This window comes from Camelus ferus, chromosome 13 (genome assembly GCF_009834535.1).
Source record: "Camelus ferus isolate YT-003-E chromosome 13, BCGSAC_Cfer_1.0, whole genome shotgun sequence".
Taxonomy (NCBI): domain Eukaryota; kingdom Metazoa; phylum Chordata; class Mammalia; order Artiodactyla; family Camelidae; genus Camelus; species Camelus ferus.
This window is the reverse complement of record NC_045708.1, coordinates 16605287-16661354: the sequence shown is the minus strand read 5'-3', so window position 1 is coordinate 16661354 and position 56068 is coordinate 16605287. Positions and strand designations below refer to the sequence as shown.

General features: G+C 52.0%; 1 protein-coding gene across 1 annotated transcript; it reads left to right on the top strand.

The window, feature by feature from the left end:
- Nucleotides 1–1468: 1468 nt before the first annotated feature.
- MYOM3 (myomesin 3) lies at nt 1469–45842 on the top strand. The gene is made up of 37 exons (XM_006195434.3): nt 1469–1691; nt 4671–4849; nt 5075–5155; nt 5886–6045; nt 6765–6922; nt 10830–10925; nt 12111–12199; nt 13940–13984; nt 14472–14612; nt 16075–16236; nt 16805–16946; nt 18031–18230; nt 18887–18940; nt 19319–19446; nt 22161–22344; nt 23981–24155; nt 26245–26366; nt 26765–26952; nt 27190–27316; nt 28426–28604; nt 29013–29127; nt 30130–30286; nt 30949–31058; nt 32550–32594; nt 33395–33531; nt 35140–35284; nt 35413–35472; nt 35855–35922; nt 36989–37099; nt 38669–38756; nt 39296–39334; nt 39579–39687; nt 41022–41185; nt 41406–41442; nt 41621–41643; nt 43276–43331; nt 44318–45842. The coding sequence occupies exons 2-37, from the start codon at nt 4689–4691 to the stop codon at nt 44576–44578; spliced, it is 4317 nt and encodes a 1438-aa protein (XP_006195496.1). The 5' UTR covers nt 1469–1691; nt 4671–4688; the 3' UTR covers nt 44579–45842.
- Nucleotides 45843–56068: the final 10226 nt, after the last annotated feature.

Sequence of the window (56068 nt, the reverse complement as noted above, 5' to 3'; positions counted from 1 at the left end):
ACCCATTCTTTTTTGTTATATCACTAGTTTGTTTTATTTTTTAGAGTCCATATATAAGTGATATCATACAGTATTTGTCTTTCTCTGTCTGACATATTTCACTTAGTATAATACCCTCCAAGTCCGTCCATGTTGTTGAAAATGGTATTATTTCAATCTTTTTTATGGCTGAGTAGTATTCCATTGGCTATATCTATATCTATCTATCTATCTATCTATCTATCTATCTATATATATATATCTATATATATATATATATATATATATATATATATATATATATATCTCACATTTTCTTTATCCACTCATCTGTCGATGAACATTTAGGTTGCTCCCATATCTTGGCAATTGTAAATAATTCTGCTACGAACATTGGGGTGCATGCATTTTTTTGAATTAATGTTTTTATTTTTTGAGGGTATATACCCAGGAGTGGAATTGCAGGGTCATATGGTATTTCTATTCCTAGTTTTTTGAGAAACCTTTGTATGTTTTTCCATAGCAGCTGCACCAATTTACATTCTTGTCAGTAGTGTACGAGGGTTCCTTTTTAGGAGACTGAGATTTTAACTGAAGAGCTCACTTGTGTGTTCCCTCTCTCTCTCCCTCATGAGTAGTCCCTGAGGCACTAGGAAGAATGACAGGCACAGTGTTGCTTGTCCCCTGGAGGGGAGGGTGGGCTGTATCTCTGGACTGGAGCTGGCACAGGCTTCCCCAAACCTGCTCATCCTCTGAGACCTGGCTCCCCTGTACCTTCCTGATCATCCCCTGTTGCCAGTCTCCCTGTCTAAATCAGAACTTCTCCAAGGTCAAGGGTCTTACATTTTCCATTCTGCATCAAGTGCCCACCAGGCCTGGCAGAGGGTAGGTTTGAATGAATGTGGGGGAAAGAATTGAGATGGGAGGCGGGAGCAAAGGTCAAGAAGAAAGTTCCCAGGGTGGCCACTCCGGAAGCCTGAGAAACTAGGACAGTGAAGAAAGTCTGGCTTCCCCTCCTCTCCTGCCTGTGCCATGCCCCCACACACGTGACCGTGGCTGGGCGAGGGCTGGTGGGCAACTGCTGGTGGGGGGGGTTGTAGAAATGAGAAGAAACCTACTTCCATTTTAGCCAGTGACAACTTCTAAGCACTAAAGACTCTTATTTTTAAGTCGCACCCCTTCCATGTCTTCATGACGTCTGGGTGCCCAGCCTAACTGTTTTCATTTTCAGAAGAGTCAGATCAGAGATACTGAGTGTCTTCCCCAAGGCACCTGTCAGTTGGGGGAAGAATTCAGATCAGAATTCCCAGCAGCTGAGAAAACCACCCCTAATCTGTTTTCCATACAAGCAGGCCTGAGCTGTGACCTTCTTTCCACTTTAACGAGGGGCTCGAGCTGGGCAGAAGGGACAGGGCTGAGGGGAGGAGCTGTCTGGGGAGGTGGGGTCGGGGTGGGGACAGCTCCACCTGCTGCTGCCGCCTCAGCTATGCTGGACCCAGGGACCGGCCCCTCCTATCCTCCACCCCCCTCCCCATAGTTCTCATCCATTGTCATCACACTGTCTCAGCGCTGCTATATTTAAGGCCCGTGCAGGCTCCAAGATCACATTCTTCTCCCAGTCTCTGCTGAGCCCAGGGCAAGAAGAAAACTAGGACCCTCTTATCCTCCGGAATCTTCTCCCCAGAGACACCTCAGTGGGCACGGCTGCTTCTGTGAGTCACTTCCAGGGATCAGGGTTGGGGAGGGAGACCTCCGGACAGTGAGACCCTCGGCTTTCCATTGGGAAATAGTGTTTGTGTGTCTGTGTGTGTGTGTGTGGGTGTGCGCATGCCCACATATTGGGAAAGGATCCTAAAAAATTTGGGAAGAAGTAGACGTGCTTCGGCATCACCCCAAGTGGAAATGGGAGAGGGTTCTAGGAAAAAATCCCTGCCCCATCTCACTGTTCTCTGTGGCCCAGTGTCTTCTGAGCTGAGCCTTCTGAGATATGAAAGCTACAAAAAACCCAAACCATTTAGGGATGTCCTAGGAAGTAGAGGCTTTCCTGCAGTCGAGCAGGAATCAGCAGGGAACAGAGGGGCTGGCAGGTCCAGCAAACCTAGAGCAGTGCTGGCAGAGCCCCGCTTGGCTGGCCCAGCAGGCAGGGGACAAGAGCAAACCTACAGGGTCCGCATCACAGGACAGGGAGGGCATTTATCCAGGCTGAGCTCACCGGCACGAAACCGAGGCCCAGGAGGGAAGGAGCTGCCTCACCTCCTCAGTGGTGGGTTCAGAACTCCGGCCTCAGAATCTGGTGGGGCACTTAGAGCCTGTCCTGGCCTACTCGGACCCACACACACGGCGTTCTGGAAAGAGGACAGGGGAAGCTGCGATCTCCTCACTGCTTAATCCCAAGCTTCAGTCAGTGCTTTAAAAAGAATCGATGGCTCATCCACTAAAGACAGGGTTCTGGTTGCGGGAGGCCCAGGAGGTCAGGGATGAGCGCCAGGCCCATCGCTGTGCTAATCAGGAACAGAGCATCCACAGAAGGGAGCCAGCAGCTGACGCCAGAGAACGTTAACCCTCAGCTGCTGGGGCCAGGGCCATGGCGTCCCGGGACAGCTGGAGGGCCTCCCCACCTAGGGTGGTACCCAGCAGCTCTCTTCTCGGGCTGCGAGGAGGAAGGAGCAGAATGAGCCGGCCAGTCATTCCCTGGGTGCAGGCAGACCCTCTTCCTCAGGAGGGACCAGATGGGAAGCCCAAGTAGTGACAGTCCCGTTACATTCTGCCCAGGTCATCTCTCAGGAAGTCAAGGGAGCCTCAGGGGCAGCCCTGGGTCCTGGCTAGTACTCTGCGGTAACCCTTGGGTATCCTTTGTGGACACTCAAAGAGGGCAAACTTTTTGGAACCTGAAGGAACAAATTCCCACTAAGATTGACCCTTGAGATCCTGAGCCCCCAACACCCCAAAACAGGCCCTTCTGGGCCACGGATCTCCAACGAGGCCAGCGGGCCTACCTCCCACGTCATGGACTTAGAGAAATGGTCCCCCATGTGCATGTTCACACCCAGGTCAGAACACAGTCCACACACACACACACTTTGCCCAGCCAGCAGGCGCCTGGGCAGAGCTGGACCTCACAGAAGCAGACAGGACAGTGCTCAGGCGGTGGTCTCCTCTTCTGCCTCCTTCTTCATGCCCAGGGTCTACGTCAGGGCCAAGTCCGGCAAGGACCCTCCCAGGTCAGGGCCATTCCAGGGGTTCCACCCAGCATCCCAGAGCTTCAGCATCAGGGGGCCTCAGAGGCCTGGTGGTGACACCAAGCCCCAGATCTGGGAAAGGACTTAGTGAAGAACACAAAGCTGGCTGGCTTGAGGGCCCCTACTCTCCTCACCTCCCTCCCCACGTCCACCGTTTCGCTCCTGCTCCAGACCCATTTGATCCAACCTTACCGGGCACCACCTGGGGGGCCCAGACCTGAGCTTCAGGAATATGAGGGAGGGTCCCATCGCTGTGAAGAAAGTGTTGTGCACTGTGTCCCCGGCCTCAGCCATGGCCTGGCCAGGAGTGGATGCGAAACAGAGGTCAAGAGACCTGGGTGCCAGTCATAACCCCACCGCCAGCCAGCTTTGGTGACCTTGGGCCAGCACTCCTCCTCCTCATGAGTAAAATGGGATAATAATGGCACTGTGTCAGATGGGTCATTGTAGGAACCAGGGTCAATGCATTTGAAAACTCCTAACACGGGACCTGGCCCACAGCAAACACTCACTGTTGGGACTTTTAATTCACTCATGCTTTTATTCAAGAGTCAAGATACACAGATACGACATAATTAAATAATAAAAGGAGGCATTTTCTGAATCAGAGCTAAATTGTGGGGTGCAGGTAGAAAATATAGAAGGAATTAAAAAAAGGGAGAATTTTAGGTGACCTGTAGTTTCTCAGCAGAGCTTAGAAAAATAACGTTAATGTCTAATGCTTATATAATACTTACTAAATGCCAGGCACTCATCTACTCTTTATGACCACCCTAGGGGTCTGCAGGCCCATTTTATAGATGAGGAAACCAAGGCCTAGAGTCTTGCCCAAGATCATACACTTGTAAACTGGAATGAGAAGTTGGGCTCACCCCCACGGATGGGACCCAGAGTCTCCAGTCTCAACCGTGGCACTAACTTAGGCATCTCAGCTCGGGCTTTGAAGCATGAAGAGCATTAAGCAGGCCAGGAGGAGGAGACGGGGTCTCCAGATGAGGAAAGCAGCCCAGGCACAGGCTCAGAGGTAGGACTGAGTGTGGCATGTGCAGGCAGAGTGAGGACGCGGGCCCGTCTGGAGCCACAGAATATCCCTGGACATCACAATGTTCAATCACCCACAGTCTGGGAAGCTGAGGCACATAAAAGGGAAGGCCTCACCCGGGTCACGCGGAGGGACACGGGTAGGGTGAGCCCGCAGCCAGGGGCTGCTCCCCACTGCAGAAATCTGCACACTCAGGGGCAGCGCGTGGGGTGGTGGACAAGCCAGGCTGAGAGTGTGAAGCCCGCCCCGTCACCTGGGGCAGGTCCCTCTCTCCCTTGAGCCTGAGTGACCCTGTCTGCCCACTGGAGAGAGAACCCCCGACCGGCAAACCTCCCAGAGATGCTGGAGGACCACACAGGGAAGGGATAGGCAGACGCCTGGTGGAGTGACCGTGCACCTTGGCTTGGCAGGTTGTTGCTCTCGCAGCCATGACTCTGCCTCGCAGCTCGGGAAGCGTAGGGGAGCCCCAGCCGGCGCAGGCCATGGAGGTGCACAGGCTGGAGCGCCGCCAGGAGGAAGAGCAGAAGGAGGAGCGGCAGCACAGCCTGCACATGGGCTCCTCCACGCGGAAACGGACCTTCCGCAGCAGGTGGGGCGTCAGGGCCCCACCCCGGCCACTGCCCTACCCCCAGGGCCCCCAGACTGAAGGGGGAGGCCTGGCCCTGCTTTCTGAGACCCCAGTGTGAGGAGGGAGGCACGGCCATGCGGGCTAGTACCCCGAGGTGGGTTGATGCAGCCCTGATCTCTGGGAGCCCCCAGCCAGATCCCCCAGCCAAACCTGCAGGAGCCGTTCTCTCTCTTTCTCTGGGGCCAGTGAGGAAGAGTATCAGTTCAGCGACGCAGACTACGCGCTGGCTGCAGCCCTGGCTCTGACGGCCTCCTCAGAGACATCGTGGTAAGTCAGCTGACCTTTCCAGAGAACCCTGGGTCATTCTGTCCAGTCCCCTGCCTCCCTGTTGGGCTCCCACACTCAGCTGAAAGAACCTGCCCAAAGTTACACACCTGGAGTGAGGGGCTCCTTGGAGGTTCAAGCCTGGGGCTGTCTGACCACAAAGCCCACTCACTGCACCACCCTCTGGATGGGCCCACAGGCAGCAGTGAGGCCCTGGCCCCAAGGGAGAGGGTGGGGGTCTGCACATCACCACCCGGCTTCACATGGTCTGGGAGGAGGCAGGGGGTGGGGAAAGGAAGAACAAGTAAACCAGCCCAAGTTTTGGACGTGAGTCCCGAGGTGGGAAGGCCTCTGAGCTCGAGAGCATCCGGAAGCCGCGTAGGGGGCTAGGAGCCGGGGTTCTGGTCCTGGCTGGCCTGGAGCCAGTCACGCAACCTCAAGTCCCTACCCAGTAAAATGGGGGAGACTAAGGCCTGTCCACTTGGTTGTAGTGAAAATAAGAGGAACAAGGGTTTGAGAGCCTTATGAGCTATATCGATAATATTTACTACGCATCCTCTAAAAGCCAGACCCATTCAGGGTGTTTTGGACGCAAGAGAGGGTTAAGGTTGCTCTTGTCCTCAAGAAGCTTAAGGTGCAGCTGGCATTGCTGGGTGCAGGGAAGGCACGGCTGGGATGTCCCCCATGACACCACCCCCATGCTCTCCACCTGTGATGGCCTCTGTTACCGCAGGGAGGCCCAGCTGAGGCGCCAGACCCACACCGTGGAGCTGGAGGAGCGAGGGCAGAAGCGGGTGGGCTTCGGTAACGAGTGGGAGAGGACAGAGATCGCCTTCCTACGGACCCAGTGGCTGCTGCGCCAGAGACGAGATCGGAAGGCGCTAAGACGGCGGGTGAGGGGGGTGGAATGGGGCTCCCTGGGCCCTGGAGCCAGGGACCCTTCACATGCCGCCCACCTCACCCTACCCTTGGCTCAAAAAGAGCTGGGCATCCCAGGGCCCCCACCCTCTAGTTGTGTGACCTTGGGCAAGCAACTGATTCTGAGCCTCAGTCTTCTCATCCGTAAAATGGGTAGATGTGGCATCGATTCTCATGATTGAGGTGGGAAGTAAATGAGACTGGGCTTGTCAAGTCACTTTCCCAGTGCTTAGAACACAGATGCCCTTTAGGAAATGCTATTCCTGACAAATGTCAGGGATCTAAGCCACTTCCATAACCCCTCCCTGGGCAGGACAGCAATAGCTACAATATTTACCTGGGCTTTATCAGCACCCACGTTTTCACATGTAACTCATTTAGTCCTCACTGCAACCCCACAGGAGGGGGAAATGTTATTACCATCCCCATTTTACAGAGAAGGAAGTGGAGGACTCGCCTTTGGTCTCACAGCTAGTAAGTGACAGAATTTGGCTTTGACCCCAGGCCAGCCAGTTCCAAAGCCCACACCCTGCCCTCTGGGCCACGTCACACTGCCTCTCAGCCACCAGTGAGGGGGCCCCAACCCACATGGGTCCAACTCCAGAGCCTGGGTGTCAGGGGAAAGGCTACAGCAAAGATGGGGAAGATGTGGTGCCCTGGCCCAAGGGAGTCATAGACCCCCTCCCGCTTCCAGACAGAGGAGAAGGTCCGGGAGGCCAAGGAGCTGAGGGAGCTGTGCGCCGGCCGGGGGCCCTGGTTCTGGATCCCGCTGCGCTCCCACGCTGTCTGGGAACATACCACGGTCCTGCTGACCTGCACTGTCAAGGCCTCGCCTCCACCCCAGGTCACCTGGTAAGCCACTGCGGCAGGAGAGGAGGGCCTCCAGGATTCCGTGAGTGCCCAACAGCTCCCTTCCGGGGGCCCAGTCCCTCCCCTAGAAGTTTCTCTGACTTAGAAGAGCTGCAGACCCACAGACCCTGAGCTCCGCCCACCCCCAAACAGAGCAGCAGCTGCTGGGAAGCTCAGGAGGGGCTATTCTCAGCTGCCTCCCAGCCAGCCTGGGGCTGGAGGACTGGGCCCCGGGGAGCCAGCACTTGTGAAAATATGATTCTGATGTCATGAGAAGGCAGCTGCTCTGAGCTGGGCACCCCCGGGGTTGCGGGATGGTAGTGGGAGAAAGGTCAGGGCAGGTGTGCAGGAGAGGAGACAGAGAGGCAGGGGCCCTACAGCGCGAAGGAGCTCAGGCCTGCAGTGGGAGCCCCGCACCCCAGGCCTAGCTCGCACGCTCTCTACTAACTCAGTGTATGGTGTCAACTACATCTCTTAACCTCTCTGATCCTGCCTCAGTTTCCTGTTCTGTAAAATGAGTTGAAGATCTCCTGTCCAACTTGCATGCGTTGAGGATTTAATACCTCAAAAATACAGAAGCCCTCAGAGCTTGAAAGGCGCTGGGACAGTAGGAGGTGCTTTTCCTGGGAGTTTGCCCATAACAGAGCCACGGAGTTGAGGCCTTGCTGGCTGAGGGGCGGGGAGGCAGGTGTCTCCTGAGCTGGTGTGGAGGAAATAGGGGTGGGCACCGCCAAGTCTGGGTCTCAGTTCTACCACAGACGGACGGCTGTCATTCACACAGCTGAGTCCACTGTTCACTGAGTTCCCTGAGGTCTAAGGCCCATTGCCAGGCACGTGGGGAGATGAGGAAGAGATTTCAACAAATATTTACCAGGAGTGTAATCTGTCCCAGGCCTCGACTCAGGCACTGAGGCATAGAAATGACCCAGACACAACCTGGCCTCAAGGAACCCTCAGCCCAGAAGAGAAACGTTAACATACAGAGAAGTACCTTCACTGGGCGGTATTTGAGATTAAAGAGTGAAAGTGAAGAGGAAGCAGTACCTGCCTCTTCCTGGAGGATCCAGGAAGGCTTCTTGGAGGAGGTGACATGTACGCCTGCTCTTGAGAGTGAACAGACCATGGTCTGGTAGCAGAGAGAAGATAAGCACACAAATAACTGAGGCCACACAGAAAAGCAACATCTTATACTTGAACCCCCTTTACACTGACCCAGCACTTTCCTCTTATTTGAGCCTCAGGGCCATTCATGAGGTTGGGACTATATCCCATTTCACAGGTGAGGCTATCAAGGCTCAGAGAGGTGATGTGACTTGTCTAAGGTCACACAGCCAGCGTGAGCCAGGATTCAAACTCATGCTTCTTGCCTCCCAGCCCAGAGCTCCTTTTACTGGCCGAGAGAGTAGGAAGATAATCATTAGCTGTTCTTTTCCTTAAAGCATATTTAATGACTAAAAAGGCAGAGAAAGAGAAAGAGTTCAGGTGAGGAGCACTCAAGAAAAGTGTCCTGAGGGAGGTGGCTTTGGGGCTGGTCATTGCCAGATGGCATTCATTCAAATTCCATGGGGACCAGGGCAGTTCTTTCCTGCAAATTGCTGGTCTGGTAAGAGGGCCGCTCCCACCAGCCAGCCTGGGTGAAGTGGGGGTCACCACCTCAGCTGTCCCGGCCTGGTAGCCAAGCCCTGCCCTGCACTGGCGCTGAGGCCCACATCTCAGGCATTCCATGGAAGCCTCCGGGGAAGGCTTCCACAACAAGGAGCTGAGCATTCCTTGTAAGTGGCAGAAGCCAAGGCCAGGCCCGCCTCCAGCCGGAGGGACTCAGGTGGCCCCTGGGGATCGGGTTTTCCATCATTAATCACCACCCGGAGGGCCACATATCATCCTAGGATTGGCCTCCAGAGCTCTGCCCAGGCCCTGGTAGACACCCAGCCCCCAGGTCAGGAGGAAGATCCTGGCTCACTTGGCTGAGGAGTCGATTCATTCAGCAGTTATTGAGCACTTGCTGAATGCAGGGGCAACAACAGGGCAAGTTCAGCAAGGCCCAGTCTGGCTAAGTTCACACTGCAGAGTGGGCCCTGGCCATGATTCATCGATGTCAGAATCAATCTCCCAGGCCAAGCAGCCTTAAAAAGTAAAATCTAACACCACAATATGTAAGGGGAAAATTAATTTAGGTAAATAACAATAATCTCACTCTTTAATATGGGTGTCTCTGAGCCAGGCTCTGGGCTGGGCATTTCGCCTCAGCTGTCTCATTTAATGCTGCTTTCTGATTGGCTGCCTCTTAGCTGCATCCACACCGCCCATGCCTTCAAAGGTCCGGTACAGGCAGGAGACTGAAACCCAGAGGGGACAAGATGAGAGGCTGCCCAGGTTGTGCCCAGAGCTGCAGCTGCTGCTTTTTCTGGAAAAGGCAGAGGCCGGCCAGGCTGAGGTGTCTGGAATGTTCCTGACAGCTGGGAGGTGGGGGTGGGTTTTGACCTTGGCCCCCAGGCCTGGGAGAGGTGGAAAGATTGGGCGCCCAGATTAGGTACCACCCTCCCCACAGGAGACTTTCAGAAGAGGGCTCAGCACTGTTTGGTTGCCATGGAGACAAACCGGGCATGAGGGGTGGGTCCAAGGAAGGTGATGAACTGAAGCTGGGGTGCCCTTTCTTGGCCAAGTCCTCCTCTTCAATCTCAGCCACCGCTGAGGCTGACTGTCCATGCAAAGGCCTCAAGGACACGGAGGCTCAGAGAGGGGCACTTACTTGCTCAATGTCACACAGCAGGCTGTGTCAAGAACTCAGACCTAGCTTTCACAGACATTCAGTTGCCAGCCCTGACTCCTTAAGCCTCCAGAACATCCCTCAGTGGGCAAGGCCACCTCACTGCCCAGTGCCTGTGGCAGAGAGATCAAGAACCCAGGGTTCACAGAGAACAGAAGGAAATCTCCAGGGTGCAGTGGGGCGGGGAAAACTGATGGGCCATCCCTGGGAATCGCCTGGGAAGTTTTAACAACACTGATACCCAGGTCCCACACCCGGAAACTCTGATTTCATTGATCTGGGCTGCAGCCTGGGCATGGAGATTTTGTCTAATGGCTTAACTAAAATAGAAGGTTTTTTTCTTTCATGTAAATGTCTGATGTAGACAGCTGCTAAGGCAACTCCACCCCGCAGGTTCCTCAGGCCTCTTCCCACTTCCAGATGGCAGCCGTCGTGGTCATATTCTTGCCATAGGATGGAGGGAAAGAGGATGTAAACAAGGGCAAAAGGTGTTATCAGAAGCAGCCACATGATGCTTGTACTTACTTTCTGCTGACGAGACTTAGATCAGTCACATGGCCACACCTCGCAGAGAGAGCGGCTAGGAAGCATGCTCTATGTCAGGTGGCTTAGTGACAAATTCTATTACCTTAGCATCAGAGGGAGAATGGTTATTAGAGAACAATTAGCAGTTTCTGATGCAAATTCCCAAAGGCTTATGTTCAAAATCTGGACATAGAGATTTTTAATGCTTCCCCACTAGTGATTTTAACAGGAGCCAAGATAAAGAACTTCTGTCCCGGGGGTTGACAAAGGAGGTAGGGATGGGGAATCCTCCTCGGCAATCGCCCTCAGAGAGGAGGAAAAATTTGGGACCTGGTGGTTGGAGGAGGGGCAGCTACTGCAAATTCCGGGCTCCCTCTGCTCTGTTCCTCAGAAGGGAATGAACCCTTGAGCATCTACAGCATTCAGGCTTTACATGCCTTCTCCCATTTGATTATCACAGCAACCCTTAGAGAACAGTGCAATTATTACTCCCATTTCACAGATGAGGAAAACTGAGGTTCAGAGCAGTGAAAGTGCCGCCCTGGGTCACCTAAGTGAGGGTCCAGATCCTTCCTACTCGGAACCACACTGCCTGCCACAGACTACTTGTCTCCTCAGGTACAAAAATGACATGCGAATTGATCCCCGCCTCTTTCCCGCCGGGAAGTACAAAATCACCAACAACTACGGGCTGCTGACGCTGGAGATTAGGAGGTAAGACCATGAGCCTCAGAGGGACCCACGGCCTCCAGGCCCCAGCACGACTGAGGCCAGAGCAGGATTCCAAACCCTTCCTCAGAGCTGTTAACCCAGGCAGCTCATCTTCAGAAGTCTCTAGGGTGCTTGTGAAAATACTGATTCGTGGACTGGACCCTCCTCTCACCCCTAGAGAGGCTGATTAAATAGGTCTGAAGTGGGGCCCAGGAACGGGTATTTAACAGACACTCCCATGTGGTTCCAATGCCTTGGAACACACAGTGAGGAACTGGGACTCAGAGGCTAGAAGCCAAGACTGAATGCACGCTGAGCTAGGCATATTGGGAGAACTCCTTGCTGGGGGAGAGAAAACACACTTACACACACACATGTACACACACACACAAACACACAAACACACATGCCAGGAGAAGCCGTTGGAAGAGAGAGAGTGAGAAAGGCCTTTCAGGAGGTGGTGAGTCTTAAGCATGGGGGCTGTGCAGTCAGGGAAGGCAGCCTGGAGGGGCAGGTGCGGTAGGCCTTTGAAACAAGAGGGATTCCTGCCCCAGCATCCAGGGGAGGAGAGGGGGCACCAAGGGGCCTCTCTGCTTGCTGATGGGACCAAATGTGCCACGTGCTACCATCTACCCTCTTTGCTACCACACTGTCCCTGGATGGAGCTGGCCCAGGCCTCTACTGGGAACAAGACAGGGTTGGCCAGGCTGGTGGTGAGACCTGGGCCTGAGGTTGAGATGACCTGGGCATCTGGCCGAGCGCTGGCACAGACTGGCCGCGTGCCTTGGGCAACTCCTGCTCCAGGATTCTGCCCTGGAGGTGCTGACAGGGCGGGAGGCCATGCCTGGGAGAGGGCTTGTCACCTTGAAGCTGGGTAGAATTCCAGCTGCTCTGTGACTCTGGTCAAGTCACCTAAGCTCTCTGATCCTGCAGGGGCAGTAACAACAATACTTGCAAAGGCCTTTCCCTTGAGGTGGGTTAGGCTCGTTATATCCTGAGCTTTTCAGAGGAGGACATGGAGGCATGGAGAGGGACAGTGGCAGTCCAAAGGCACCCAGCTTTGTGGAGGCAGGCCCTGGCCTAGAACCTAAAGTCTTCCCCCAGGCTTTCCTCTGTGTCTACACAGAGACTTGCGTTTCCCTGGAGCCCAGCAGTCTCTGGGGGAACGTCTCCCTCTCTCCTTTTCAGATGCACCATTGAGGATGCAGCCACCTACACCGTGGTGGTCAAGAACGCCTTCGGCCAGGCCTCCGCCTTCGCCAAAGTCCTTGTCCGCAGTAAGTCCCCCTGCCCCCAGCAGGCCAGGCTGCCCACAGCAAACCCAGGATGAGCAGATGAGGACATGGGTCTGCCATCAGACTTGGGGAGGGGCTCCCAGACCGGGGGTATTTGGCCTGGGATCCAGTGACCAGGGCAGCCTTGGGGACTCCCGCCTCCCTGGGACCTTCCGCTCTCAGACTGTACAACCCACACTCCTGTTCAAGGGGACCCCACCTCCCTATCCCCAAAGAGAATGCTCATCCCATCGTGTTGGGCTTGGGTCCAAATCCAGCTCAGGGCCTCTGGGAGGGCAACCTGGCCACCACGGGTCCTCAGTGGCAAAGGCTGAGTCCCACCAACTCCCCTCCTGACCCCACAGCCCCATTTGGCTTCTGGTGAGTGTTTCCCAGCTGGTTCAGGCGCCTCCTGGAGGTTCCCCGGGGGCATCTGAAATCACAGCCTAGTGCACAGAAGATGTGCAGGAGTCAGCCAGACCAAGTCTGCACACTGGCTCTGCTACCCACTGGCTGTATGAGCTTGGGGGCCACCCACTTCCCAGAGCCTCCCACCTGCAAAGCGGGAATCCCACTCCTGCCCTCTGACACTCCTGCTGATTTAATGAGATGATTTAGCTAAAGCTTGGCTGGAGCAGGCTCTTGGGGAAGGATAACTTTCCCTCCCCCACCCCATGACCAGGGCAGATCCCAGCCCAGGAGGCCTCACTTCTGAGCCCTGGAGAATGAGGGTCTTGCCCTCAGGGCCCTGAGAGAGACGCTGTGTGTGTGAGGGTTCATGCACACACACACACACACACACACACGTGCGTGCACACACTGGGCTGCTAACAGGCTGGAGTCCAACCCTCTTCCCACCTCTCATCAGACCTTGTTAAAATGTCTTTCACAGCCTCTCCACCCCTCTGCCCTCTTCCCCAAATAGCTCTTGAGAGGCAGCTGTCCTGCTGCCAGGCCAGGCTCTCTGCAGAATTTGAGCTGTCCCTATAGGCGGTGCCCAGAGTCAGAAGCAAGGTCAGGCATGGGGGCCTGCCTCCCTCTGTCCATCATCCTTCCCATCCTTTCATCCACGTCCCCATGCCTCCTTCCATCAAGGTCTTTCCAGGGACCGGTGTCATGTCATGGCTTCAGGCTACTAGGGGGCATGCTAGGTGATCAGGCCTCAGTTTCCTCATCTGTTCATGAGAGGATAATAATGGCAGCAACAGACAGGGCTGCTGTGAGGTTTAAATGTGTTAATAAGCAGCACACGGTGTGCACTTTGTGAACGAAAGCGATTCTCTTTCTTCCCTGGTGGTCTGTGTCCACGCCACCTTGGATCTCACACTGAAGCCTCCAGGAGGCCCTCTTGCACTGCCCTGGCCCTGCCAGCTCTCCCCGACCCCACCAGAAATCCCAGTCTGACTAGGCTCGACCTCTAGGACTGTGGGATCTGGCGATGGGTTTGGGTAAAGGAAGGAAACCACTCTTTATTGAGCACTGACTGTCAGGCTCCAGCTGAGGACTTTGTTCACGTGAACTTACTTATTGAAACCCTGCCACCACCATCAGGTAGGAATCACTGTCCTCATTTTACCCATGAAGAAACCAAGGCACAGAGAGGTGAGGGAACTTTCTCCAAGCCAAAGGGAGAGCCACTAATAGACCAGGACTCAAACCCACATCCAAAGGTCATGCCTCCCAAATTTAATAGGAATGTAGGGGCTGAACCTTTTCAAACTCCATTTGCTCTGTGTTTTTCAGCTTACCTGGGGAAGGATGCTGGCTTTGATTCGGAGATGTTTAAAAGTAAGGAGGCTGGAGGAGGGACGGGCCTTTGGGGAGGAGAGTGTCTGGGACTCCTCGTCGGGCACCCACATAGCCCCCTTTGTAATATAGCCACCCATTGTGCACAAAGGGATGTCCACATGGGGTTTGCCTGTAAGCTGGTAATACTTGTAGGCTGGCTCCTGGGGGTCTGTAGGCACCCCAGAGCTGCCACCAGATACTGAGCTGTCCAGTGGCCGGAACAATAAGAAAGGCAAAGCCAAAAAGACAAACAGACATGGCCCTTTGGATATTTGCCATTTTGGCTCATCTGGTCCCACCTAGATAAATCTCCCCAGCCCCAGCCCCAGGATCAGGCCCTCTTCCCCTTGTTAAGATCACCTCAGGCACTGTGAATCCTGACCCAGAGGAGTGGGGCTGCCCCATAAGGGTCCTCGCTCCCATCCAAGCCCCAGGCTAGGCTGGAGGCCTCAGAATACTTCTGCCCTAAATTTCTGTTCCCACCTAGGATTGATGTTTGGCCGCAGCGTGGAATTCACATCAGTGCTGAAGCCAGTCTTTGCCCGTGAGAAGGAACCCTTCTCCCTGTCCTGCCTATTTTCGGAAGATGTGTTAGACGCCGAGCAGAACATCCAGTGGTTCCGAGACGGTGAGGACCCCTAGTCCTGGCCCCCAGCCTTCAGAGGCAGAGGTGGAAGCCAGAGAGGGGCTAGAACCCTGGCTCCACCCCAACCCCGGGACCTCCACTGGAGAGAGGAACTCAGATATGCCTCTCCCCCAACTACTGCGAGCTGAGTCCCAGGTGCTGAGGAGACAGAAGGAAGCTACACAGCCAGGTGGGGTCAGATCAAGTCACCTGCAAAGGGTCACTGAGCACCCACAGTGCCAGGCCCTGTGCCAGGGCGGGGTGGGCACAGACACGCAGGAGCTCATGGGGTTCTCCGTCTGGAACTGCAGCCACTGCCCACTGAGAGCCTGCAGTTGGTCAGGCGTTGTCTCAGCCCTTTATATCTGTGGATCCCCTCAGCACCCTAGGGTAAGAGATGACATTTGAAGCAATGAGAACAGAGGCCGGGAGGCAGGTCAGCCCAGGAGTGTCAGGGCAGGTGGTGACAGTCGCCTAAAGGCTTTTCAGAGTCAGGGTTGTGGGTGCAAATAAATAATTGCTCCTCATGAGCCGGAAGACCGCTGGGGGATCACAGGCCTGGGCCGGGGCAGCTAACACAGGAAGAGGTGGCCCAGGCAGGGCAGAGAAGGACGGCCGGACCCCCTGCCCCATTCATGACCAGGCCTGCAGCCAAAGGACAAGAAGTACAGCCCCTCTCCCCCCGGGGACCCTCCTGCCTGAGCCTGGGGAGGCTGCTTGGGCCGGGCCTGGGGACGGAGGAGGGGGAAGCCATGAGCCCTGAGGAACAGCTGCAATTACAGACCGAGATGTTTGCCCAAACCTGTAGATCTTCCAGAACAGAGGTGCTGACAGGAGGGAGGGGCCTTTGCTTGGGGCAAAGAGCAGGATGGTCCCACAGCATGGCCTCGGGGGGAGGCCTAGAGCCCCAGAGCCCCTTCACTGAGCCCCATCCCTCCCACTAAGGTCCCACCTACTGAGTCCCCACTGTCCTCACCGACCTCGACCCCTCAACGACCCCTCTACCCTCCCTGACACCCCATTTCAATGAGCCCCCCTGGCCCTTTCCTGCATCCCCACCCTCCTCAACAACTACCCCCCACTCATTTAGTTCACAGTCCCCACCCACTGAGCCCTACCCCCTTCCTAGAGCCTCCAACCTCCCAAAGAGCCCCTGACCCTCACACCAGACCCCATCTCTATCATTCCTACTTCCACACAGAACCTCCCACTCCTCACGGAGCTGCCGACCATTTCCCTAAATGCTCGTTCCCTCACTGAGCCCCAAGCCCCTTCCCTGGGCCCTGCCCCACCCCTACCCCAAGCCTTCTGCAGAGGAGAGTCCTAGAGGTCACCACCCCTTCCCCAACTCCCCAGCAGAGCCTCAGGCTATAACCATGCTGGCCCTACCTCCACCTAGATCCTCAGAGCATCCACAGTGAGGCCCGGATCCCCCAGGAGCTAACACCAGACCCTCTCTTTGCAGGGAGGCTATTGAGGTCCTCCAGCCGCCGGCAGATGCTCTACGCAGACCGCCAGGCATCCCTGAAGGTGTCCTGTGCCTACAAGGAGGACGAAGGGCTGTACACGGTCCAGGTGCCTTCGCCTTCTGGGCTCCGGGAGCAGAGCGCCTATGTGTTTGTGAGAGGTGAGAGGGTGGGGTGGGGGCAGGGGGCGCAGCTGGAGCCCAGAGACCAGGGCTCTGCCCTTGACTGATTGGCTAAAGGACACTTGGCAGGTCCCCTGCTCCTTGGGGCCTTGGTGGCATCCTATGACCCTCCAAAAGGACAGAGCCTGAGAGCCTGTGGGCTGGGATCATTCTAGTCCCTGATTGATTTCTGTCTCCTGGCTATGTCATTTCACTAGCTGGGCGACCTTGAGCAATTTACTTTTCCTCTATGAGACTCAGTTTTCCCATCTGCCAAATGAGGGGGTTGCTCTGGGACTCAGATTAATTGTGCTGATTGTTCAGGTGTGTGGTACAGAATAGGTCCCTAAAAACAACAGGGCCCCATGACCTCCCTAGATTCTCTCGTTTAAAAGAAAGAGGTCCTGGTCCTGGTCCTGGTCCTCAAGACCAAAGCCAAGCTCCTGGAGGGTTAATGAGAAGAGGATGTTGGGTGGGAGTAAGAGGGAGTTTGTTGCCAAGTGGACATTGACTAGAAGGGTCCTCCCCACACCTCTCTTCCCTCCCTCTGCCCCATCCTGGGTTTCAGATGCTGCAGCTGAGAAGCCAGGGGCTCCAGGCTCCCCCTTGAATGTTCGATGCCTGGACGTGAAGAGAGACTGCCTCATCCTGACATGGACTCCACCCAGCGACACCCGGGGCAATCCCATCACTGGCTACTCCATCGAGCTGTGAGTCGGTCTCTTGAGTGCAGAGCCCATGGGTGCAGATGGCTCTGTGAGGACAAGAGTGGGACCATAAGATAAAGGGGGCCCCATGTTTCTCCTCAGAACAGGGCAGGAGGTAGACTGTGTTATATTATTTAGGGGCCATAGAAGTGTGTCCACTGATACCTGGAACCCCACCGCGGGAGTCAGCTGCTGCCCTCTGGACCCTTTACAGCACAAGCTGACCATGGGAGGGACAAACATTAATACTTTAAATCTGAGCACGTGTGGATTTGTTGGCTGCTTTCCTCCCTGAGTGACAGAGACAGAGCAGCACTGACTCAGGACGGAGGGGGCACATGAGGAAGGGGGGAGCCTGGGACATCCCGCCTCCTTCACCTGCTGCCAGCTCCGAGGTCCTAGCTGGAGGTAACACCTCATCCAGCCACCTGCATACTTGCAACAACCCCTAGCTAAGGGGGAGGGGGAATCCTTCATGCCCCATTCTACAGATGAGGAAACTGAGGTACATGCCCCCAGTGGCAGAGTTAGGGTTTGGACCCATACGTGACCACTGCCCCATCCAGCCAGTACTGTGTGCTGGGGCACTGCCGGAGGACAGTGGTGCCCAGAGAGCGCAAAGAGACTCTGAGGGTCACTCTGGAATGCATACCAACAGGAAGTGGACAGCCCTTGGGTGAAATTCCAACTCTCCCACTCACAAGCCGAGCGACCTTGGGCAATCCATCTCACTCTGTAAACGCAGATCACAGATCCATTTGTAGAGTGAAGACAGTGATCATGCCTAAGGACGAGGACTGCCTCAGTTAAACAAGATGATGGAGGTGAAGGGCCCAGCACAGTTCTGGGCACACAGGAGAGCTCCAGGAAAGGCACTAGCTATTCTGATCAGCATGATGGTTGGTGGAGGATGGTGAAAAGACCTCCTGGGGGCCTGAGGTTGGAGCTGGGCTTTTAAATGGAAAGCAGGACTTTAATTGAGATGAGCTGGGCTAGCAGCCCAGGGCTGGGGACTAGCCCAGGTAGAGGCTCAGACTGGGAAGATGTGAGTCGTGGGCAGGGGCTGAAGCCAGGGCCTCTCCCACAGGTGCCAGGGTGAGTCTGAGCAATGGGTGCCCTGCCACCAGGCCCCCGGCGGGACCTGTCGGTGCCCAATCCAAGGCCTCCTCGAAGGCCAGACCTATCGGTTCCGGGTGAGAGCCATAAGCAGAGCAGGCAGCAGCCTCCCCTCCAAGGCTTCAGAACCAGTTGTCATGAGCGACCATGATGAAGCCCAGAGGAAGACAGGTGGGTACAGAGGCCCTGAAGGGACACTCCAGAGCATCAGTCGGGGCACACTCAGGACTGCCTCACACAGGAGACAGGCAGAACAGGCCCCATTCCAAGCCCTGTTCCAAGGGGTAGACACAGCCCAGCCCTCGGGAACCCCTAGTCTGATGGAGGAGACAGTGCTGTCTTTAGCTACCCCTAGCCTGAGGGGCAAGGTACAGCTCATCTGATGGAAGAAACACAAACCTGTCCACACAAGAACCACAGCAGTTTCTTCAGATGCCCTTAATCTGAAGGAATAAAACGGCCCTGCCTCAGGAGCCCCCAGCCTGGGAGGCAGTGGAGGACACAGCCCTCTCAGCCCCGAGGAGTCAGCCTGACTTGGGTTCACTGTGCCCCAGAGATCTGACCCCATCCCTTCTCCTCTCTGTCCGCATTTGTCCCATCTCTGGGGTCTGAGAGTGGCCCTGCAGCACTTTGAACCGCTGAGAATGCTGGGGCCCAGAGTGGACCTGCCTGGGGACACAAAGCGAGGGGCCAGAAGGCCAGGACCAGGAGCGGGGAGAAACCAGCACCCAGAGCCGGGCAGGCCCGCCCGTCCCCTCCTGACCCAGCCCTCCACACACACCCCTCACCCCTACTTCTCCCTCAACGGGCTCCATTCTCCACCCTAGAGATCCCCTTTGATCTGGGAAGAACGATCACCGTCAGCACAGACGATTTTGAAGGTACGTGTGAACCTCCTGCCTCCAGACACCAGCCCTCTTTGTGGTGCTAGAAACTCTGGGACACAAACTGGCCAAGAGACAGGAGCTGTCCGTGTGCAGGGTGTGGGGAGGCAAGTGTGGGTGGGATCCATCCTGAGGAGGCCAGGTTCTTGGGTGAGTGACTACGCCCCTCGTGGAGAAGGCAGATATTGGGGAAGCTCCCCAGCAGGACATCAGGAGACCCGGGTTCTGGCCCCAGCTCTGCCTGGCCTTGCTGGGTGACTGGAGCAAGTTCCTGCCCCTCTCTGGGCCCCAGTTCCCTCCTCTATGAAGTGAGGGGCTGAGATTCGGGGTCTCTGAGGGCCCACTCATCTCTGCCCCGGATGGCTCTGATTCCAGACTTTGTGACCATCCCCTCACCCCCGACCAATGTCCATGCCAGTGAGATCAAAGAGGCCTACGTGGTTCTGGACTGGGAGGAGCCGAGACCCCGGGGCAAAGCCCCGCTGACGTACTTCCTGGAGAAGGTACGGAGACCCCAGGGGCCCCAGGCCCAGGCCCACCTGAGAAATAGACACGCTGTGGGACAAGGATGTGGGGGAGTTCAGGGAGGTGAGGGGAGAGCCCAGCAGTGTCTGCTTGGGAGACCTTCAGAGAAGAGAAGAGAATTTTCTGCCTGGAAGGGCCTGAGCAGAGCCCTCCACAGTGGCAGAGGATGGATTAAATGACCTTTGAGACTACCCCAAGAGGCCAGTCACTGATGGCAATTTCTGAAGCTGTTCACGGAAATACACAAAATTAAGAGACAGACAATAACAACAGTAAGATCCCCATTTCCTGGGTACCTCCCCACTCCAAGTCTGGCTGGCATCTGGTCACACATTGGGTCAAACACCTCTTCCTGGCCCGGGTCACAGTGGGAGGCAAGCTAGGCTGGTGCCTACACCCCAGGGTCACTGAGAAGCAGCATTTATAGGGCCTGGGGGCAGCAGTTAGCACCAGGAAGGGGTACTCACTGGGAAACTGGGGGCAGGAGTTTGGTGGGGGGGGCAGCTCCCGTGGAATGGATTTCACAGTCGACAGGAGGCAGTGTGGCAGAGTCAAAACCAACATGGTGTTAAAATCCATTCCAATCCTGCTTCTGCTGTGTGAGCTGGTTTGCTAAGTTCTCTGAGCCCCGGTTTCCTCCAGCATAAAACGGAGACCCTACCCTGTGAGGATGAGATAAGTTGCCTCACACAGCCAGGGCCAGCAGCCCTGGACTGTAAACCCTTCCCAAGGAGATGTTCTTCACTCTGATCTCCCTAAAGGAAGAGACCAGGTTTATCTTCTCATTACGCACTGTGCCCAGCACGGAGCCTGGCACATAGTAGGTGGACAGTACAGGCTTAGTGAATCAACAAATGAAGAAGTTCCAGGGAGGAGTTTCTGGCTCTGGTTGTCCCAATGGGCCTCTCTGCACATTCACAGGTGATCGTATTTCTCCGAAATGGGAAAGCTGTTGAAGATCTGTTTGGGGAGGCTGCAGAGTACAATGGTTAAGACCTTGGAGTCAGACTGCCTGGGTTCTGACCTTGTCTCTGCTACTTACTAGCTGTGTGACCCTGGCCAAGATATAATCTCTCTGAGCCTCCATTTCTTCTTCCATAAAATAGAAATAATTGTATACCCTATAGGGCTAATGTGAGGATCGGATTACCCAAAGCACATTGGGACTTAGAACATAACCTGCTCCCGGTGGGTGCTCAGCAGTGTTCACTGGATTTTATAGCGGTTTCTTAGCCTAGCTGGGTTCTAGGCTACTGACAGCCAGGTGGGCCTTGGGAGGGGAAAGCACAAGGTCAGGGTCCGTGGGTCCCCCGGTGCTTCGAGGTTTTAACTGTCACTCCCAGACTCAGCAGAAGTGGCCTCACTCACCTCACCACCCTCAGCTCTTTGCCCTCGACCTACCCAGAGACCCAGGACTCATGGCTGCCTTTGGGGCCCCTGATGTGGTGCAGAGTAAGCAGGCCAAGTTACCAAAACTCCCTGGACCCGTGTTCCCTCATCAGTGGGGAAATTAACACCCACCTTGCAGGGTTATTGTGAGATTTCAGCCATGAACTCGTGCATTCGTCCCACAAACAGACTGAGCACCTCCCACGTGCCAGTACTCTTCTCAGACGTGGGAAAAATAGACAAACCCCTGCCTCCAGAGCTGAGATGTCAGTAGAGGGTGGGGGACGCATGTCAAAAAAGATGAATCAGTGAAGTATTTGGCACATTCACAAATGGTAGGTGCTTATGAGAAACACAAAAAGGCTGGAGGTGATTTGAAGTGTCGAGGTGAGGGGCTGCTGACATTTTAGATGGGGGCTGGCTGGCGAGACCTCCCTGAGAAGGTGCATTTTGAATAAAGGCCTAAAGGAAATGAGGAGCCAGCCAGAGATTTCTGGGGGAAGAATATTCCAGGATAAGGGACCAGCAAGTACAAAGGCCCAGAGGCAGAGGTTGGGCCTGGCACCATCAAGGGGCAGCAGCGGGTCATGAGCCTGGTGCGTGAACAAAGAGGGCATGGATAGTGGCCACACAGGTGGCAGGAGTCAGGCCAGGGAGAAGCTTAGGCTCTGAGGAGATGTGGGGCTTGGGAGGGTTCTGGGCAGACAGGGATGTGATCTGACATGTTGTAAAAGGTTCCCTCTGCTTGTCATTTGGAGAAAGACTAAGCTAAAGGCAGAAACAAGCAGTGAAGAGGCTATTGAAATAACTCAGGTGAGAGACGATGGTGGCTTGGACCAAGGTCGTGGAGGGGAGCATGAGGGTGGTAAGCCTTGCTTGGATTCTGGGTAGATTTTGAAGGTAAAGCCAACTGGATTTGTTGATGGCACATATTGTGAGGGGGCAGGGGTGAGAAAGAGTCCAGGATGGCTCCAGGGATTTTGGCCTGAGCAACTGGAAGATCTGGAGCCACTTGCTGGATGTGGGCAGCGCTGGTGAGGGGGCGAGCTCCAGGGCTGAGTTCTGGACATGCTGGATGTGGGATGCCCAGCAGGCACCCAGGTAGAGTTCTGGGCATGCTGGATGTGGGCTGCTCAGCAGGCACCCAGGTAGAGACATGGTGAAGGCAAGTGGGTCTAGAGCTCCGGTGGTGAGGGGCAGCCTGGGCCAGAGAGAAAAGATAATGAAAACGTGTGGGAAGAGCCCAGCCCAGAGCCTGGCCCAGGCAACACTTAACCAATGCAGGTTTCTCTCTTTGTCACAGTCGGTCATAGGTAGTGGCACCTGGGAAGCCATCAACTCTGAAACACCTGTGAAATCCCCGAGATTTGCCCTTATGGATCTGGAGAAAGGGAAGTCGTATGTCTTCAGAGTGCGAACGATAAACCAGTATGGCATGAGCGATCCCTCGGAGCCCAGCGAGCCCATCGCCTTGAGGGGGAAGCCAGGTACCTGTGTGATGCCGGAGACGGGGGCAGGCCAGGCCAGGCTGTCAGCACCCAGGCTCAGGACCCCATGGCTTCAGGGACAGAGCCACGCCCATTTCTCTGTCCTCGACCACGTCTATCTACCATGAAGCTGAAAAGGAACATGATTGCAGGCCTGTAAAGTTTTAGGACATCAGGAATCACATTTCTCTGGGCAGGAAGCTCTAGACATTTTTTTTTCTAGATCAGCAATTCACAAGTTGCAGAATCCAGCTGGGTCCAGCACAGGAGCCGAGGGTGATCAAGCCGTCCCTCAGTTCTAAAGGTCTCCAGCCAGAGCCTGATCCTGCCTGGTGCGGCCAGGAGGGAGCCCCTGAGCAGGCCTCCCACCCTCTTCCTCCCTCTCGGGGTGGAGGCTAAGCAGTCCCTAGCCTGGCTCACCAGGTAGGTGGGACACCTCTCATCCACACAGCGTGGGCCTGGGCAGGTCATTTCTGTGCTGCAAACCTTGGTGTCCTCCTCGCCCCACCTCTGGCTCCTTCCTGAGTCTCTCAGCAGCAGGTCCATCCTGGTCCTGACTTCCCAGGGTTCCCTCTCTCCTCTGAGGCCTCTGAGGTCTGGAGTTCTTCCCTTTTTGATCAGATCAGATCAGAGGGTTCCCTGAAGCTGCCATCACCAACTAGTCCTTTAAGGGGCCCAGCTGTAGCAGTACCCATCCGAGAAGAGCCTGATACACTGCAGGGCCCATTTGGAGAAGATTTCAAAGTCCTAGATTTGTTTGCACTGCTTCAATAATGTAGAAAAGATAGATAGATACATACATACATACATAGACAGACAGACAGACAGACAGATAGATAGATATCTCAAGTATAAATAGGTTGGTGGGCAAATGGTGTTTTTCTTTAATTCTGACTTGGTTAACGTTTAGGCTTGATTCAGGGGCCAGTGAGTGGTTTGTGATTGGATGTGGCAATCTCTGGACCACAAGGCAGCCTTGGGGCAAGGTTCTGGTACAGTTCAGAAAAGGAAAGGAGAGAAAAAGAAGAAAGAAGAGGTGAGGAAAAAAGAAAAGGCATTTACTTGTATTATAAAAGTGAAATGATTGTACAAAAATGGGAAAATATAAAAGAAGCGAGAGAGTGAGACAGAAAAGAAGGAAGGAAGGGAGGGAGGGAGGAAGGGAAGGGAAGTAAAAAGAGAAGTAGGAAGCTCCTGTATTTGCCATTCATCCAACCATCCACCCATCATCTAGCCATGGCAGCCCCTATCTCAAGGAGCATAGTCTCAGGGAGCCAAAGTTGAAGCTTCAAGGAAAAAAATGAAGTTTCCCAGAGACTGAAGATAAAGACAGGAAAACTGTCAGACTTGGTGACTTCTAAAGGGGGGGAGGTGGATTGTAAAGATTAATGAATGGGGATTTTAGTGAGGAAGGGAAGATGTTTAGAGGTAAAAGGGGAGAGGACTTCTAGAATCCGGGAGTCTGGGGCACACCTCTGGGACTAGGAAAGACCTGCCCAAAGCCTGAGGGCATGTCTGGAATGCATGCCCCGCCCTGGATTGCTGTGGGGGGTCCCTCCCCGCCTCTCACACACTCCACCCTCTCCCCAGCCCCGTAACTCATCATCTTCACTCAGCCCACATTTCTGTTTTTTAGCCACTCTCCCTCCTCCAACTCAAGTTCAAGCTTTCCGAGACACACAGACCTCTGTCTCCCTGACCTGGGAGCCTGTGAAGGACAGCCCAGAGCTCCTGGGTTATTACATCTACTCCCGGGAAGCAGGATCATCCGAGTGGCAAACGGTTAACAACAAACCCATCCAGGGCAACAGGTGAGTGTGCCCCATCCCTTCCTGCAGCAGGCCACCCCAAAGGAGGGGCCGCAATCTTGATGAAGCCTCCCGTTCACAATCTGGTTGGGCACTGGGCACTGTTTGAAGCTCTTTTCAAATATTAGGTCATTTAGTTTTAGCTGCAATCCTATGAGCTTAGGACTACTACTTTCATTATTGTTGTACAGATGAAGAAACTGAGGCACAGAGCAGGTAAGTGGCTTGCCTAGACTCCTTTTGCTAGTAAGTGGAGGAGCCGAGACTTAACCCAGGTGACCTCTTTGTCAGCAAGCGCTTGCTAAGGGCATGCTGTTTGCAGATAGCAGTGACTGGCTAGGTCTTGTCCCTCCAGGAGCTTAGAGACAGAGATAGGCAGGAAGTGCGGCCAGGGAGGCTGTGATTCAGGCTCCACACCCACCTCTCACTCACCCAGTGCCCCTGCACAGAGACATGCCCTCTCTGAGCCCCTCCTGCCTTTCCAGCTCCCACTCCCCTTGGAGTCTCCCTCCTCACTCGGTGGCCCTGGTCCTTGCAGGCAGAAGCCTCAAGGCTTCTGGGCTCAGGACGTCTCTCAGTGTTGAGGCTCCATGGGGTCAGGGGCTTGGGTGGTGACACTCCTCCCCTCCCTTTACATCAGACAACGAGCCAAGCTCTGAGCACATCTGTGAGGTCCCCTCACCCTGCGCCCCAAGCCCCAAGATCATCTTACCCAGAAAAAGGGACAGGACCTTGTGCCTCATGGTCACTCATAGTTTGTCGCTGTTAAAGTTCTCAAGTGGGAAAATGATCGAGTTTTGGACAAGTTAGTTCAGAGTCCAGGTTCTCCCTGGAACGACATCTCTCCCCTGACTTGCATTCAGAGGTCCTTCCCTGAGTGGGGGCCAGGGGTTGAGGAGAGCCACGTGAAGAGAGTGGCACGTCTGAAGAACGTGTCACACGTGGGGCATGGCACGCTCCTCTGGTATGTCCAAAGAACTTGTCTCGTGTGTGCATGCCATCAGTTACATGTGTCCGAGCTGAAAGGAGGCTAAACACTGCTGCCCAGGAGCGCTGCCCGGGCTGATGGCGCAAAGGGAGCTTGGCTGGGCAGTGCGGTCCCGTTCACCCCTGGACCACGAGCTCCACAGAACCTGGCTTAGAAGAGATGCTCCAAAAAGATCTGAAAGAACGAATGAATAACCCGTGGGCAGGCACTGTGCTGGGATTCGGGGCTGCGGTCCAGGTTGTGCTCCTAATTGGCCCTGTGCTGTGGGCTCAGCTCATTCCTTCTGGGGGAGCCCTTCCCTACCTCTATAATGAAGAAACTGGGCGGTTTGATCCATGAAGGCCCCTCCAACATTCTAGCATTCGGTTCAACTCATCTCTGTCAACAGGGGCTGGTCTGGGAAGTCACCCTCAGCCTCATTCTGCCCGGTGCTTCGTCCCTCCCAGAAAGGCCTGGCCCGTTACGTGTGCATGTCCCTGACACTGTGTCAGCCATCAACACTTGATTTAAGTCCTCGGGACCCCTCGGGGTCAACTGGCCCAGAGAAGCTCCCTGTAGAACAAAATTTGCTACAGGAAAATGTTGATAAGTGAAAAGGGAAAAAGAAACCCACAGTTTGGGTCTTACGAAGAAGGCGTCGGATGGGAAGGACATTTTTCTCTAAGCCAGAGTGTCCTTATTTGTCTCTGGCTGACAATTCTCTTTGGGGGGATCTTTAAAAGGACTCTGTGTTTTAGAGTCACAGCACCTGTGCAGATAGGAAGAGCCAGGTGTCGTGTTTCAAGGACAAGGTCCAAAGTCCTAGAGATGTACCAGGCTGCACAGTTCAGGAGCTGGCCACCTGGGCCTTCAATTGGTACCTTTCCCAGTGTATGCATTTTAATGATGGGTTCCAGAAGCCACATCCTTTATAACCTTAAGGACCTCATCCTCCAGGGTGCAGGCATCACTTTGGGGCCAAGGACAAGGTCTTTAGGTAAGAACTGCCCCAGAGGCCTCAAATCCTACCATACTGGTGGCCACTTACCCTACAAGGTTCTAGAAAGTTCAGAAATATCTCTGAGCTCTTTGGTCATCCCTGAAGGCTGCACATTTCTCTCCCAGGTTTACGGTTCCTGGGCTGAGGACGGGGAAGGAGTATGAGTTTTGTATCAGGTCAGTCAGCGAGGCTGGAGTGGGCGAGAGCTCGGCCATCACTGAACCCATCAGGGTCAAGCAGGCTCTGGGTAAGACTCCGGGATGGGTGTAGCCTGCAAGCTTCTGGGGGCAGTCCTGGGCTGGGCAGAGAGCCAGGGCCTTACAGACCACTTCTTGGAGAGTCTAATTCCAGAAGCCACAGGGGCAGAAGCCTCCTCAGGGAATCTGTAGTTAACCTGACCACCCCTTCCTTTGGGGAGGAAGTAACCATGGCCTGAAGCCATGGGGTGAAGCCTGACCAGCTCGGAGGCCAGGGTGGTGCCCTCCACATGGCAGAGTCAGGGTTACCAGTGGATGCCACCGGCTGTTAGACCCCCAGAGCAGGGTGGGCACCCACCGGGGGAGGCTCATTGCCACCCTCAGGCCACACTGCCCAGTCTGGCCACCACTAGGGAGCAGTGGCCCTCACCTCCTTGCCTCCCCATAGCTACACCATCTGCCCCATATGATTTCATCCTCCTGAGCTGTGGGAAAGATGATATGGTCATTGGGTGGAAACCCCCCAAGCGTCGTGGAGGCGGCAAGATCCTGGGCTACTTCCTGGACCAGCACGACTCGGAGGAGCTGGACTGGCATGCAGTCAACCAGCAGCCTGTCCCCACCAAGTTTTGCAAGGTAAGGCTAGCATGTGGCCACCAGCCTGGTGTCCTGACTTGCATGGCAGGGAGACCAGAGATCGGGGTTGGAGGTCCTGAGGCTCAGAGAACTTCAGTTTCCTTGCCTCTGATAATCCAGCTAATTGTCACTTGAGGACCAATTTTGTTCACAGCCCCCATAGACTGGGCACTGCTGGGCATCTCGCCCCCTGCCCCCCCCAGCCTCAGCCTTCACAGTCTGTTTCTGCTCTTCAAGGTCAGTAACCTTCATGAGGGCCACTTCTATGAGTTCCGTGCCCGGGCAGTAAACTGGGCAGGTGTTGGCGAGCTGTCGGCGCCCAGCGGCCTGTTTGAGTGTGAAGAGTGGACGATGCCCCAGCCAGGTGAGAGGCCGGGAGCCGCCAAATTCCAGCACCTGCCCTGGCCTTCCCTCCCTCCCCAGATCTAACCTATGAGATGAACACAACCGAGCTCTCTGTGCGTTCAGGCTTGCTTTGTTGGTCCCGAACCCCAGACCCCTGGCCCCGTCCACCGACTGACCCTGTAATCCCTGACACAGACAGTCTTAACCTGGCCAAATCAAGAGCCCCGATCTTGATCACTGAACTGGCCCTGAACCCCCATCCAAATTACCCTCTAGCTCAACACGCCATCTGAGCTTTGATTCTCACCACAGACTTCATCCCAAACCCCAAAGGCATACAAACTTGTCCCAGTTGGCCCAGGACTTTCCCAGTATTACCACTGAAAGTCCCATGTCCCAGTCCTGGACACACAGGGTGGACTGGTTGCCCACACACCACTCCCACAGATGGCCCCATTAGCTTTCTCCCCACGAGGCCCTCACCTCCCCCTTGGGAAGGAGGGGCCACAGACTTCCATCATTCCGTTCCACTCAGTTCTGTTTTCTGCACAAAACCTTTACCTGAATGGCAGATCATTACTGTGTGTGATGCTTTAGGCAAAACCACTTACAAACAACTGATATCTATTGGGTACTTACTGTGTATTGACACCTTCTATAAATTATGTCATTAATGCTCACAACAGCACTCTTTTATAAACTCTATTATTATCCCCATTTTACACGTAGGCTAAGTAACTTGCCCAGAGTCTCCATAGCCTGAAAGGGCGGAGCAGGGACATGAACCCTGGTGACCCAACTCTGGAGGTCACACCCTTAGCCTCGACATTAAACACTGAAATGGCAAAGAGATTAGAAGGATTAATGCTGCCTGGGATGGGGTGGGGAGGATTAAGAATGTTTCCGAGAGGAACTGACACTGAGCACACTCTGAAGAGTTAACTGTTTCAGACCTAGCTTTGTCATGAGGCCAAGGCCGGCCAGGTCCCCACCAGAGCAGGCACTTCCAGGCCTGGCTGGGACTGAAAGATTGACAAGCTTGCTGACCTCGCACCCAGCTCACTGCCTGACCGTCTGGCTGGCCATCTGGCTGTCCGGCTGCTTGCCCAGCTGCCCATCTTCCCACAGGCCCCCCATATGACGTGCAGGTGTTTGAGGTCCGGGCCACCTCCCTGATGCTGAAGTGGGAGCCCCCACTCTACAAAGGAGCTGGACCCATCACCGGCTATCGCATCAGTTTCCAGGAGGAAGGCTCTGAGCAGTGGAAGCCAGTCACTCCAGACCCCATCTCTGGCACCCACCTGAGGGTGAGTCCCTGCCCCTTCATCCTCTAACCCTAAGCCTTTCCTGCCACAGGAGATGGCAAGACTATAGAACATCAAAACTGGGAATGACCCTCAGGGATCACTGTCCTCACTGAATGGCAGGAGAGGACCAGAGAGGGAGAGTGGCTTAGCCAGGGTCACACAGCAACTGGGTAGTAGGTACATGGAGCAGATTAAGACCACTAACCAGCCAGACCTACTATCAAAGGAAAGGCACACTGGAAACTGGAACCCAGGAGAGCAACGTGCTCCAAGCCTGTCCCCCCTCAGGGCAGCTTAGCCCTTCTAGGGGTCCACAATGTGCAGTTCCCTGGACTCCTCGGCTAGGGTTGCAGAAAGGGTGGGTCTTTGCCGTCCTCAATGTTCACCCTTGCCCTGCCTTTCCCCCAGATTTCTGACTTGCAGCCGGGGAAGACTTACATATTCCAGGTACAGGCTGTGAATTCAGCTGGTCCAGGGCAGCCGTCCATGCCCACTGACCCTGTACTCCTGGAGGACAAGCCAGGTAGGGGCGGGCAGAGGATGCCAGGCACCCCTGTGGGCCGTGCCATCGAGGGCAAAGGTGGGTGGGCTCGGAAGGGGATACGGAGAAGCATATGGATCTGCAGCAGAAGGACAGGACCTGCGGCCTCCTCTCCGCCCCCACCCCACACTCCTTCCCTCCCGCCTGTTTCTCGCCCACCTCCCACTCTCGTCGACTGCTGTGGGATCCCGAGATATGAACATATCATTTCCATCTATTTGAGGGATCTCCCATCTTTTATATGCCACAGGCACAAACTCATACAGCTCTTCATGGATATTTAAAATAATATCCAGCTTCGTTTCAGACACCTCACATGGCTTTGCCTGTCTTGCAGTCACCACTCCCAGGGTCACCTCCTACCACACATGCCTGATGCTGGGCTAGGTCCTTACACTGCCTGGCCCTCCCAACCAGCCCCCGAGGGCGCCGTCATTGTCCCCACTTTAGAACTGACTTCACTGTAGCTCAGAGAAGTTAAGTGACCAGGTCACACAACTAGTATATGACAGAATCACTCAGCCCTCCTCTCTATAAAGCCTGTTCTTCTTTCCATTCTTCTAACTGTTCATTCATTCAGCAAGTATTTGGTGACGCCCACACTGCACTGGGGACACGGCAGTGAGGAGAAAGCTAGGTCCCTGCTCTAGTCTGGGGGTGGGGGGGCAGGACGAATGAACAGTAAACAAGTAAATGGTGAAGAAGACAGTGGCAAGTGCTGTAAACAAAATCAAACAGGGTGATGGGCTGGGGTGGGCATTCCTTTAGCCAGAGCGGTTAAGGAGGGCCTCTCTGAGGAGGTGACTTTTGAGCTAAGAAGGACCCAGATCATGCCAGGCCTTTGGAGGCCACAGCAAAGAGTGTGGGGTTTATTATTTCACTCAGGTGCAATGGGCAGCCACTGCAGGGTTAGAGCAGGGGAGGGGCCTGACTTGGTTTATTATTTCTAAATGTCCGGTGCCCTGTGTTGGATTCCACCCACAGATGCCCGGGAGATCAAGGTCGGTGTGGATGATGAGGGCTTTATCTACATGGCTTTCGAAGCCCCTGAGGCCCCCGACTCCGCAGAGTTTCAGTGGTCCAAGGACTACAAGGGCCCACCGGACCCACAGAGGGTCAAGGTCGAGGATGAACCTAACAAGTAAGTGGGGATGGCGGGGCAGCCCCACTAACCCACGGGTCCCAGATGTTGTCGGATGAGTCTGCAGAAGCTCGTGGGTGAGACCCCCCAGCAGGACCCCCAGATAATGAGCTTGTGAGGGCTGCTTGGTCTCTCACAAGGGATGCTGACTGCCACGTCGGGGGGAAGTGAGGGAGAGCGTATTTGAGCAGCTGAAATGCTGGCATTCTTTTGGAGAAGGAACGCGTGTGACCCAATATGGGTGCCTCTGAAGGGACACTTGGGACATGGTTTCCAGCCTGCATGCCAGCGACTTGCTCTTGCAAGTTCTCTGGGCTCAGCTTCCCCATCAGTGAAAGAGGGGTTAGGGTGTCAAGGACCCCCAGGTCCCACTCCTCGGCCCCAGCAGCTCTGGCCTCAGCCCTGTCCAGCAGGAGACACAACTGATCACCTGAACCCTGGAGGGAGAGGCAGGCAGTATGAAGATTGTTCCAGAAAGCCCAGATAACGGGGGCCATTGACGGTGGCAGGCCAAGCTCGCCCTGGGTGGGGGACTCCAGGAGGCAGCCACCTCTGCTTGGCCGGGGCCTGGGGCAGGGGTGTAGGGCCTCTGAAAACGATGGAGACTCCCCAGCTCCCAGGCCTCCAGGCACAAGGACCCTCTGCTTCCCTGTCTCTGCCAGGTCCAAGATCATCCTGAACGATCCCGGCCTCGAGGATCTGGGCACCTACTCGGTGGTGGTCACCGATGCTGATGAAGACATCTCAGCCAGCCACACACTGACTGAGGAAGGTGATGCCCCCATTCCACTGCCGCCTCCCCAGAGAGACAGACCCAGACCAAGAGTCCCAAACACAAATACCCCAGAGGCCAGCAGAAGCAACAAAAATAAGTAAAGCAGAGATTTCCAGGGAAGTAGGTCCTTATCCACCCATTCAGTCAATGAATACATCTGCCATATGCCAGAGACTGTCCTAGGCACTGGGGCCTGATTACACCTGTGAGCTCAACAGGCAGACATCCTCACACAGGCAGAATGGAGTTCACACTCTTCTCATCTCTCTCTCTCCTTCTTTTTATCTACTTCTGAGAAAAGCAAAGGTACCAGTGAATTATTTCACTTACTTCCGTAGTTTAAGAAGAACAACAGTGTAAGTGTAAATTGCCAATGGCAGTTGGTCTGAGGAATGAGGGTGGCAATAGGGAGCAGTGGGGACTGTGGCAAACCAGACAAGGGATGCAGGTCTAAATGGTCATCCGTGTTTGATGATTTAAACTGAAGTGGAATCGGTGCTGACGACCAGCCCTCTGCCATCCCCCTAGCAGCTAAGGGACAGCGCATTGTCCTCCCTGCTGATTGCACATGAAGCCCTTTGATTTCATTAAGAAGCAGTAGCCAGATAAGTCCAGATTCCAATTTTAGTTCCACAGTTTCAAGTCATGACACCTCTCTGGGCCTCAGCCTCCTCATCTGTAAAGGGGGGATTATAATCCCTGCTGCCCCAAGTGTAAGGGTGTTGTTATGCGGACACACTGAGATGCGTCTGTGCAAACTAAAGCCATTCACAAAAGTAATGGGCTTTGTTTTTTGTTTTTGGACTGGATGTTTGCCCTGAGTCCAGATTTATCCTACTAAGCACTCTGGAGCTTACCAGGGAAAATGAGATACGGGCCCTGCCCTGCCAGTTCATCCACACAGCACACATTTATTGGGCACTTGCTGTGTGCCAGACACTCAGGTCTGCTCAGCTGAGCAGGAGAGACCAACCTAACACATGGAAGCAGTTAGCCATGAGACAGCACCTGCAGGCCTGCCCTAGACACGCAAAGACTGAAGTGCTCAGTGCGGGGACCAGACCCTCAGATCCTAGGACAGCACGTTACAGCGGGATAACGAGGAGGCTTAGGAACAAGGGGCCCAACATGCTCAGGAGGTGGACAGCAATGCTCACCCCATAGCATCGTGTGAGGACTGCTGAGAGGGTCCAGAGCCTGCACACAGTAGGTGCTTCTCTGGGGAGGGGCACTCAATCTAGGCCTGGAAGGACAGGGAGAATAAGCAATCTCAGGGTGGCCTGTGGTAGCCCCCTCACCCCCCACCCAGTGCCCCAGAGCCAAGGCCCCCAGTGCTCGTCATCCACCCTTCAGTAGCCAAGTGGCCCCAAGCTGAGGGGGAGCCTCTCGGGACTTTCCCCAGCATGGACGCTGGGGTGGCTCCCACAGACCCCGCTGGCCCAGGTATCTCAGTCTCTCTGCTTTCTTCCTTGCTCTTCCCTGTTCCAGAGCTGAACAAGCTGAAGAAGTTGAGTCATGAGATCAGAAACCCAGGTAAGCATTCCAAGCTGCCAGCTGTAGGCAATTCAGCCAGGCCCACTGGGGTGTCCTGAGCAGAGCTGAGTTGGCCAAGAGCCAGGAACTAGCCTAGGGGCAGAGGATGGGGGCGTCGGGGAGGGTCAGAGATCCAGGGAGTCCACCATCCCTGCAGGGAAACGAGCAGCCAGCAGGGAGCACCTGGGGTGCGAGGGAGGACAGAGTGGATGGTTCCTTCTTGGAGTTTGGATCCTCAAAACCCCTGCTTCCCTCCATTGACGAGGAGTAGCGTGCTGTCCCCAGGGCAGGGGCACAAACTGGGGTGCATACTGGAATCACCCCAGGAGCTTTTCAAAATCCCCATGCCCAGGCGACACCCCAGATAAACCAGAACCACTGGGACTGGAGCCAGACACGGGTGTTTTGTTTTGTTTGTTTTGTTTGTTTATTTTACTGGAGGCACTGGGGACTGAACCCAGGACCACGTGCATGCTGAGCACGTGCTCTACCCTTAGCTGTCCCCTCCCCCAAGACACTGGTGTTTAAAAGGCCTCAGGGAGCCAGTGCTCAGTGCCCCACCAGGGGCGAGAAGTACAGCCTCAAAGCCATGGGACAAGGAAACGCTTCCCTGAGATGAATTCAACTTGGGGTGACTGAATGCAGAAAGCCATCCCCAGGCCTTCACCCCAGCACCCCAGCAGTGTCCCCTTCAGACTCTGGAGCACTGCACGTCAAATGTCCACGGTGTGGTCAAGGCGAGGCTGATCGGGAAGGGAGGAGGGTGCCCTGCCCACCCATTCCTTTCCTCTGTCTCCCAGTGATCAAGCTGATCTCCGGCTGGAACGTTGACATCCTCGAGCGAGGAGAAGTGCGGCTTTGGCTGGAAGTAGAAAAGTTGTCTCCGGCTGCTGAGCTGCATCTCATCTTCAACGAGAAGGAAATCTTCAGCTCACCGGTAACTGGGGGCTCAGAATTCCTAAGTGAGGTTCCCAGCCCAGGAGGTGGCCTCATGGACAGTGGTCTCCACTGGCCACCACCTCCCCCTAGTGGACGTTTCAGTAATTGCCACCTGCTTTGGCTGTCACGGTGATGGTTTAGGGGTGGGGACACCTGGATTCTAGTACCTGGGGGGCAGGTGGTAGGGCCATTAGACACTCATCAATGCAAGGGACACTCCCACAGAGAATTTCCCATGCCCCCACAATTTTTGAATGTTCTTCCAGACATTCTTAAGATGAAAAAACTTACATTCATGCTTATAATTATGCAATCCTAGACCGTAACTGAGATGTAAACACAAGGAATTTTTTTGTATTTTTTGCAGTTTTGATATACACTGAATAGAGTTTTTATTCTATTAGCCACATTACCTATGAACTTTCATTCATTTTCCTGTTCTTGTACAGAATAGTCTTGATATTTTTGCGTTTCTTACTTCTCTTAAATTCAAACCAATTCATTATAAATCAGTGCGGCATGCGTGGGGTTGTGTCAGAGCATCTGCATATTGAAAATCACTACTTTCATTTCCTCTTCCTATTACAGTTGGGGTATTACACTGCTTTTTTAAAAATCATGTGTACAGATAAATTATATTAGTCGAACCATAGGAGTTGCCCACATTCAACTATTTTTACTTACAAACATGGCAATTTAAATCTCATGAAAGCTTCAGTCTTCTTTTTCTGTTATTTGTGAGTCTAATCTCCAGAGGGCCGAGTGGCCATCACTAAATGTGTGTTATAAAGAGGAGAGCTGTTCAGACAGAGGACAAACTGCTCAGAGCTAGATGTCAGAAGGCTCATGTCCATCCTCTGTGGGTTGTGTGCCATTGGGCAGGTCTCTTCATCTCTTCATGACTCAGTTTCTGCATCTGTACAATGGGGTTGGAGAAGCAATTGAGGATCAGGAGAAGCAATTGAGAAAATAGACTTGAAATCTCTGCATAGAGCTTACGTGTGACCTTGGCTTATGGTAGAAGAAGTGTTACACAGCCTGGGCTCTTAGTATACATTGGGACTATCAGATGCCCCTATAGAAAAAGAAAAACAAAACTAGGCAATTCTCTCAAATCATACATACAAATAAATCCAGAAGGCGTAAGGGCCTAAATGTGGAAAATAAAATGTTTGAAAACTGCTAGAATATGACAAAATGTTAATGAGTGTTAATTCTGAGTAGTAGGTACTTAGGCTTTTTTATATTATCTTTTATAGTTTTATGGGATATTTTTCCCTATTAAATTGCAAAAGAGATAGAAAATAACCTAAAAATGTGGTGCAGGAAGAGTTGCGGGATTATTAGTAATTGCAGTTGATTCAAGCACGGAAGACTTCTTCTCGTGCCTGCGTGGACCCAGGGTGTTCTTAGGGGCTGGGTTTGGGGAGAGTCCAGTCTATACACAGGACAGGGCTACCCGGGGCCCCCCTCCCCAGTCTCTGAAGGCTTCTAACTCAGCATGTATCACCCCCAAGTCTGACAACACCCCTATTTGCGCCCCACAACACAAATTCCCTGGGATTGGAAAAGGTCAGGAAAGAGTCTCTGTGTTTGTTCTCCCCAGAACCGCAAAATCAATTTTGTCCCAGAGAAGGGCCTGGTAGAAGTTATCATCGAGAACTTGTCTGAAGATGACAAAGGGTCATACACTGCTCAGCTCCGAGATGGAAAAGCCAAGAACCAGATCACCCTGGCCTTGGTGGATGACGGTCAGCCGTGCCCCCGCCCCATGCACCGGGCCTCAGCTCTCAGCCCGGGGGTGTTTGCCCATCCTGAAGCCCCCCTCTGGACCTGCACCCCTCTTGGCTCACACCAGTTCCCCACTTTGTGTTCACAGAGTTCGACAAACTTCTGAGGAAGGCAGATGCTAAGAGAAGAGACTGGAAGAGAAAACAGGGTAAGAGCTGCTGGGATGAAGTTCAGAAGCCTCGGCCACCAGGCCAGCGTGCAGTGCTGGGCAACTTCTGGGCTGTGGGTTAATAGATTCCTCCACCCAGCTGGGCCCCTGAGGGAGGGCCACTGCCATTCGATCCAAGGCTTTCCCCGTGCCAGAACGAAACAGCATTTGCCCAACCCCGAGAGTGAGCGTCAGCTTAAATTTTACACCCTAGGTGCTTCCCTTGCCTCACCCCAGTATCCTCCCTGATGGGGACAGAATCTGAAGGGTCCTTGGTCTTTAGGTGCCCCTCCCCAGCTGCCTTCCTTCGTCTTGCCACCAGATGGCGCCCCAGCCGAACCTGGCGCTCTGACCGGTGGGCGTGTTTATTTTGCACTCCCAGGTCCGTATTTCGAGGAGCCTTTGCAGTGGAAGGTCACGGAGGACTGCCAAGTGCTGCTGACATGCAAGGCAAATCCCTCCCCCCGCCTCCAGCCCTGCCCCCAGGCCCAGTGGAGCCAGATCTGTGGATGTCCCCAAACCTGGTGGCTGTCCTTGCCCCACTCCTCTAAATCCCATACCCTACGCTTGGCTGATCCCACAGCGGGGTGGGTGGGGAGGAGTTTAACCAGGGATTCTGCTTATAATTGGAAAACAAAGCCTTCCCTTGCGGGGCTCAGGGAGCGGAGTTGGTGTGAGCTGGGTCAGCCCTGAGCTGGATCTCCCAGCTGCTCTGGGAGGGGCTCTAGGGGCCAGGGGTCTCTGTGATATTGGGGTCTCTATATGTCGAGGGGGATTCCCTGTTTCTGTTAGTAGCCCTGCCAGACACTGTGCTCAGCACTTCAGAGCATTCTACTCATCTGCCTCACAGCACTTGTGAGATGGGCATTATGGTCCCCACTTTACAAATGAGAAAGCAAGTGGGGACCAGTAGCTCAAGACCACATGGTAAAAGGTAGAGCCAAGAACCTGGGTTTTAACCAAAGCTGGCGCTCCTTCTCAGCACCCTGCAGCCTTTTAGATAGCTGGAGGACGATGTAGGGGAGGGTGCACTCCTAGACGCATGTCTGTAGCAAACTCAAAGCACCTACTCTGCACTAGACACTGCCAGCACTGGGCACACAAGGATGAAAAAGTGGTCTCCTTAGGCCTCTAGGATCCCACAGTCCAAAGCAAGATCATGAGAGAACATCGTGCCTCCCACTGTGGTGGAGATGTGCAGGAAATTGATTACTCCTGATAAGGAGGCACTCTGGGGTGCATGGAGGAAGACTTCCTAGAGGAGGTGACACACGTATCTACAAGGAAAAATAGGATAGGAAAGGGATCAAGAAGCAGAGGGAATACCATTAGCAAAAGTCCAGAGTCCGGAAGCCATCAGGGGAGACATATGGTGAGGAAGGAGTTGGCTGAGATTTAGCACGAGAGTGTGTGTGCAGGGAAAGAAGTCATGTTTGTAAAAAAAAGTTCTGATGAACTGAGTCTTCACTTAAAAGAGAAAGCCTGATGGAGACTCCTCACTCCCCACCTTCCTCAGGCGACCAATACCAAGAAAGAAACCCGCTTCCAGTGGTTCTTCCAGAAGAAAGAGATCCCAAACGGTCAGTATGACCCGCAGACGGGAACAGGGCTTCTCCGCATCGAAGAGGTAAGTGCAGCTCTGACTTCAGGGCAGCGCCAGGGGCACTGGGCAGGGAGTCAGGACCAGGGTGAGGCAAGTGAGGCACGCATCTCGTGCACAAGATTTAAAGGGGGCACTAAATAGCTCAATAATTAAGATAAATAATATTTTATGCAGTATTTTTAAAAATCCAAGTTAATGTCAAAAAAGACCATGGGGAAAACAACATCAAATTTTTAAATAAATTTGGTATTGTTTTGGTGTTGTCTCAGACTGGGGACAGGACGGTTGTCTCCAGGAGAGGCAGGTCTGGGCAGAGCAAAGTGGGCCTGGAGCTCACTTCTCCCACCCACGTCCTTCCCGTGGCCCTCGGAGGAGTGGGACCTGGTTAAGATAGAAACGCAAGGCTTATTCTTAAATAGGCAGTGTTTTTCTGCCCTGTTGCTGATTTCTGTAGCTTCACTGTGTGACAGAGACAAAAGCAGTTTGCTGACTAGGAAGGAAATAATGATTTCAGGATCTTCTCCCAAATCCCAGCCAAGATGATGCCAAGTTGGCCTTTGTCATCACAGTACAAACTCCTCGCACAGGGTTTGGCATCAACTAGGTGCTTAGTAGCTACTGAGTCTTGCCATAATCATCCCGCCTGCTGGTGTGGAACTTTCTGGCTTCCCAAGAGTTATCTCCCTTGATCCTCACAGCAATTGTAGCACGTAGCCAGGGCAAGGATTATGCCACCATTTTACAGATGAGTAAACTGAGGCTCAAAGGGTTTAAACACCAAAATACAAGTTTAAAGAGTGGGGCCACAGTCTCTCCAATCACCCTCCCCAGAGTCTGGCTGGGACTTTGGAGCCTTCACTGAGGGAGCGGGGAGTGGATGTAGGAGAGGACTGTTGGGGTTCAGCTCTTTGATCCCCGTGTTCAGAGATGCTTCTACCTTGACTCTTGCCTCAAAGCAGGTTATGTAGAGATGGTCAGGGTGAGAGGAGCTCTTTGAGGGAACAGGGAAGCAGATATCTCTCCCCAGGCCCTGAAGGAGACACCGTGTAACAAGAGGGCACTGCTGACCTCTGACCTTGCTTTCAAAGTATAATCCAAGTACTTGCTTTGTTGACTCAGGCTTCATGTGGGGTTGACAAGCATGTGCCGGTAAGGACTTTGTCCTGAGCAAAAGAGAGCACACTTCCTTCTGAGAGATGCAGAGGGGTCCCTCCATCCAGGGCACTGGGGAGCAGGGCAGCTCTGCTGGAGGGTGCATCCTGCTCAGCCCAGCTCTGCAAGGGGGGCTCACTCTGCTCTGCTCAGAGCAGCTGCCTGAGAATCCACGTGCTGAGTGTCTATTTCTGCCCTCAGTTCCCCACCCCCACACACCCCCAGGCCCAGACAAGCCCTGAGCTTAGGGCTGTGGAGCTGGAAGGAGCCTTAGCAATCACCCATTGCAGGAGGGTAAACTGAGGCCCAAGGAGGAGAAGCGGGTTGCCTGAGGTCACACACAGAGTCAGGGGCAGGCCTGGCACCAGGCCTCGTGGTTTGCTGACCAGCGCTCCTTCTAGGATCCATGCCAACACCACCGTCTCTCATCCTCCTTTCCAGCTGTCCAAAGAGGACAGGGGAATTTACAGAGCAGAGGTTTCCGACAACCGAGGGGAGGACGACACCATCCTGGACCTCACAGGCGAAGGTAGGAGCCGGAGACGTTAGATATGGGCCAGCAGGGCCTCAGGGGGTTCCCACTGCACCGGGAGATGTGCCATGACCTGTGCGGGAAATTTTATGGGATCCCCATGTCACTTGGGGCAACAGAGGCACAAGGGGGTTAAGTGACCTGCTCATGGCTGCACAGCTGGTCAGTGGCCGGGAACTGGTCTGTGTGACACTGACACCCGTGTTCACTGCAATATCCCACAGTGACTCCAGGCTTCACAACCTGGAGCCTGAGTTCTCTGCTCTGCCCCACAGTGGACCCCAGGCTCCTCACCAGGCTTGTTGGCTTAGCCTGCAAGAAAACTGTCAAGTCGGCCACTTGTCCCCCATCCATGTTGCCCATTGTTCCCCCCACCGAGCCCTGTCAGTCACGGAGTGCCCCGGATCCCCTTTGCCCCCAAGCCTGTGCCCCGAGTGCTGCTCAGAAGCTCCACCAGCCTTTTCCAAGGCCGTCCCCACCCTGATGCCTCCCCAGGGGAGCCCTCCATCAACTGACCATTCTCTGTCTCCCTCCAGCCCTGGACGACATCTTCACTGAGCTGGGCAAGATTGGCGGTAAGCAAGCCCCCTCTTTGCCCAGCCCTGTCCTGACGCCACAGAGCCCCCAGGGGACCTCCAGCCAGCCTTGGCTGCCAGGGGTGGGTTTACTTTCCACCTCAAAGACTGGGGGAGACGTTCATACTCCTCACCACACTGCATCCCCCCACCATGCCCCAGAGCAGGGGCGAGCTGACTGCCCCTCACATGTGCTGTCCCAAGGGCCTCAGGGAAGACTCACCCTTCTCCTCTGCCTCCCCAGCCCTCTCTGCGACCCCACTGAAAATCCAGGGGACTGAGGAGGGGATCCGGATCTTCAGCAGGGTCAAGTACTACAACGGGAAGTACATGAAGACCACCTGGTTCCACAAGTAGGTTGGCCTGGCCCTGGAGCCCTAGCCAGGCTGGAGGGGCCCAGCGTCCAGTCCCAAGGGCTTGGCAGAGAACAGACCTGCTGTCCACAGACGGAGTCAGGGACAGGGAACAGCTGTCAGAGGCACAGCAAGGAGGCTCCCAGGGAAGGTGGGAACCCTGTGCTGAGATCACTTTTCCAGAATATCCATGGCCACAGAAGGACCACTGTCTCACAGCAGCATCTGGGAACTAGGGGAGGGAAGGATGCAGGGACCAGGGAAAACCAGGTCATGTGGGTCATGGTGCCCTTGGGGTCTTTGCAGCCTTAGGAAACTCAGGCAGCCAGGCTGAGGGGAGAGGTTCGGGCAGAGGAACCTGTGGGGCCAGGGCTTGAAGGCAGGATCGGGTGTCAGAGACTCAGCCAGGAGCTAAATGACCCCAGAGAGTTTGAGAGCAAAATTTCCTAGTGCTTCTTTTGTTTGTTTGTTTGTGGGTTTTTTTGGGGGGGGGGGTAATTAGTTTTATTTATTTATTTGTTTGTTTTCTAATGGAGGCACTGGGAATTGAACCCAAGACCTCGTGCATGCTAAGCACCTGCTCTACCACTGAGCTATACCCTCACCACCTCCCAAAGCTTCTTATTTGCACACCTCAGCCTTGTGAAGCAGACATTACTGTACTCACTCTGTGGAGAAGGCCAGAGTGACTTAGTCAGATTTGTCATATGGGTGAGACCAAGGCCAATCCGAATTTCAGAACAACGAGGCTCCTTCTCTAGAATTTCTGAGCCCCATGACTAAGCCCAGTTGTCACTTCTGCAACACAACGCTGAGGACATGGGCCAGGTGTCTCCAGGAATGAAATTTAAGTAAAGAAGGAAAGGAATTTATGTAGTTTCTAAGAGCTAAGGGAGAGTGATTGTGGGAATAAATCCTGAGAGGTTTGTTTTTTTTTTAATTAAGTTATAGTCAGTTTACAAGGTGTCAATTTCTAGTACTGGGAGGTTTTAAGATGAGGAAAAGGATGAAGTCAGGCAGTGACTCCCATGGGTGGGGGGTGGGAAGGTGGTCACTGACCCTGAAGCACCATTTCCTCAGAGTCCCAGCCTGCAGAACATGTCACAAATACAGGCTCCGCACTGGCACAAGGCTTGATGAATGAATGCATGATAAATGGATGAGTACATGGACGTTTCTCAAACATCTCATGGAAGGTCACTTGCTTTCAGCCCACATATCTGGAAATAAAACCCCAGAAGAAGAGTTTGGGGCAGTGGTGCCTGCAAGATGGGCAGACAGCCAACCTGTCCTGGGCTGAGCCACGTTAACCATTTCTTTGCCCTCACATGTAGAGAGAAACGCCTGGAGAGTGGTGATCGGGTGAGGGCTGGCACCACCCTGGATGAGATCTGGCTTCACATCCTGGACCCCAAAGACTCAGACAAGGGCAAATACACCCTAGAGATAGCAGCTGGGAAGGAAGTCCGGCAGCTCTCAACTGATCTCTCAGGGCAAGGTGAGCTTTCTGCCCGTCTGCCCTCAGTGAAACCTATATAGAAAACCCCATGGTCTTTTACAGGGACTCCCATCTCCCCACCCAGTCCTGGCACTGCCCCAGGAGAATGCTAGAATGGAGAGAGTGGAGGAACAGTCAGCGCTGAGTCCCCGTACCTGCGGGGGTGGGGGTGGGGGGTGCAGATGCCCTGACGCTCCTTTTCCCCTTTTCCTTCTCACAGCTTTTGAGGACGCCATGGCCGAGCACCAGAGACTGAAGTAAGTTCCCTCTGCATTTCTCAGTGTGAAGCAAGCCCCTTGGGTACACGAGCACAGGACCCCTTCCTGGGAGGCCAGCCAGCCCCACCATTTCCCTGTCACCCCCTCACCTTCGCCCAGGCAGGACTGTCCTTTAACAGATGGAACCCCAAGCCTTTTTCCCATTTCTGTTTTTCAGAGCCCTGGCCATCATCGAGAAGAGTAAGTCCAGCCATATTTCTGTTGTTTCCATTTCTGAGTTTGGGGCAGCTTCCAAGGAATTCATGCCTCCTGGCAGGTGGCTGGAGTCCTGGTTCCCGGTGGGGTCTGTGTGGCTCTGGGCTATCACAGAGATGCCTGGAGCCCTGGGTGGTGGCAGCACGAAGATTAGGAGTCCCGGGATACCTGAGACCATGGGTGTGGATGCGCCCAGCGTGGGCCTGGTGCTGGGTAGGCACGTGGGCGACGTCAGTAAGACCCCAAAGGCAGGGGACAGACAGAACCCAGGCTGGGCTGGACTTTCTGAGTGTCTCTGGGAGGGGACGACTTTAAGCTAAAGCTAGTTCTGGCTGTCAGGGCACTGGAACCTCATCTAACGCAGGGCACAGCTTCTGAGCTGCCTGGGGATACCGCCAAGTCCACGCGCTGGATTTCACCGGGTCTCCCCCAGCCCGTTCTAAACCACGCAGTTCTAGGAGGCTGGCTTTCTGGTCTCACGGACCGAGCGGCTCAGTGTAGGACTTTCCATGCGGGAAGGACTCCTGGCAGCAGAGCAAGCAGCCCAGGACAACCTGACAACGGGGAAGGAAACTGACACACTGTGAGAAACAGACCTGGAACCCCGCTAGCTTAGGGCCTTTTGTGGGAGAGGAAATTCGCCCTATATGGCGTCCTGTCCCTGAATGTCCTTCCTTGGCAGGAAGTGCAGGCCTCGGCGTCTGTAACTGAGATCTAGAAGGGGGCTTTCAGGATCTAAGTGCATTAGGACCCCTCGCAGGGGGCGTGGCCACCATGGGGGGAGCTCAGCCCAGAGACCGCCCTTGTCATTACACCACCAGCTAAACACTTGCCACTCGCCCCTCATCCTGGAATGCCCTGGACAGAATGCCCCCTCCAGGACCCTAACAGAGCAGGTCTGAACTCACCGTATCTGGTTGGTGGGACTCGTGGAATTGAAAGTCAAGGGAAACGGATCGTAGCACTCCACTGTGAAGGGCCTTGTATACATTTCTGCCCACAACAGCATCCATCTCTGGGTCTTCCCCACCTTGAGCCCCGTTTCAGGGTCCTGTTCCCCTACATCTGTTGCACAGCCAACACCCCCTTCCGGCTTTTTGCGTGTCCCTGATCCATGGTCTAGAGTCCTTTCCCAAACCTTGATTGTGGCATACAGAAAGTATATAGACTTCCTACTTAGTGACTTGCAACCACATTCTCTTGCTGCCCAACCGCCATGGCCACCAGGTCCCCCTTGGCCAGAGTCAGGTCCCAAAAGCTTGCTCCCTTAGCTGGTTTGTCACACCTATTATGAGCCTTTTGCAAGTTTAAGGCTCAGAGGATCATATTTACCTTCTTTCCCAGTTCCCAAGGGGAGGGCACCTCACTGTCACCTCTAGTTATCACCAATCATGACAATAAACTCAAGTCAATGACAGAAACACGTTATGTTCCCTATCCTGTGTTTATGAAGGCAAGGAAATACGTAATACAAGTTTAAAGATTTCCACGCAAAATGACAAAAATAGGAAAAAGAAGCATTGCTTAAAAATAAACCTCAACTCTGTGGAACCGGCTTGTGGGAAGCAGCTGGTGGGAAAAACCTTCATCACTAAGGGTCTCATTTTTCCCTTCCAGATCGTGCCAAAGTGGTGAGGGGCCTGCCAGACGTGGCCACGATCATGGAAGATAAGGTACTGACAGTCCTCAGCCTACAGCCAGCAGTCCCACGTGGGTTCCCTCCTTTGTCCCTCAAAGAGCACCAAACAATGAAGCACTGTGGATTCCGGAGCCAAAGGGGCTGGATCCACCCGAGTCTGGCCAAGTGACCACACCTCATTGGTCACGTGCAGTATGAAAGAAGGACACTGAGCCTGGGGTCAGGCCCCCGGGGGTGCTCTCCCAGCTCTACTCCATCTCTCTGGGCGGTTCTGGGTGTCATGGACTTCTGTTTGTGAACTTCAGTTTCCACAGGAGTTTGACTATATGATCCCTAGAAGCCCCTTCAGTACTGCAATTATGCAAGTCTAATATTCCAGAAAATGATAGCTCACATTTCTATGTTGTTTACTTTGTGCTAGGCACTATTCCATTCTTTAAGCGTCAAGGCAACCACATGAAATTGTGTGTTATCACAAGAGGCCCTTTAAGCTGAGGAAACTGAGGCCCAGAGAGGTTAAGGGACTTCCCTAAGGTCACACAGCTTAAAGGAGCAGAGCTGAGATTCACACCCAGGCAGCCCAGCTCCAGGCTCTGAGTATTTGATCACTACACTAGAGTGCTCTGCGTTGAGCTTGTTCCAGAATTTTCAAACTCAGTTCATAAATCTTTATGTTAAAGCAATATAGCCTTATTTGCATGGTAAAATTATAATGAAATGTACAACTGAAAGCAATAAATGACAAAGTTCAGGCTGTTCTGGGGCAGGTGATTGCTAGAGTAATAATGGTCTGAAATTCTAATTAGTGAGTAGTCAGAAAAGTTGAGGATGGAGGATGTGGGGATAAAGAAAAACATCTCCCTTTAGTGTTATTACTTTATGGGTTACAATAAAACACACATGATGAATTTATCACAAGGCGCAACTAATCCTGGGGGCTCCCTGGGAGAGTGGAGGTGAGTGCCAATGGGGATTACAAGGAGGTAAGACTGAACGTTCCCTTCCTGTCCCTTCAAACAGACCCTGTGCCTGACCTGCGTCATCTCAGGAGATCCTATACCCGAAGTCTCTTGGCTGAAGAATGACCAGCCTGTCACCTTCCTTGACCGCTACCACATGGAGGTGAAGGGGACAGAGGTCACCATCACCATCGAGAGGGTCACCAGTGAGGACAGCGGGCGCTACGGCGTCTTTGTCAAGAACAAATATGGCTCCGAGACGGGCCAGGTCACCATCAGCGTGTTCAAGCACGGGGAGGAGGTCAAGGTGCTGGAGATGTGACGGACGGGTTCAGGCACAGCCCGAGGTCTGGTCTGCATGGACCAGTAGGGCCAACCAGTGGGTCATAGACTGGCACAGGCCCTGGGTTGAGTCAGGGGGAAGGGAACAGGGTGGAACCTGGGACATGGGAGTGGGGTGGAGTCGACACACTGAAGTGGAGAAGTAAAGACCTTGCTGGGGTCCTGAGAGGCCTCCGGAAGAGCGGGGTCAGCCCTGGACTTGGAATGGGCGACCTACGTGCAAAACTGTTTCAACTCTAAACTCTGTGAGCCTTGTCTTTCTCATCCATCAAATGGGAATTCTTACTCCTAGGGAGTGTTCATGAAAACCCTTTAAAGCCATGCACCAGTGGTTCTCGACAAGAGGAAATTTTTATCTCCCAGGGAACATTTGGCAAAGTCCAAATTTTTGGTTGTTAGGGCTAGGGGTGTCCACTGGCGTCTAGTGGGTAGAGGCTAAGGATGCTGCTAAACACCACAGCCCCCTCATCGACAGGATCATCCAACCCCAAATGGCCGCAGCACCAAGGTTGATGAGCCCTGCCAGAAACTGACGCATCACAGCATCCCTCCTTAGGATACTATATTTTCCATCTGCTGAAGTTCAACAAACATGCATGTGAAGTCCAGCATGTGCCAAGTGGAGGATGGCCTTGGGAGCACAGAGATACATAACAGGCAGGCTCCGCCCTCAAGGAGGCCTCAGTGCAGTAGGAGAGTCGGACCTGGGTGCAAATGATTCCAGGCCAAGTCAGATGACAAGGATCATAAAACAGGTCCAAATAAACTTCCACTAGTGGTCAGAGGCAGGAGACAGGTGTTCTTCCCAACTAGGGACGTTGGGCCTTAAAACATCTTCATGGAACTAGTAGAATCGGTGTTGGACCCTGAAAAATGAGTCTGATTTGGTGATGGTCACAGGAGGAGGAGATTTCAAGGGCAGGGAATGTGAGAGCAAATATGAGGAGGCTGGGTAACGTGCCTAGGCAGCCTTGGGTACCAGGCTGGAGAGTTGGATGAGTTCAGGTCCGCTTCCAGCTCAGGGCCTCTGCCAGCATGACAGACACTGGTTGGCATTACTTGATGGACCTCAATACAGAGCTGGGTGTTTCGCCACCCTCCAGTTTCCTTTTTTTTTTTTTAAATAATATTTGGAGGGCGTGGGGTTTATAAAGTGATAGATGTTTGTGGTACAATTTTGGAAAACCCTGAAAATTATGAAGGAGAAAATAAAAATCATCTCTACGCCCAACACCAGAACATAACACCCACCTCTGGTTTCTGAAATGGTTTCCGAATTTAAAGATAAAATGAATCACTGCTCCATCCACCACCTACACATGCATCAAGGGGTGATGGGTAATTTATATCCCCAGTAGCTCCTGTTCCAGGCTGCAGGTGCAGTCAGGCCACATGTTCAATGAGGGAGACTTGGGGTTGCTGGGAGGCTAGGGGACCTGACCATGCCCTGGCTGACAAGAAGTATGGGGAATTGGGCAGGACTTGAAAGCAAATACACCCAGACTTGAAGCCATGCACTCACTATGTGATCTTGGACATTTTTTCTTCTTTCTCTGGGCCTTGATTTCCCATCTATAAAACAAGAAAGCTGAAAGATCTTTTTTTTCTTTTACTATATTTTTTATTAAAGTATAGTCAAATGTACAATATTATATAAGTTCAAGGTTTATAATATAGTGATTCACAATTTCTGAAGTTTATGCTCCATTTATAGTCATAAACTATTGGCTATATTCCCTGTGTTGTACAATATATTGTTGCAGAAAAGTGTGTTACAGCTCAGTGTTACAGCTCAGTTGTGACAGCAACCTAGATCTGGGCGAGAGACCAAGCAGCACTCGGAGAGTTGGAGAACTCAGGTTTATTACGCCAGCACCAGCGGCCCCAGAAGAGTTAACACTCCAAGCTCTGGACCCGGTCTGTAGGTTTACACAGGCTTTTATAGGCTGCCAGTTTACAATACGCAACATCTTATGCAAATAAGGTATAATAAAAGTTGACTAATTAGGAACAAGCTTTGTAGAAATGGCCCAATCAGGAGTGATAGAAATAACCAATCAGGAGGGAGAGAAGTAACCAATCAGGAGTGAGCTCCATGCAAATGAAGCACTACAAATGGACCAATCAGGAGTTATCTCAGGGAACCAATAGAATTTTAGGGGTAAGTTCCACTTTCCTAGAAGTAAGCCGTTTCAGAAGCACAAAGTGAGGTAGAGCCTCTGGGCCAGGGAACCGGACGGCGCTGGCAGGAGAGTAGTGGCCCTGCCTGGGGGTCCTGCCGGTCTTCTTCATGAGGCTTCCCACCTCAATATCCTTGTAACTTATTATATACATAGTAGTTTTTACCTACCCATACATTGCCCCACCCTTTTCCTTCTCCCCACTGGTAACCACTAATTTGTTCTCTGTATCTGTGAGTCTGCTTCTTTTTTGTTAAATTCACTAGTTTGTTGTGGTTTTTTTTTTTTTTTTTTTTATTCCACATATAAGTGATATCATACAGTATTTGTCTGAAAGGTCATTTATGAGGGCCTTTTCAGTTGACAGTAAGATTTTTACTTCCCAGAACTTGATTCTCCTTTGCTTTTCTCTTCTTATGATGATGTGATGAAGAAAAAGATTCCACTCTAGCTGTCCCTTCTATTCTCATACTTGGAATCTCAGAGGAGAGACTTGGCTTCTCCTACATGTCAGTGAAAAATGTCATGAATTTCAAAGAAAGCGAGAAGCACAGTCTCCATGCACTCTACCCTTAAAACCATAGCAGCCTTACATATGGACTTCATCCCCACACACACAGCACCCCCCTTCTCTTTCATGTGATCTTCACTCCAATACAGGGAGGGAGGCAGAGATTGTGATGATGACAGTAAGTCACATAGGCGCAGCACTTAAAAGGTTACGAAGCATTCTCTTAGCTCAGTGCTCATCAGAGCAAATAGGGCAGCATCATTGGCCCCATTTTTACAGATGTGACAGTTGAGAACCCAAGCAGTGCATGGCAGAGTCAGGACAAGTCCCTGGGTCCTGATTCAGAGGACATTCTGTTCTGCCACACTGCCCATGATCAATGCAGACCGTATGCGGAGCCTAGATGTGAACTATGTCTAAGTTCTCAATAAACCCCTGTAAGTAATGAGTGAGCAAATCAGTGAGCAGGCGGGTAAATGGAGGTGGCTTCTTGGCCCCAGTGTCCAGAAGGGTAAAATTTTCTCCAAGGGGAATGGGCGGGGAGGCGTTGGAAGGGGAGAAAGGTACACAGCAACTTGTCATGAGTTCTTCCCTGAGAAGCAGCTATCCTGCCCATTGGCCCTGATGGAATATGGTGTGAGCGCCCCCTGTTGATGGGGTGTTGGTTTTACAGCCTAAGAAGACGCTCAGAAGCAGTGCATCAGGGGGTTGGAGATGCTGAGAGCTTCTTGATTCGGTGACAAGCCAATTTGGGAGTTGGTCCCTGCTGTGCTGCATATAGACAGTGTCTCTTTGTCCAGTCCTCCTGGACAGAAGGCCCTGCATCATGGAGCAGTCTTGCTGAAGACGAGCATCCCCGTTGGCCCTCATTTACTCTGCTCTCTTTTCCCTGCTCCCATCTCACAGAACCCCGGGCTCAGCTGGTTTTTCCACTAGGGTCTTACCTAGGAGGACTGTGGACAGGGCAGGTCAAGGGTTGGGCAGTAGGGGGTGGAGGTCCCGAAGACCTTTCATTGTTCTCTCTCTCAGCTCCTCCCACTTAATCCCAATGAAACCTCAAGTACCACTCAGGTGGGAGAAAGTGGGGCTAACCTTGCTAAAGGATATTGTGATATAATTTTTAAAAAATTATTATTTGGTCTTTGTTCCTGGTTCCTGACCCACAGCTCCTTGGAATCTCCAGGGTGATAAGAGCATCTTTTGTATGCTAATGAGATCACTGGTAGGGGAGGGGTGCTTAGATAGATTCAGGATGTGAGCTGGTCACCAGAAAGACCTAGGCACAATTGCCCCCACCCACCCCACCTCTGGAGACAGGAGAGGGGCTAGAGATTGAGCTAATCACGAACGGCCAATGATTCGATCAATCGTGCCTAAGTAGTGAGGCCACCATTAAAATTCCTGAGTGATAGGATTTGGAGGCCTTCTGGGTTTGCAGACACATCAAGGCGCTAGGAGGGTGGTCTGCTCAGAGAGGGCGTGGAAGCTCCCCACTCCCCACAGTCCTTGCCCTGTGTATCTCTTCATTTGGCTGTTCATTTGTATCCTTTATAATAAACCAGTAGCTGTAAGTAAAATGTTTCCCTGAGTTTTGTGAGCCCAACCAGCAAATTACTGAATCTGAGGAGAGAGTCATATGAACCCTCAATTTACAGCCAATGGGTCAGAAGCACAGGTGGCAACTGAGGACTTGTGACCGGGGTCTGAAGTGAAGGCCATTTTGTGGAACTGAGCCCTGAAATCTGTGGAATCTGACTACCTCTGGGTGGTCAGTGTCAGAACTGAATTGAATCAGAAGACCCCCAGTTGGCATCTGGAGGTTTGGAGAGCTGGTTGTTGGTGTTGAAAAAACCCACACATTTGGTGTCAGAAGTGTTGTAAGCCAAAGCAGCTCAGAGTTGTAAACCAACCACCTCCCCATGGGGTCTTTTCCATCTTCATCTCAGTATTTCCTGAGCCCAGAGTAGGTGTGGATGGCGCACCACCATCCAACAAAGTCAGGCTCCCCAGCTCCACCTCATTCACACTCTGCAGCCTGAACACTCTGGCCTTGACCTTATTCTCCGCTCCTTGACCTGTTCCCAGTGGCCTCCACTCCTGCCCCAGCCTGGGCTACTTCCGGCAAACCACTTGCTGAATCCCTCTGGTTCTTCTGTAGCTACAGTTCCCACTTGCTCCTTGGGTTCTTCTTTTCCAGGCTTATCCTGGGAAGCATCTCAGCTGGTCCAGCCTGATCCCTGGTACTCTGCACGGGACTCAAAAGTCAGGCACTTTGTTATCTGGCGAAGCCAATCAGCAAACACATGGTCCCAGCAGTCTCCAGGAACCCTCCGTGGGGCTCCCGGCATGCTGGACTCCCGGGGAGCCAGGCAGGGTGTGCAGGTTGAAGGAAGGACAGCCAGCCAGTTGTTGCCCCTTTAGCACACCCCCAGCCACCCTTCCAGACACCTGTGCTGACACCTTCCACATACCAATCCCAGGTGCAATCCTTGGCCTGAAGCATTGAGAGCCGTAAACAGAAAGAGCACAAGGAGCAAGAACCCTGCTATGGGAAATGCCCGGCCTGTGTGATAATTAACCTCTACCCACTCAGCCTCCCCCACCCCCCGTCAGATGCTTTCAATACCTTAAAACTTCCAGCCCACTTCAAGCAACTTGGGTGACATTTTCATGCCAAAAATAGTTTCAGAAACAACACTCCCCAGATGTCTCTAGCTAGAGGAAGCCAGAGATTTTATTTTCAGCATTTGAGAAAGTTTCAATTCTGAAGCAGGAGGAGTTTCAGTCAAGAGTGCCCTGGGTTGAGAACAAAACAAGTGGCAGAGCCTGCGAGAAAGGGGCCCCCCCTCCCCTGGACCCCCCAGAAACCCACCTGTCCCTGGGCTGGTTTTTTATCACCGCTTCCCGTGTAGCAGATCTAAAGAAAGAGAAACACGGGGCCACACAAAAGCCTTCTCATTCCAATTATAGAAATGTTCATGGTGAAATGAGTATTTGGGTTTGCTTTAAAATACTCCAGTTTGGGGGTGGGGGGGGAGAGGAAGAGAAATAAATGAAAAAGTTAGCAAAATATTGATGATTCTTAAAGCTGGGTGATGGGTCCATAGGGGTTCACACTATCATTTTCTCTATTTTCGTATATGTTGGGAATTTTTTCATAATAAAAAACATTTAAAGACTCCATGGAAACAAACCCTTGGCTGTCTTTTCTTCTGGAGTCATATTAGTTATTTATCCAGCAATTACTCCAGGACGTTAGATACAGGCAAGCAAGCACAGCATTCATCTCTTGCAGCCAGTTTATACAAGCCTGCTATTTTTCAATCACACTAATTAAAATGAATGGTAGTGTAGATGTCCTGTAGGAAATAATTATCAAGTAATGGTTGTAGTTTTTTTTTTTTAATTACACATCCAAATGATTCATTGACTCTGCATTCATTCAGTTCAAGCTTTGCTGAGCTGACTATGTGGCAGGAACATACAAAGTTCAAGCTGGGTGCTATAATCTGAGATCCAGCTTTGCTTGACTTGATGGGTGTGACTTAGTTAAGCGATTTAAAGTTTCTGCATCTCATCTGTAAAGGACAGCGGCTGTGAGAATTAGATGAGAGGACGCTTGTCAAGTAATCAACGTTGGTGCCTAAGAGGATGGAAATAAATGACAGATTTTCCCACCCACCCATTCCCTGTGGTCACAGTCACTGGGGAAGATAGTTCCAGTCCCCACAGAATTCAACAGTTCTTTCGGCAATTTTTTGACTGACAACAGTACGGACACTTCCAGAGATAGGAGCCCACCACCTCACAAGGGATTTTTAAAGTAGCATCTGTTGTATTTTTTTCCAACAATAGGAATTATAAATGATTGTTGCAGAAAAATTGGACAAGACAGAAAAGAACCAAAAAGAAAAGTAAAAATATCCATCCATAAGCCTGCCAACCAGAAATAAGTAGAATGGAAGATAATTAACTTACCTAACAGATATTCCCAGCCCTTTCCCGTTGCCATCTTTGTTCTAGAGACTGGGAATTGAAATGTTCACTTTCCCAGGCTCCCTTGTAGCTGGGGGCAACCACAGTACATGGTTCTGGTCAAAGAGAACTAAAGAGGAATCTGCTGGGACCCTTTGGTAGGCTCCTCATGTTCTTGATAGAAGGGACAGATACTGCAGGCACCAGGATACTCCCCTTCCTCAAATGTGGACGTGATGCCTGGAGCTGGGGCAGCCATCTTGTGACCATAAAAGAGAACTGCAGAGATGCCAGCCCTGACATCACCCAGCAGCTGATGCCAGGCCCTCAGATCCTCAGACCCTCAGACAACTTACGAGAGAAAAATTAACCCCTCTATGCTTAAGGCACCGTAAGTCAGGTTTTCAAATCCTTGTATCTAAAAGCTTTCCCAATTCACATATCACTTGTTAACTTTTTTTTTTTTTTTGGTGTATTTCCTACTTGTCTTAACAGAGTTGGGAAATCTTACAAATAATTTTACATTCTCAGTGGGGTTTTTTTTTCCTATGCTATAAAATCATGAAAGCTTTCTCATATCACAAAAAAGCATTCTAAAACCTCATATTAGCATTTGTCTATAATGTAATTACTTACCTTTCCCATGTTGCCAGAAATAGTTTCCAATTTTTCCCTATCATAAGTAAGACTGGAATGAACATCCTCATATATAAATCTTTGCTTGCATCTCTGCGAAGTTCTCTAGGATAGATTCTAGAAGAAGAATTGCTGAGTCAAAGGACATGAATTACTAGGTTGGAAGCAGACTAGCTACATGGCAGGAGTGGAAGCCAGCAACCAGTGTTGGTATCCTGGACCTGCCCCTCAGGGACAGAACTTAGTCAGTCAGTCAACACATGTATATTGAGTAGCTATTTTACTCCAGGCACTGTGCTAGACACTGGCAATATAGTGATGACCAAAACAGACATGAGTCTTGCCCACATAGGAAACACCATGTATCCATTGGCCACCCAGAGAGATGGTAACTGGTTTTTACCAGACCATGGTCAACTGATGAAAGAAGAGGCTCACCATAAAGCTAAAAAGCAAAAACCAACTGAGAAAAATATTTGTGACCTATGGAAAAATATAAGGCTAATATATTTAATATACAATTACAATCCAGTTGTATCACGACTGGTATGCCATCATCAAAAATGTTGCAAAAAAATATTTAGAGGCATGGAAAGATGTTCAGTAGGTTTTTAAAATCAAAAGGCAGATTTCAAGCAGTTAATAGAGTGTGATCTTATTTACTGAAAATTAAAATTATATATATTTTAGAAGACTAAAAGAATAAACATCAAAAGGTTGACAGTGAATTCTCTAGGAGTGGGGTTATAATTGATGTTTATTTTCTTATCTGCATTTGTAAACTCTCTATAATAAACTTGCATTATATTTAAAACAGAAAGGAGAAACAAGACTTTTGAATGTTTAAAAGCTATCACAAATATCTGCCCCATCTCTACCAAACTAGCCTCTCCTTATTCTCTGTGTTCCTGGCTCCAAGACTCTGTTTATTTTGCTTTTGTACTTCATTCATCAATGTTACCTAGCACCCTTACTTCATAATCCTTTGAGACATAAGCCTATCCAATAACTTTAAATTTCAGATACTGAATTTCACAGTTTTGGAATTTCCATTTGGTTCTTTTTTATAGTTTCTCTATCTCTATCAAGATTTTCCTTTTTTTTTTTTTTTTTTTTTCATTGTGAACATACTTTCCTTTACAGCAAAAAGCATAGCTATAATAGCTACTTTGAAATCATCATCTGGTCATCTCAGGGTCAGTCTCTGTTGATTATCTTTTCCCTTGAAAATGGATCACATTTTCCTTTTCTTTGTATGTCTAATAATTTTGGATTTCATTGTGAATACTACATTGTGATGACCCTGGATTGTGTTATATTCCCCAACAGAGTGCTGATTTTTGTGGTTGTTGTTTTGTCAGAAAATTAACTTAGTTGGATTCAAAACACAAACACTGTCTTTGGGTAAGCAGCTCAAATGTCAGTTCGTTTCTTTTATCTTTAGCTGATCTGCTTGTAGTCTGTCCTATACACATGTGACTTAAGAAGCTTCCCGGAGATTCATAACAAGTTTATAAAGAACTTTTCTCTCTGACTTACACCTTTCCAGGATTTCCCCCTCACTTTCCAGTGGCTATGATTGCCCTCAACTCTGTCCCCTGGGTTTTCAGGCCAGAAATACTGCAGGTTTTCTATTGAAATTTTAGACACCCTCAAATCATGCTGACTGCAGTATGATGAAAGCCATTTTAAAAAAGAGAGAGAGAGAGAAACTCATCGTATGCCATTTCTCTCTTCCAGGTGTTGACTCCTCTCCAGAATCTGTCTGTTTTTGTTTATTCTCCAGTGCTTCAGATATTTTATTTTATTTTATTTTATTTTATTTTATTTTATTTTATTTTATTTTATTTTATTTTATTTTTTGTCCAGAGGTTAATAACTGCCTGCAGGAGGATCAGTCTAGTTGGAGCTTACTTGGGCATACTATGGGTGGAAATTCTCATTGTGAATTACTTTCCTGGCTTCAATCTTCAGTAACCCCTTCTAGACAAGGAGTCCCCATGGCCAAGAGGATGTGCCACTCAGAACATCCCCTCCTCCTGGGAAATGCATCTTTGATTTCTGGCATCTGCCTCTGATCAGATTTTGGATAGGCTTGGGCACCCTTTGCCTTGGCATTCCAGGGACTGCCCAGCAGTTTTCACCCTTAAGTGCCTACCCACAACGGGACTGTCAGAATTCAAGGGACATTTTTTTCTAATCATCTTAGTGGTAGCAAATCACTAAGCTTTGAGGATGAGTTTATTTCCAAAACCTGTTTAAAAAAAAAAAAAAAACACTTGGAGAAAACAGTATTGACCTTCGACTCAAGGCAGAGGGTCTTCTTCTGTGAACCCCATGCTTTGGTGGGCACTCAGATCCTCTGCTGGCTGCACCCTTCTCCATGGGTCAAGGGGTCCTTGGAGGCAAAGGAACATGACCACAGAGAGTCTGTAGCATCTCCCCTTTCCAAACTATGAACACAGTACCCAGAACCCAGAATTCTCTGACCAAATGATCCCAACTCACTTCCAGGACCTGCATGGACCTCCTCCCCAGATATGAAGGCAAAGTAATGGACCCCCCAAAATGTCCATTTAAAATAAATTGTAATAGTTGGACAAGAAATACGTGGACCAAATGTAAAGAAACAGATCTAAATTAGAACAGAGAAGCAATACACAGAGTGAGCAGGGAGCTAGAATGGATTAGGCATGTGGTGAAGATGGCACGTGTCCCTGTGTCCCTTTTGAGAAGAGTACAGCAGGTAAGTGCGGGGACATGGGCGCCCGGCAGAGTCTGCATTAAATCCCAGCTCCACCACTTAACCTCTCTGGGGTTCAATTTCCTTGTCCATAAAATGGGGACACTACTGCACTTTCCTCTTTGGGTAGCTGTGAGGACTAAATTAATTATTATGTGTAAGGCACTTTGCAATAGCCCAGCATGCAGTATTTGCTCAAAAAAGATTAGCAATTTTTATTAGCTACTCCAGACAAGAAAATAGAGGCTCAGAAGTGCCCGGAGGGGCAGAAATGGTATGGGAAAGACATAATCCAAAAAAATAAAGTATGTCATGATTTTAAACAATTGGTGATGTGTATGAAAGAAGAATTCATTTGAAATTGGCTCTGGGGACATTCTCCTAGGAAGGCATTGAATTAGTAGAGAAGGAAATGCTATCCTAGCACATGACTTGTCTCTACCTATATAATGATAATATATAACCTCTGTTTAACGGAGGTAAAAAAAAAACTGCTGAAAGTTGATGGAAAAAGAAAGGCGTTTATGAAGCTCAAATGCATGTAACATATCAAAATGAGAACAGGAAGAAAGGAAATGGAGGTTGTATAACGCACAACAAGAAGCCAGAAGAAATGTCTAAAAATCAATGCATTGAGAAGTAACCACACAAACCTATCTTTGGAGGTGCAGGGCGATCATTAGAAAAACTAAAAGCAGAACCATTTGACGTGGTCAATTCCAGATTACTTTCCAAAGATGGGAGAGCAATTAATAGCATTTAGTCTATTTAGTATTTCCCTAATAACGATCTCTGGTCCCTAAAGCAGCCTCAGGGTCAGGCTACATGGGTTCAAATCTCAGCTCACTTATCTTGGCCCAATCATTTAACCTCTCCAGAACTCAGTATTTTCATCTGCCAAGTGGTGACAACGAGCGTGCCTCCCTAGCCAAGTGACTGTTTTCCCCTCCATTCTCAGAAGATTGGGTGGAGCTCGGTTTGGAGGCAATTCAGCTTCCAGCAGAGCTTTTTCCCTATTTAAGTCTGACTCAGAAATTGAAGGGAATACATGGCAGATTACAAAAGCCTGCGGCTCGCTGGCCGACAAGCTCAGATCTCCCCGGCAGTTGTACCTCACACGGGCTGTCAGCTGGGGCCGGGCCCAGTGGGCAGACGGACTGGTGGCTCAGCAAGATTTGCTCCTCCTGACTTGGACCAGACGAGCTGGCTTTCCCAGCTCTAACATCCTGTGCCATCTTTAGTTATATCCCACTTGCTTTTGTACTGATTTCAAAGGATACTAAACATGCTTATTAAAGTGGTCTCATCCATCTGGTGCTCACCACGTGACAATATTTCCAAACTGTTCATATTCCCAGGAAATAAGAATAAGGCTTTGAGTACCAGATGCTACACGAGGAGGTCATTTTCATACATACACACATA

Excerpts from the sequence above, each read along its gene's own strand:
- MYOM3 (XM_006195434.3), top strand. The coding sequence starts at position 4,689 with ATGACTCTGCCTCGCAGCTCGGGAAGCGTAGGGGAGCCCCAGCCGGCG. Across the intron at positions 6,046-6,764 it reads GGAAGGCGCTAAGACGGCGG|ACAGAGGAGAAGGTCCGGGA; the intron begins GTGAGGGGGGTG and ends TCCCGCTTCCAG. Across the intron at positions 30,287-30,948 it reads GTCGAGGATGAACCTAACAA|GTCCAAGATCATCCTGAACG; the intron begins GTAAGTGGGGAT and ends TGTCTCTGCCAG.